The sequence below is a fragment of the Astyanax mexicanus genome, chromosome 12 (genome assembly GCF_023375975.1).
Source record: "Astyanax mexicanus isolate ESR-SI-001 chromosome 12, AstMex3_surface, whole genome shotgun sequence".
Classification (NCBI taxonomy): Eukaryota; Metazoa; Chordata; class Actinopteri; order Characiformes; family Acestrorhamphidae; genus Astyanax; species Astyanax mexicanus.
Window position 1 is genome coordinate 38,702,360 of NC_064419.1, and position 55,358 is coordinate 38,757,717.

Genomic DNA, 55,358 nt, shown 5'->3' on the forward strand with positions numbered 1-55,358 from the left:
CCTTGTTCTGATCGACATCACCCTTTGGAGTAATGTGGGGAGAGAGCATCATCTACCCACTCAGAGAGAACAAGGCCAATTGTGCTATCTCAGGGCTCTGACAGCTGATGGCAAGCTGCATGAACAGGATTTGAACCCGCAATCTACTAATCATAGGACCACTCGGAGCCCAGTATACTGTAGATTAATATTAAATATTTCAAAACTATGAAACTAAAATTGTGTTAAATAAGGCAGTTCATGCTACTAAAAAACATTTTTTATTGCAAAATATTAATATCTCGGTTATAATACAGGATATAGGTTATACATACTGGAGAAATAATAATAAAACAAATCTGGGTCATTTAAAAGGTTTAATTAATAAAATAATAAAAGTAAATTAGAAAAAAAAAAATTATAATAATGTAAAAGTCTACAGTAAGGAACTATATATTATCAAATAAGAAAGTAAAATACATTCAACAATAACAGAATATTTAAAACTAAAGGAATCCCTATAAAATTCACATTTGTAATTTTATACCCTCAAATAAAATAAATACAATAATAACAAAAAAAACAATATTATAACCAATAGACAGACAGCTTTGCTTCTCTGTACAGAGACATCTTTCCTTATCTTTTCCAAATAAATTTCTCATTCTTTTTCCAAAGCTGGGAGCTTTCAAGACTACTCTCACTTTTGGACCTTCCAGAAACGCTCACACTCCTACAGAACTTCTCCACCTGAGTCAGGTCCGTTAGCTTATTAATGCTCTCCTCGTTCCCCTCGTTCAGAATGTCCCAGAAGTCCTTTCCTCTGTTCTTGGTCCTCTCTGTAGGCGAGGGTATGGGTGCTGGAGCTGGTTTTGGGCGGTCTGCACTTCTCTTTGGTTTGAAGAGGTCGTCAAGAATGGAAGTGTCACCTATGAGATCAGTGATGAGATTTTTGGTTGGTTGGGAACCGCCTGGTTCTGCAGCTCTGGAGGAAGAGGGTAATTCTGAAGAGGTTGAAGGTTTATCTTTAGAAGGTCTTGTGACTTGGGCTAGACCAGGGTTACGTTCTGTCCTGGTTAAAATGTCATTTTGAGGTTTAATGTCTGTACCAGAAGGACTATGAGGTAGTTCAGTTGGGCTTCGGCTCGCCTCTGGAGATAAAATCCTGCTCTTTCTTCCTTGTCGAGTCTGACCATTGGAGCGATAATTTGGGTTTAATGCACTCTCTGCATTAGACGCTCTGTTCTTTTTCATGGTTTCTCTGCCTTTTCTGTCTTCCTCTGCTTCCTCTTCCTCATGCAGCGGTCTCAGCGCTGAGTCTGAGAGGGTTCTTTTTGAGGTAGTTCTATGCCTAGTTGCAGTGGATGTAGAAGAAGCTGGTGTAACGGGTGCTTTAGGCTTATTTTCAGGTTTAGGAAAAGTTTGTTTGATGAGGTCACTGAGTTCAGGGTTCCTGTGGCTGTAGAACCCGCGTAGTTTGGCCAATCGCTCAGCTGAAGTACTGCTTACAAGTTCTTCCGCAAATTCTTGCACCGACTTAGCTCTAAAGAACCGTGCCATTTCTTCCATCTGTTGCCTGCAAGATAAAAAAAAACATCTGTTAAACAATTTCTACAAAATAAGCACACAACATTATACAGTTCTGGAAAAAAATAAGAGACCACTTAAAAATGATGAGTTTCTTTGATTTTACCAAGTTGAAAACTTCTGGAATCTAATCAAGAGGAAGATGGATGATCACAAGCCATCAAACCAAACTAACCTGCTTGAATTTTTGCACCAGCAGTGGCATAAAGTTATTCAAAAGCAGGAGGAGAACATGCCAAGATGCATGAAAACTGTGATTAAACACCAGAGTTATTCCACCAAATATTGATTTCTGAACTCTTAAAACTTTATGAATATGAACTTGTTTTCTTTGCATTTTTGAGGTCTGAAATCTCTGCATATTTTTTGTTGTTTCAGGCATTGCTCTTTTTCTCCAAATAAATGAGCTAAATGACAATATTTTTATTTGGAATTAGGGAGAAATGTTGTCCGTACTTTATAGAATAAAACAACAATATTAATTTTACTCAAACATATACCTATAAATAGCAAAATAAGATTTTTTTTTTCAGAGCTGTAGGTTAAACATTTCAGTAGCACTTTGTATGAAGCCTGTATTTGTAAGTTATAATAAATGCTGTTATAACTCAATACAACTTAGTAATAATGTTTTTTAAGCATGACTATAAACTCCTCCAATGCCTCATAATAATTTCTGGCTTTTTTTTTTATAATTAACTAATGAACACGTTCTAACACCAACATTATAATGACTTTTATAAGTTTTAAACAGATACTGAATTTTACTCTATTACATTTAAGGTTAATATTTGGCATTGTGGATATCGTTCTACAAAGCTGGGGATTTTAGAGAAGACTCTGTTGTGCTCTCCTTAATTCTAAATACCTAATTTAAATTCGCCAGCTCTCTTCTGTAATATGCTTTATATAAATACAGATGGCGTGACTAAAGGCAGGTTTAATTTTTCTAATTTAATTTAAATAGTCCTACTTATTTATTTATTTATTTTTTTTACACTTAATAATGTTCATGTATTCATTGTGCTTATAGTGTACTAACAGTAATCTGGTGCATTTTGTCTATTTCATTAGAAAAAATATCATGATACTTTGAAATATTTTAATGTTATATTTTTCTCATAAATTAGTCAGATTTAGATTCAGATCTGAGAATCAGATTACTCTACATCTTTGCTTCTGGCTCTTTTCTGTTACTTAAAACTGTAAAAGATGGAAATAAAATGTTGTTTTACATCAAAATTTTAAGAAATGTTTCACTTTTATGTTCATATTTTTGGAAATCTTTATTGGAAGCCATTTTCACGTACTGTTAGCTATTTACAGCACCTGAATGTTTGACCAGGGTGGCCAAGCTTTCGAAAACCATTGTGTGTGTATATTTTTTGGGTATGTGTATGTTTGGGTGTGTGTGTGTGAAATGTTCCATAAGTCTAAAATACTTCAAAAGCTGCCTGCGGTGTGACATCATGTGAGAAGCTGCTCCTGCCGCCGTTTAAATGAAAAACTATTTGCAAAGCAACATCCATAAAACCGTGTGGATTCAAGTCATTTAACAGTAGACCTAATTGAGGGGAAAACTTGTATAAATAAACACGTTTCCCCCTTCATTACAGGGTCTAACGCCGTATGATTTGGGGGACAGAAGGATCTGTCCTTGTGATGTAAAAGGCTTTCACAGAGCAGGGCTTTTGCTCATGACTTGATGTGTTTTGGCCAGGCTTGGGAAAGGGGTGGGTGAGAGGGCTCCGGGGTGGTCTCCCCCCCCACCCCTAGGGGCCATGCAGGGGCGCAGCACACCATAGCTGTGGAGAGAACTGGCACATGGCCTCACGCTACCAGGAATTTCCTCTCGCGCTGTGTGTAGATGTGTGTGCATGTGCATGTGCAGTGTGTTTTCAGCTTAATTGAGACGATTAAGTCCAGCGCTGCAGAGACGCCTGCTTTATAACCCCTTTTACGGTGCAAAATAGTATGTTCTACTCGAAGCTTAGTTTTATTCACCGCTAGAAAAAGCACGAACAAGTTTCTTACAACAACTTTTAGCATGTAAGAAAAACCCATCATAAATACAGTCAGTCCACTTGATGAGAACACAACATTTATTCTTTATTAAACGGATCATAAAAATGTGCACTCATCTAAGGAATCAACCAACAGGAATAAAACTTGGTGGGTAGTCATGCCAGACTGTCATGGAATACATAGTAGATAGTATACAGTAGATAGCACATCATGGCCAGTTACATCGCCCGACCTATCCCTGATTAAAAATGTGTTGGACGCTATTGGACGTAAAATATCAACATTTCATCTCTAACGCAAAATCTGTAGGATATTCAATATTTAATAATGTTCAAACTAAGTGGCATAGATACCATTAGGAACCTCTACAGCTTTATGCTCAGACATCTGCTATGTACATTACACACTACTTCTGTATATGAAGCTCAAGAAATATGACTAAGGGTTAGCAGCCCATATCAGTAAAATGTAAAAATAAATAATTTATTGTTTCTGGTAATCTTTATAATATTTAGAATACTATTGTTATACCACACTTTCTTCTGGGTACAACTATTTTGCAACCATTTCCATAATAATGAGTGTATGTCTATAAAGATAAACTATGAGAGGGAATAAAAATGGGTAGCTTACTTGCAGAATGCAGCGGGTGTCTCGCCGACACTAATGGTTGCATTCTGGGTGTGGTGGGAAGTTCTGATGAAGTGAGAGACCTGATGCTGCAGATGAGGCCGGTCATGATTTGCCTGTTTCGAGTCTTTCCTTCCACCATCCGTGGGTGTATGATTAGATGATTGGGTGTTACCAGACTGGGTCTACAAAACAGACAAATACAAATAAATATTGTTTGAACAATGATGTACATATATACAGGTATTACTGTTTTATTAATATTTTTCTTTGCTCAATAAAAGCTGAATTGTACATTTGTAAATTGTATTTTTTTTTGTCTATGCATTAATCTGTATTCACAGTGGCTTTTGGTTGTACATAATTGAAGGTCTGTTAGGTAAAATATCTACAGTAACATTATATCAGTAATAATGCATAATAAAAACTTTGTTACCATGTAATTTTAAATGAACATACATTTTATTAGTGTGTGACTGGTGGGACTATATGTTATGTTACAAACATAAAAAAGTGAAGTTTCCCTCATTACTGAATAAAGAGTTAAAAGCACCAAATACAAATTTAATGAGCCAATATACAATAATATACGTATTAAGTATATATTGATGTTAGTTTGGTTGTGTCTAGTTCTATACTAGAGTTTAGTTTATTAATGTTTGATTGTTTAAATGGGTTAAACTAACATCTGCACAGAGTGCATGTTCTGTAATAGACATTTTACTATGTTCATCACTACATAGTGTGCATAACAGGTGCAGGTTATAACAGGTAACTGTGCAGTATCACTATAAGTGACTTACTAGTGATTTTTACACAGTAGTCCTCCACTTAATGTAGTGATGAATAACATTATAGAAGCATCTAATTCAGGCTTTATTGAACAAAGAATAAGACATTCTGTAGTAATTTGTTTCATAAAATTAAGTATTAGCCTTTTTTTCTTCATGACTATCAAGGTCTATCAAGGCTCTGTATTATGACTGTATTACATCATTATGTACCTGTCAAGTAGCAGGTTATGGACCTACATATAACTCCTAATAACTGTACCGTGATGATCAACAATAAATCAATACTTTACCAAAATCCACTTTCACCATTTATTACTATAACTAACTGATATGCATGCAAATACCTGAGATATGTCGAGCAGGTGGTTTGCTGGGAGCTGGGAGTGCTTTTTGAGTTCGAACACGTCTCGTAAGGCAGCGCGGCTGAGGCGGTTTTCAGTCCTGCTCGAGCCCACGACCTTCTGATTGGAGTGGGAGTAGCTGACTTCCTGAAGCCCACCTATGGAATGATATGGAAATGGCCTTTGAGTACCACCTTACAAAAATGCTAAAAACACTACCCTTATGAAACGAGCCTATTTAGGCTTTTTTATGAGGGTTATAATTCTAGAATACCCTGCAGAAGAGTGTGTTTTATATCAATTGATAAAAAAAAAACTATTTAATTACCTAATAAAGTGTCTATGGTTCCAGTGCTGTTGGCTGTTGAGTCTCTTGTTTGAGTGATTGGGCTTTTAAGGCCTGTAAACTTGACTAATTTTCGGGCAGCACTCTGCATACTCAAAGGGGGTCCGAGGACTGTTTTTTTGTAGTGTGGAGACGAGGCATGACTGACACCTGTCTTAGACTTAGACATCTTCCTCACGGGAGCCTCATCCTCAGATGAGGTAAAGCTCTCAATCTCCTCCTCATGTCTTTTTACTGTGAATTTGCTATGCTTCTGCTTCTGCCGTGCTTTAGTGTTAGTTTTCTGAGGAATGTTAAGATCCTCTGAGTCCTCCATGTCCACATGGTGGTCCACAGCATGGTGGTCAGCAGGCTTTGCTGAAGACGAATGCACTCTCTTGCCTGGAGCTTTTCCTCTCTCCTCCTCAGAGTCACTAGACAAAGCCCAGCGTGCTTGAGCACCCTTCTTTTCAGCTGCTTGGGGCTCCACTGGGTCCCAGCCCTCCCAGTTTCCCTCAGTCTCGCTCTCGTCGCTGCTGTCTGAGCCCCTTTGTGCCCTGTGAGCTGCGTGTTTCTGCAGCAGTGCAGAAAGGCCCATGTTTCCGCAGCCAGTGCCCGCCCCAGGCTCATCTCCTGCGTTCGCGTCTGTGGCTTTGGATCTGGAGCTACAGGGATCCTCATCTTCACTGGCACTGCTGAAGTCCAGGACTCCAGCATCGGCGTGCCTGGCACTGGTGCTGCGTGTCCCAGCTGAACTGCCAGCCTGCTCTGCATCTCCAGACAGAGGCACTGGGTCCTGTAGAGACACATGGCAAATACAGTTTATACACAGATCAGCCTTATGATATGTTTTGTAACACAACTGTCTAGTTGCCTAAGGTCTCAATTAAAAATAAATTAATAACAAAAGGTTATTATTGTTACTCTCAGATGATTTGATTGTAATTCTTCTGCAAAATTCTAAATTTTCTCCAAAATTAGATGAAGGAAACTACAAATTTGTAAATAATTCAGAAATATTTTTAAAACACATTTGGGTTTTTTTTCCTATGTTTACACTCCCTAAAACTATATCCATACTGTAACGGCAGGTAGTGAGGAGTGACGCACGCCGAGTAGAATGTACTCACAGGTTTATTTACAGACAGGCAAGCAAATGCAGCTAACAGTATAGCCAGGTAAACAAAGATCTCACCAAAGACAGAAGACGTAGTCGTATAAACAGTCCGAGTTCGTAACCGAGAAACAGTCCAACCAAACATCAAATCCAATAAGGGCAAAACAAAAGACATTAACCGGTAATCCGAAAACAGGGTCGTAACGAGAAGGCAATAACAAAGAACAGGAAGAAACCGCTTAGTACGCAACATAAGTCGACAATACCTCGCGAAGATACATTACACAGTGCGACCTTAAATACAGAAAAACAGAGAGCATAACCCGGATCTTCCTCAGAACACAGGTGAGTCTGAGCGCCGGAGCGTAACGTGATTGGGCGACGGCGAGCGACTGACGGTGACGTCATAACCCAAAGGATTCTGGGGAGTGGAGTCCAGAGGTGTGGAAGGAGAGTCAGGCTGCGTGACAGTACTCCCCCCCAAAGAGTCCGAAACGGTTGACGGATGAGGACGACACAAGGGAACCGCTCCCCCACACTCAGTGGAGACCCGGACAGGTGGCCTGGCAGCGGGAACATAGTGGACAGGAGCCCTGGATCTGGGACGACCCCTCCTGGAGCCGCGGATGGAACTGAAGGATCGGACAGAGCCAGCACTCCCGCGTCTACCCCTTCTAGGACCTGGAGACTCTCTCCTAGGACGACCTCTGGGGCGTGGTGCCGGACGAGACGGATGAGACCGGTGGAAGTCTTCCACCATTAAGGGATCCAGGACATCAGCCACTGGGACCCAACTTCGCTCCTCTGGTCCGTAACCCTTCCAGTCCACAAGATATTCCAGGGCCCCCCTTCTTCTCCTGGAGTCCAACAAACGTTCCACCGCATACACAGGACCACCCTCCATATCCATAGGTGGGGGAGGAGGTGACCCAAGCGAAGTCTCATCCAGAGGACCAGGGATAACCGGCTTTAACAAGGAGACATGAAATGAAGGACATACACGATAGTGAGAAGGTATATCAAGACGGTAGGTAACCTCATTAATTTTCTTAATGATTTTGAAAGGGCCAATATACTTAACTGAAAGCTTTTTATTGCCATCAGACAGCCGGAAATCCCTGGTAGATAGCCAAACTCTATCTCCTGGAGAGTAAAGGGGGGTCTCACGACGTAGGCGGTCCGCTTGTTGTTTTTGCCGTTCTAAGACTGCCTCAATACGTCTGTGAGTCTCCTCCCACACTTCCTCGCTCCGACGCATCCAATCATCAACAGCGGGGATGTTAGAGGGTTCGGCTGACCAGGGCATGAGAGGTGGTTGGTAACCTAAACAGCATTGAAAAGGAGTTAACTTGGTAGTAGAACTGATGAGCGAATTCTGAGCAATTTCTGCCCAGGGGAGATATTTGGCCCAGTCATGGAAATTATTATAACAATATATTCTTAGGAATTTACCCAGTTCTTGATTCATCCTCTCACATTGGCCGTTGCTCTGAGGATGATAACCTGAAGAAAGACTGACAGAAATTCCTAACCTATTCATAAAGGCTGACCAGACTTGGGAAATAAACTGAGGTCCACGATCAGAAACTATATCTTCAGGAATTCCAAAAATGCGAAAAACATGATTAAATAGAGCTTCAGCAGCTTCCAACGCTGTGGGTAGTTTACTAAACGGAATGAACCTGACACCACGAGAAAAACGATCAACCACAGTCATTATAACAGTTTGACCTAAAGAAACAGGAAGGTCGGTAACAAAATCGACAGCTAAATGAGACCAGGGTCTGGCTGGGATAGGTAAGGGCATTAATTTGCCTGCCGGTAGAGTACGCGGAACTTTACTCTGAGCACAAACGGTGCAAGAGGACACAAAATTGTGAACATCTAGACGCATTTTTTCCCACCAAAAACGATTTTCTAATAACTGAAAAGTACGTGTTTCACCCGGATGACCTGACGAAGGGGAGGTATGAGCCCAAGCAATGAGTCTGGCTCTGCATTGATCTGGTACGTAGGTGCGGTCTGGTGGGCATGTTTCAGGGGGAGGAGTTATTGAGTTAACTCGATCAATTTCTTCCGAGATCTCCCATCTAGTAGGAGCCAAAATAATCTCTGGTTTTATGATGGGTGTAAGTTCTGGACCTTCTATCCCATTATCTTCAAAAATGCGGGAGAGAGCGTCAGCCTTTGTATTTCTGGAACCTGGTCTATACGTCACTACAAACTCAAAACGTGCAAAAAACAAAGACCAGCGTGCTTGACGTGAATTCATAGTTTTCATGGATCGCATATACTCTAGATTTCTGTGATCAGTGATGACAACGAATGGATGTAACGCTCCCTCTAACCAATGCCTCCATTCCTCCAATGCTAGCTTGATGGCCAAAAGTTCACGATCCCCTATACCATAATTGCGCTCAGCTGGGGAGAGTTTGTGGGAAAAATAGGCTACTGGATGTAGTTTACTAGGGGAGCCTAAACGCTGAGAGAGAACAGCACCTACTCCTACACTGGATGCGTCTACTTCCACAACGAACGGTTCTTTAGGATCTGGGTGTTTTAAAAGAGGGGCTGTAGTGAACACCCTCTTAAGAGTAGTAAAGGCATTGACAGCAGATTCGGACCAAATCAGAGTTCTGGTATTGCGTTTTAGCAGATTGGTGAGTGGGGCTGCAATAGAACTGTAACTGCGAATAAATCGTCTGTAGAAATTAGCGAAGCCTAGAAATCTCTGTAGTTCCTTAACTGACTTAGGTTGGGGCCAATCAACAACCGCTTGAACCTTCTTTTCATCCATGGAAACGCCCTGATCGCTGATCACATACCCTAAAAAGGTTACAGTAGACCTGTGAAATTCACATTTCTCAGCTTTCACAAAAAGCTGGTTCTGAAGAAGGCGGGTTAGGACTGCTCGTACATGAGAGACATGAGAAGACATATCAGTGGAGTAGATCAGAATGTCGTCTATAAATGCAATGACAAATTTGCCCAGCATGTCACGCAACACATCATTGATAAATGATTGAAAAACAGAAGGTGCATTTTTGAGGCCAAAAGGCATAACTTGGTACTCATAGTGCCCTCTAGTGGTAAAAAAGGCCGTCTTCCATTCATCTCCCTCTCTGATCCTTACCAAGTTGTACGCACTGCGAAGGTCTAACTTCGTAAAAACAGAAGCTCCACGCAATTGTTCAAGAGCGACAGGTACTAAAGGAAGAGGATATGGGTTGGTCTTTGTTACAGCGTTAAGTTGTCGATAATCTATACAGGGACGGAGACCACCATCCTTCTTTTTAACAAAGAAAAAGGGAGCAGCAACAGGGGAAGTAGAGTGGCGAATAAAACCCTGTGTTAGAGCCTCCTGCACATATTCTTCCATAGCTCTTTCCTCAGTTTGGGTAAGCGGATATATACGTGACTTAGGGGGTATCTGGTTATCAATTAGTTCAATAGCACAATCATAGGAACGATGAGGAGGAAGCTGGGTAGCACGAGTTTTACTGAAAACTTCACATAAATCTTGATAGACAGGAGGAATATGTGCAAGAGACTCTGGCTCTGGACTCTCAACAGAAGTGGATTGGAGTTTAACCTTAGGAACCTTCAAACAATGCTTCATACAATAGGATGACCAGGAAGTAATTTCCTTGTTAGACCAGGTAATCATAGGATCGTGCTTTCTTAACCATGGAAGTCCTAAAATTATTTGATATCGAGTGTCTTTCATAACAAAAAACCTGATCTCCTCAGAATGCAGTGCGCTGACGCTCATCTTGACAGGTTTGGTGGTGCTGGTGATGCTTCCTTGTCCGACTGGGGTCCCATCCACAGCAGACAGTTTTATGGGATCCTCCAGGTTCTCTAATGAGATCAGGAGTTGTCTAGCCAGCTGCTCATGAATAAAGTTTCCCTCGGCGCCGGAATCTATCAGAGCTGGGAACACAAAAGAAGAAGACTGGCAGAACAGTATTACAGAGATTATAAAAGATCTGGAAAACATGTCAGGATTGAGTCTGCTTACCCTTGTAGCGTGTGGAATCCGAGGGGTTTCCACACGCTTTCCCGAGCTAGTGGCAGGTGGTTCGTATGGACGGTCCGGGTTGCCACGGAAACCATGGGAGAGCCCACCGTGGGACGAACCGGAAGTTTCTTCTTGGCGTTTAGCTCGAGAGGGGCATATTTGGCAGTTACTCAACACATGACCAGCTCCGCCACAATAGAAACACAATCCAGCTTGAAATCGTCGCAAACGTTCCTCTCTGGACAATCGAGTAGCATCCACTTGCATAGGTTCCTCGTTGCTGTGACTGGAGACCACTGATCGAGTTGATGCAGAAACACGTGACACATATCCCGACATGCGTGGAGTAGTAGTTTTACGATTCATTACAGCGCCTTGTTTCAATTGATCCAGTCTAATGGCCAGAGAAATAAGTTCATCCAAGGGAAGTCCATCATCCTTACAGGCTAATTCAGCTAATACATCAGCCCTGAGCCCATTGCGAAACATGACCCGTAAAGCCGGTTCATTCCACCCACTACCAGCAGCCAGTGTACGGAATTCTAAAGCATAATCAGACACAGAACGATTTTCCTGACGTAATTTAACCAATAACTCCCCCTGAGATTGACCATAATGAGGGTGATCAAAAACTAACTTAAACTCCTTGAGAAAGTGTTCGTATGTAGCTCTCTCCATACTAGGCCAAACAGCAGTAGCCCATTCTAGGGCTTTACCGGTGAGACGCGAAATAAAAAATGAAATTCGCGCTGAATCGGAACCAACCGCAGAATTAGCAAAAAATAGCGATATTTGTAACAAAAAAACCCTACAAGAATCCGGAGCACCATCATATTTATCAGGTTTACTCACCGGAAAAGCGGTTGCTGGCTGGGTGAAAGAGCTAACCGGAGGCGAGCTAGCAGAAGCTAAGCTAACGGGGTTAGCCACGCTCAGCTGGGCGAGCTGAGCAGCGATACCCTGGAGGCTAGTGGTAATCTGAGCTAGCTGGGAGTGTTGTTCCGACTGCTGAGTACTAAGAGCAGTAACCGTGTGAGTAATGCTCTCAAAAAGCTGGCTATGCTGCTCGAGAACCCTCCCCTGATTCCCGACTGCCTGCTGTAGGTTATTAAACTCAGCCATCGCTCTTTTATAAGGCGAGGTATTATGTAACGGCAGGTAGTGAGGAGTGACGCACGCCGAGTAGAATGTACTCACAGGTTTATTTACAGACAGGCAAGCAAATGCAGCTAACAGTATAGCCAGGTAAACAAAGATCTCACCAAAGACAGAAGACGTAGTCGTATAAACAGTCCGAGTTCGTAACCGAGAAACAGTCCAACCAAACATCAAATCCAATAAGGGCAAAACAAAAGACATTAACCGGTAATCCGAAAACAGGGTCGTAACGAGAAGGCAATAACAAAGAACAGGAAGAAACCGCTTAGTACGCAACATAAGTCGACAATACCTCGCGAAGATACATTACACAGTGCGACCTTAAATACAGAAAAACAGAGAGCATAACCCGGATCTTCCTCAGAACACAGGTGAGTCTGAGCGCCGGAGCGTAACGTGATTGGGCGACGGCGAGCGACTGACGGTGACGTCATAACCCAAAGGATTCTGGGGAGTGGAGTCCAGAGGTGTGGAAGGAGAGTCAGGCTGCGTGACACATACACATTTGTTAAGTGATATAATCAAAGAAAAATTATTCTTATAAACTAATAAACCAATCAGAGATATTTCCAATGCTGTAAACAATGGTATTTTAACTTAAATATCAAAAAGGCAACATAAAAGCTTTTTTAAAAACTTTTTTAACTGTTAAATCCCTCAATTCAATGTTTTTGTCCCTTGTAAAAATGCATATTTGTATAATTACCTGTATAACTAGGCCTGTTACAATGATTACATTATTGACATAACACACATTATGTGGAGAATACCTCAATATTTTTTTCATGCCCTGGATAGTGTACATTTATTTTTCTCAGAAAAAGAAGCCATTAACATGGACAAAAAACAGTATTCTGATTTTTTTTAATACAGCAGTTTTATTTAATTTATGCTTTAGTTATTTAAATATTGATGTCTGTATCCACTAAGAGTGAATATTTTAATATTGGTAAATTCATTGTAATGTAATTTATTGAAGTAATGTAATATGTGTATGCACAATTCTGTTCAATATTCAGTTTAGTAAAACTGTACTGATTTTAGCACAATATTAAATGAATGCAGTAGTTAAATTAGTGTTGGGTTTAAACCCTGACCACTAGACAGCAGTGTTGTATTCAGTCTTTAGATCCCACTGTTATTATCAGACAAAAAGACAAACAAGTTTCCTTCTGTTTAGTGATTTTAAAAAATACCATAGGTTTTCCTAAGATTTAATTTAAATACATCACAATATATTGGCTTGCCTACATTATACTGAATCATAACCCCTGTCTTGTGAGCCATAGCGTATGGCAAGGTCTTGCCCAAACACAGTCTGGCATCTAAAATCTCATTCCAAAACCCATGCAGCTGAACCTTCAGAATAATATGTGACACTGCATAACTGATGCTTATCATCCCACCACAAACCAGATGTAGAAAAGAAACAATTTTACACCAGTGTTGGTTGAAATTAGAGTGGTTTACATGTGACTTATCCACCAATATTTGGTTCTTCATTGTCATTTTATCCCAGGTTTAAACTGTAAATGTTTTCTGTTTTCAGCCTCCATGGAGACCCATATGTGAGAAGTTCCTTGAGGAGGGACAGTTAGATAAGTTCTTCTGCTGGGTAAATAAACGCGGTAAAGATAGCACACACTTCCGTGTGGTCTTCACCAGTGGGCCAGGGATAGGGGGGCTAATTACGACCATGTGTTGGCCGTCATACCCATCTTTACCGTGGGAATGGAGCGTTGGTGGGATGTCTGGGAAAGAGGAGGGGAGAGATGGATGAGAAAGAAGAGAGTTCTTGTCGTGGGTCTGTGAGAGGGCGGCTACTCACCGGCTCTCGCATCCTCTCCTCCGTTGCCTGCGTTCTGGCCGTCTTGATCCCCACCTCGATCCGGCCCTCCCTCTGCGACGCAGGCGTGCATTTTCCATCATGTCAGTGAGAAAGAATTCATTGTAATGCCTCGTTAAAGGCATTATACATCTAATTTGAGAGTTCAGGCTGAAGTCTAATCCAGAAGTTGTATATATGTACAGCAATGGTAGGTCGGGCAGTTGAATTGAAATGGTTTATTGTAAGACTAATTCTTATGCTTTTGCTCATATTCTGTTAGAAATACATAATTGATTAAGTATTCTCACCTCCAGGATGCGGTGTGTGAGGCAAGTTCCATCAGTTTGTAACCGAAAGAGGTTCCGGATGCCGAACAGCTCTCCTGCTTGGCCCTCTGCACCCTGCACTGCCTCAAAGTACCTCCGAGCATTTTCCATCCCGATCACTGATGACTGCAGTTGCTACACCAACCAATAAACAGAAGACATTCTATTATATGTACCTGATTGTGCTGTAGATTAAACTGGATAGCATGTATTATAGAATAGTTTAGCAGACCTAAGAAAAAACTGTAAAAACACGCTGTTTAACACATAAATAGTTAAATACACCGACATACAGAAAGTCATGGGATAGCATCATTTAAACGAATGAGGTGTTACCTCAGGGGACAACTAGAGAACACACACACTTGTATATGTTTTGAGGTGTTATCGTGTGTTCATGAGGTTGAACACTGTAAACTGTGTATTAGAGTTTGAGCGAGTAGAGGTGGGCGATGTGGTAAAAAACTTGACGTATGACAATGTTTAAAAAAAAGAAATCACTTTACATGATATTTATCTTGATAATCAAAATGCATTAGCAGCAAAAGACCAACATGTCCTGTCCCTATTAAATTAAACTGCACTTATTACACAATCTGTAGTGAAATCTGCAGCAAGGTCAGTGTTCATTAAGCCCTTATGATACATAAAGGAGTATATTGTCAATACGATAAGAAAATGTGAAATATTTATCACAATTCAATAAAATACCTCCATATTGTCCAGTTCTATGGATGAAACACTAAATTTCTCAAGTTGTGCGGGCATTTAACATCACTCTTTGCACAGCATCATGTGTACATGAATTATGTTTTAGAATTAAGCATTACTGAGCTGATGTATCGGAGCCAAGTCACTGCGCTTTCCTCCGAGTGTGCTGGCTACTAGGCAATGCTGCATCAGGAGCAGTTTGAAAAAAAGCAGTGGCTGACTTTACATGTGTCAAGTTAAGCACCTGTTTGTAAATCTGCCGCAAATAGATGATCTCCTCAACCGTGCCCAAAGAGATGAGCCTGAAGACAGTCACATCCTTACACTGTCCAATGCGATATGCCCTGTTTATTGAAAACAAAAAACATAGATAAGCACTTACAGAAATGTTCCAAACTTTGATTAAATATGTATATTAGCACAAAAACAAAGCAGTAAAAATTTAAGAGACATAAAGTATCTTAAAAGAATTCCAGTCACAAACAGCACATAGAATAGCACAGTCTGAAACTAAGTACATAACATAAATATACAATTTTACTAACATAAAATATGCAAAAAATTAAATATTAAACTAGAATTACATTCTGATTAATTCAAATAATCAAATGATTAACATATTGCGCAATTATTTCCAAAACGGTCATCAGGAAAGTGTATTATTCGCAGTTCCCATTCAAAACTCTAGTTTAACGTGACAGTTTGATAGTTTAGGGAATTTGATGATTTAGAGACCTCTCTTATGAGAATGTATAACTGCACAGATCATGTGAAATAGTTATTTTGATGCAGGTTCATGTAAATAAATCACTGTGTAAAATTCTGTTTTTGAGTATATTATGTCTTTTATTGTGTTCATTTATAAGATACACTCAAAATGTAGAGATTAGTTACATCCAGCAAACCTACTAGACCACTCTGACCATGTTTATAGAATGAATATATCAGATGTTAGGAATGACTGTGCCATTAATTAGAATATTCTGTCCTTTCCCAACTTCATTTAAACCCAAAAATCTACTAGTACTGCCGCTTTAACTAATCAACATCAATTAACGTAAATCAGTGGAGCTGCTGGTGTAACTGAACTAATCTATTTAGTGGCTGGAGCTCATAGAGAAGTGTATTTTCAATGTATCCATCTATCCAACAACTCAATAAATCACTAAAAACAATACATTCCTCTCTGTAGTTTAGCTGTCTTTGTGTTTATTTGTGTTTATACTAATGTTATATAATATTTTCACTGGCGTAGACTCTCCATTTGCTGATATGAACAGTTTTAAACACAAATCTGCCTGAGACTCTTGCACGGCACTGTATATACAGTAATATCCTCAATGTCTGATAGTTTTCTTATTTCCTACAGCTGTGCAAACTCACCTGTCAATAGCCTGAAGGTCATTTGCTGGATTCCACGTCGGATCAAACAGGACAACAACATTAGCGCCAACAAAGTTGAGTCCAAGACCACCGGCCCTTGAGGGAGATATTAAGTTTGCTGTGATATTAAACAATTTAAGCATTTTTATTTTTTTTTAAAGAACAAAGTTCTTAAAGTTACTCACATGGTAGACACCAGGCACAGATTGATGTCACTTGAGCTGTTGAATTCTTTGACGATGTGGACACGATCTTTAGCCTTCGTGGTTCCGTCCAGCCTGCGGTATTCAAGACCCTCAGCCATGCAGTAGCTCTCCAGAACATCCAGGAGCTGGAAGAGGACAAATCCCAGAATTTGGTTAAAGGTTAACATTAACATTAGCCCAAATAAATTATGTGGCATTTTATATTAGGTGTGTTACTCAACTTTTACTTGTATGTGAAACGTATTATAAATATGCGTCACTTTCTCATAGGCCTTGCTAAGTTTTTGATTTATCGTACAATAAATAAACATGACATCGTTGAATATTGTTGGTGGGTTTATTTGCATGTATTTAAGTGTGGATGTGCAAAACTAACACACCAAAGCACACAGAAATATGTGAGTCTGCCATTAATGGTAAGTACTTCTGTTTGGACGACACAGCAATATAATCGCGATGATTGTAACTCAATTACTTTTTTATGCCACAAATACAATGACAATAACATAGTATAATAATGCAATTATTAGGCATGTCAGGATAACTGTTTCTATTGGATAATATTGTCCCAGGAATAACTGCGATTAACGATGATACCTGTAGTCATTTGAATTATTTCATGACATTGATATTGTGAAAATAGTATATCATAATCATCTATTTACACATTATTTACAAAATTACAATGAACTTTAAATGACTAAGAATATACAGAATTTCACATTTTTAAATATTGTACATAAATAAACAAATATATATATAAAGGGTCACTCTACTTAAAGTTCTGTTTGCTAAGATAAACTTACTGGGCAATACTGAGGTCAGAAAAAAAAAAATAAAAAGTTATGTTCAAATATTACATGATAATTCAATATCGTAGTTACTGTGACAGGCCTCTATCTCTATACTCACTGGTAACAACCTTACCTTAGTTGACATTGAAAAAAGGAGAATTTTGTCTTTTCTTTTGATGAAGTGATTCATTAACCTTTGCAGAACCTGGAAAACAAAAAGATGATTCACTGAACAAAAGGACACTTCAAACAAAGACAGTTTCCTACATCACTAAAACAATTCCTTTCAGAAAGAAGAAGACTGAACCAGCGATTTGCTTTAAGACTGGCCCACTGTCTCCCTTCTTTCCATATCTGATGTGGAAGAATGTGCATAGTGTTTACCCTGCTGAGGGTGCCAGAAACGGAGCATCTGCCAATAACAGCACCCTCAAGATGCTCTGCCGATGGGGGGAGAAGGGTCTTTGGAGGGACTTTAAGAACGGCTAAATACTGCCCTTGTTATTTCCCAAGGAAGTGTGTCCACAGCAAGTGAGGCAAGTCCGCTCCAGGCCAGATCTGGCCAAGGGAGGGACTATTCATGCCCTCAACACCAGGGCAAAATCTAAAATGAGAACTTGGTCTGTGTTTTAGTGTTCTGGCTACTGAGGGCAATAAAACATGCACGTATCTGTAGTTCATAATGCACCATATAGGTTTTATCTCTGTTAGGGGATTTTTAGTAACACATTAAATGTCTGTACCTTCATCTTTCCACTGTAGATAGGGTCGGACATGGCCTCAAAGGCTGCCTGCTTGCATCTTTCCATAAACTCTGGAAACTTCTTAAAGACTTGTTCACAGATATCAGCCACGTATTTCTCCTATGGTACAAAAAAATATATGAGATGTATAAGCATCCACAGTTGGGATGTGTGATTATTGAAGAAAAAAAAAGAGAGATTTTGTGACGTTTTACTTATAATGATCTCCAGAATTAAGATTGCAGAGAAATGAAACATTACCATTACCTGGAGAACAAAAATGTGATGTGTAATATTTCATTTACGAATAATTTAACTTCCACATCCAGTGATCGAACTATTGCATATGCACACACTGTGATGGACAGTGATGGAATAATTTAATAGGTAGCACTAACTCACAAAAACCAGTTCTATTAATGCAAAAAGTGTATAATTTGATTTAGTACTATAAAATACCTGTCTATTAGGAATAAGCGATACGGCCCTAAAATAATGTCACAATATTTTATGTTATTTTCCCGATAACAATACTTTTGGCGATATGACAAAACACTTAATTAAAAACATTATTTTAAAAATAAAAAAATATAAATAAATAAATAAATAAATTTTACTATTGCATACAATATAATATAGCACACCCCTAACTGAGATATTACAGAATACAAGAATTTTCATCAAACTGTAATAGATGTCAATGATCCAGAATGTCATGATTCTAAAAATGCACTCCAAATATCTCTATATATCCAGAATTAAAGTAAAATACATGATACTGAACAGATATAATTTGTCTCTAGTAGATATATAATGGAAAATGAGAACAGTGTGGATTTTTCTTTTGCTAAAAACAGAAAAAAAAATTATAATAATAGTACCCTGATGTTATAATTAGGGGTGGGTGAACTGCCACGATTTTTCAAGGTATAATATCGTTCATAATATTCAAAACTGTTGCCAATATTATTGCGTACAATATGATTCGGCACACCCCTACTGTCTATTACTCTATTAATACAAGGAGTAAATAATAATAATACCAGTACAAGGTATCTGTAAAGTTCACATCTACTAAAGAAAATAACTAGTGAACAAAATGTGATTTTAGTGATTTTGAGTGTGGCATGACAGTTGGTGCCAAAAGGCAAGGTTTGAGTACTTTTTATTCCATTCTGTATTTTAGTCTGTAAAGTTTTCTTAGAAAGATACAAAAAAAAAAAAAAAACATTAAGGAGGCATGAGGAAAATCAATAATTAATTTACAAATTGCTATTGGCCATGACATTTGGCATGTATATATTAAATGCTTGCAAATGCGTACCTGTTTTTTACTAGTTCCTTCTTTTGTTTGCAACACAGCAACATGATTGGCCACCTTCCTTAGTATAGCCAGATAGCTGAAATACATGTGTCTGACTGGTACCCCATCTGAATTGAACTTGTGGCAGCATTTTTTTCTGGTGCGTCCGCTGCCACAGTGACATCTCGCCGAGCTCTGCAGCAGAAGTTTCACATCATTGGTGTCCAGCACAGCACGGTACACTGTCTGTTGAAAGTCTGTCAGAGAGCAATACACAACCTATAGAAAGACAAGGACACAAAGTCAGAAATCAGAATACCATATCCAGCATTCACAAAGTGTTTTAAAGTCGATTGCTCTTTTTGTTAACATCACTTTACTGCATGTTAAATAATACTGTGCTAAACATATGAGATGTGATTATGGTCTATAAGAAGATCTTGAATAAAGAGGGCTTGGCAACGGTAAAAATACTGTTTCATAATATTTTTTTTTCTAATTTTCTCCCCAGTTTATAAGGCCAATAACCCAACCCACTTATTAGGACTCCCCCTATAACTAGTGATGCCCCAACACCAGGAGGGTGAAGACTAGCACATGCCTCCTCCAATACATGTGAAGTCAGCCACCGCCTCTTTTTGAAATGCTGCTGATGCATCATTGCTGAGTAGCATCACAGCGCACTCGGAGGAAAGCGCAGCGATTCGGTTCCAATACATCAGCTCACAGACGCCTTGTGCTGTGCTGATCAACATCACCCTAGGAGTGATGTGGGGAGAGAGCAACATCTATCCACTCAAAGAGAGCAAAGCCAGCTGTGCTCTCTCGGGGCTCCGGCAGCTGATGGCAACCTGCATTACCAGGATTTGAACCAGCAATCTCCTGATCATAGTGGCCCTAGACCCTAGTCCACTGGACCACTCAGAGCCTCAAATATTGTCTCATAATATATATATATATATTTTTACAATATACGCTAATTAAATACTATAGATTGTTAAATAATATTTTTTTATTCTGAATGTGCTGCAATTTCTGTAATGAAATGTTCAATTGGTGAGTGTTTTTTTAGGAACTGATGTAAACCACAGCATAGCCAGAGATGGTTTATCACAATAACAGATTTATCACAAAACAATAAAATACTTCCATACTGTATACTCTTTATTTATAAGAGTAACAATTATCTATGTTACTGTACTACATTAAGGTAAATGAGAATAATAGCATTATTCGTCATGTAGGCATTCCGAACAGAACAGGACTGAGGCACTGACCATAGGCCTCTATATTTGTCAGACCATAGCATTCCAGGCTTCCTATTCATGACACTCCTGAAAACATAGGTAGCAGTGATTGGCTAACGGACAACCTAGATGGCAATCCATCCTGCTTATCTCTATCCAATGATGTGCCCCTCTCAAAGCGTGTCAGCTATGAGTGAATTGTAGAGACATGTCTAGCACTGAGTGATCTTTCAGCTAGAGGTTCACTACCAAAAGAATTACCTCTGAGAGCATCAGGAAAAGCATTTTTATGCTCTCTTTTGGCAAAACCTAAGTAGCTGAGTATTGCAGAGATCTGGGGTGCGATCAATGAGTGTATTTTGATTCTGCTGACTGAGCTCACCCGGTCATCTTTTCTGGGGAGCTGGTCGCTGATGAGGGCCTTGGTTCTCCTGAGGAACCAGCGGGACAGTCTTTTAGCAAGAGTCTGAACAGCCTTGCGACCCTCTGCTAAGGCCCTCTTCGTCACACTGTGTTTCTGACCCTGTTCAATGGGGTCAGAGAACCTGTTCTTAAAACAACCCAAGGAACCGAGACACCCAGGGATGGCCCTAAAACCACAAAAAAACACAATGGATGATGAAATATGATGATGCATTTTTAAAATTAGAACCGGAGGAAAAACCAGTTACTGCAAAACACTGTGACTCACCAGTCCATGACACACCAGAGTTCCTCCAGGTTGTTCTGGAGGATTGTACCAGTCAGTCCCACCCGCACTTTACATTTCATCTCCTTCATTGCCTGAGTGATCTGGGACTTGGAGTTTTTTAACTTATGAGCTTCATCCACAATGACAGCAGCCCAGTCAATACTGTGGAAAAATCAATGATAATAAACATGATCTATATTTGATGGTCAAAAACTTGAAGCAAGATGAACAAGATGGACCCATTGCTGACACAGATGTGCATATACACACACAACCACAGCTCGTCTAGTCCCCGTAAGAAGTACTGTCAACAGAAAAGGACTCTCCAGAACAAATTATCAAAAAAAAAACAAAAAAAACTATCGATACCATGCCTAATGCTAGGTCAGGCTTAGCTAGAGGGGTTTAAAGCCCACCAAAAATTGAGATGTTGAGCCGTGGATCTGTGTTCTCTGGACTGACAGCGCTTTAAAAATGATTTGGGAAGTTGAGAGTGTGCTTAGGTGATGGTCACTCAATACCCTGATCTCACTAACACTGCTCTTGTTGCCAAATACATTCAAATCCTTATAGCAATGCTCAGAAATCCAGAAAAAAGTCATGGTCATCCCTGAACAGTACAGACTCTTTTTAAATACCCTTAATTTTAGGAATATAAGCATATACTGTAAGTCAGTCTTTTCATATTTAATTTATAAATGTCACTGGAATGCTCTATACCATTGTAATATATTATAACACATAAATCTATCATAGCAGCCATGGGAGAAGTAGGAAACTCCAGTCCTAGAGAGCCAGATTTCTGCACGGTGTGGCTATATTTGCTGCTCAAATACACTTCATTCAACTCAGTAGTTTAGCAGGTGTTACTGAGCATGGGAATCTGAAAGAGTGCTGGCCCTTTGTTTCTGGTAGTCAGATTAAGTATTCCAGATTTGCTTAGGAACAAATGGATGCTGTGATAAAAAGGACCATCCAGACTGTTATCAGCAACAAGTGTCATAGCCAGGGTCTGTCATGGTATGTAGGTGTGTCAGTACACTGGGATACAGCATTAATGCAGAAAAGCAACAAGAGACCTGGCTGTGGAAAAAGACCGGTACAAGTATTGGAATGGCCTGACTGAGATCATAAACTGTCCAAAATAGAGAATGTGTGGAGTATTTTGAAAAGAATGTGATAAACACCACCCCATTCTATTGGATACCTTATGTATAGATAGGATGGGACAAAATAACAATTAAAACTCACTTGTTATCCTTAGTTTTAACATTTGTTTTAAAGTGTTCTGAAAAGAATGGGAATATTATAATGCAGTAAACAAAGTGTGTTACAGGCCTCAAACATTAAAATTGATGCATATTAACCAATAAAATTAAATTGGCCAGACAAAACATTAACCACTTGGGTTTGTACAGTCTTAAGAAAAGAAACAATGCACTTTTTGATTTGCCTTTTCCATACTGTTGTAATATAAAATGTTTCCATTCTTTACATAATTATGCTTACACAACTACAATTGACCAGTATCCAACAAAGGATATAATCTCTTTGACTTTTTCACTGGCAGATAAATAGGTAGGAAATGTAGCCACATACCTGTTAAACTGGTCTAGACAGAGTCTGAGGGTCTCATAGGTGGTCAGTGCAATCTCACATTTTCCTCTGTTTACTCGGGTCAGTTCCTCTTCCTTCTTGACACCATGTACTACAACAGTTTTGAAGTGGCCCCAAGTGTCCAACTCATCTTTCCAGTTGTACAGCACAGACAGGGGAGCCACAATCAGAAACACCTATTTAAAAAATTACATGAATAAAATGAATACAAGATATAGTGTTAATTGTATAAGACAAGGCAAAATATACTTCTATACAAGTAAACATATACAACATCTAGACGCTTGATTACCTTCTTTAATTTGGACTGTTTGCAGGATCTCTGTGACTGCAAAAAATCTGGCCTGTTATTCTCCACATCCTCCCAGGTCCCTGTTTTCTGCAGAACAGCAGCCAGGAAGCTGATGACCTGTCAATCACAAGGAGTGCAATAATAAAATCATACAGTCACACAGTGGTTAACATTCTGATTGAAAGGAAAAAAAAAAAAATATATATATATATATATATATATATTTTTATATGAAAGTGTACCTGGACAGTCTTTCCAAGGCCCATGTCATCACCCAGGATGCAGCCTCTGGACTTCATGTATCGGTCATAAATGAATTTAACTCCATCCCGCTGGTAATCTCTTAGGTACCTGTTAATAGTGTACGGTACTTGATGCCCATTTTTGGACAGGACAAATGGTTCAGATGGACCAGGAGGCTTCTGGTTCGTATGAAAGAGGGGTTTCTCATCTTCAAATGGGGCATTCATTATTCTGAGAGGTGGGATTGAAACCAGTATCACCTTTCTCTATTTTTACAGAATTGTACAAATGTGGGTACAGCCAGTTTGATCCATAGGGTTCTGAGGGACATTTCTTTTTAGACAGTACGTAGCTTCTTGTCCAAAGAAAGACAATGCAAAAAAACCTACATTTCTGCCCTCAGTTTCCAATGTTCAATACTTAATACTTAATTAGCTTAATTATTAGCTTTATTAAAATAAGTGGATAAGAATCTCACAATTGAATCTACGGTAGACCAATAACAGTTTAGTTAGTTAGCTACAAAACATAATCATCTCAATAATGGCATAATCAGAACAAATCAAGCTCAATTTTTGTGGCTCTATATATTATATACTGTAAAAAAAAATCTAGCAGTTTTATTTTACATTATAGATACTAAAATACTTAGGTTAACTGCTTAAAAATTACTTTAAAAGGTTTCCAAAACAGGGATATAGCCTGTGTGTATGCCTGTCACGATAATTACATTATTGATTTATTGTAGAATAAATTCTACAATTAATACACCCACAAAACCTTTACTTATCAAGAAGAGTCCATTAATGTTAAAGAGCCTGTATGTCAATTTAGTTTGAAAACACTATTTTTATTCTATTTGATTTTATTTATATAAGGTATAGGCCTGCATGTCATGATATTTACATTATCAACATATTGTAAATTATATAGACTTGTCTGTAGAAATGTTTGCTGATCCTGATATCACCCATTATGTTTTTCTTAGGGCTGGTGATAAAATATAAATATGAAAATATTATCTTTATTATTTTAAAGACACTTTCACGATAAAAATTATTAATCATGATATTTTGACAAGCAGACAAAATGCCTTTTTAGAGAAAATGCCACTTAACCCTTAATGGCTTTTTTTGATTATTACACTGTTCCCCAGCTGGTTTAAAATGTAAAGATGTATATTGTGAAAGCCTATTTAAAAGCCTATTTCGGCTGTTTTGTTTTTATTTATCTATTAAAACTGATGTTTTTGATGTGTTGCCTCAGGGCAACATTAAGCAGACAGCTACCAGAAGCTGGCAAGTGCTCTTTAAACACAAATAATATTTAAGACAAGATCAGGAGTGTATATTGTATTGTATATTGACGACTTTAATATTTTCATATTGACAGACCCTTACTTTTAACCCAGCAATATTAGCTAACGTTAGTTAACCTAAATAGGATAACTTAGCTGGGTCAGCTAACTCTAGTATCTGTCTAGTAAACAAACCAAAAGTCACTTGTTTAGGTTGGCTAGTTAGCTAATAATCCTAATTAAGGTTTAAGAAAATTAAGTAGGTAGATAAATAGATGTATTTGCTTTGAAACCTAGCCACCCTTTAGCTCATTTAGACACCCCTATCAAGTTATTTAGCTTAGCTAACTAGTTCACTAGATAACTAACAGTTACCCATCAGGCTAAAGGCAGGTACAAGGCTAAATGGCTATTTAGCTAGCTTACGCTTTATTCTAGTAACGCAGGTCGGTCGTATTTTTATGAGTAATAAAGTTCACCCGCGGACGCAGCAATTCTTCATTATAAATCCGCTTCTGTTTAAATAGAAGAAAATTTCGCTTTTGTCCGTAAAACACAGAATAATCCGGTTATTTTTAGGGTTTAGCCTAGATTAGCCTAGCATAGCCGGCTTCCTTTCACTGGGCGCAGGGAGCAGCTCCTGTTTATCTATCTGTGCAACACCGCTCAGCACTTTCAACACAGTCTGCACATAAATAAACCCTCATTCATTTCTTATTTTAAAAAACATACTAATAATAAGACGGCCAAGCCCCGAAGTTGCAGGAACACTTTTGAATTTGTTACGTTTTTTTCTTATTATTTTTTCTCCGATAAAACATATATCACAGACCAAACCATAAATCGTACGGACATGACACTTGGTCAATCGGTCTGATGGTGGCACTACAGCGAAACGTCAAATTTCTCTTATCCCGTATGACATACAATTTTTTCCTCTCATTTCATAATCTACGAAAGTGCAAATATAACCATATAGCTCCGCCTACTTAGCTAATTTGCACATAATGCATAATATGCAAATAATCACAATAATTTGGGCAGAAACTAGTCTCAGTAATTTCACAGCACCATAGACTGTATATAGCTGGACAGAGCATCGTCTCTTAAAAGTGAAGCCACCACAGGTCGGGCGCCCCCTGCTGTTCGGCTGCAGAAAGCTGTGTAACTCCACCCATCCCCATAGGTTTCAATGGCAAAACAGAAAACTTTCAATCACGTTTTTTTCTAATATACTGTAATTCTACCTCCATTATTTAAATGTAACAGCTAGTGTAACCTCTGCTTATATTGTCAATTTTTTATATCCCCACAGAATTCGGTTTTTAAAACATTATTCGGCTCTATTCAAAAAAGGTGTGGTTATGGTAAAAGGGCTGCTTATGGGCGGGACCAATAACAGACCGTCAGCTCCGCTCCGCCCCGCTCTGCAGTCTGTGACCGCGAGGCAGCCCTCAGGGGCGGGGTTATTTAAATGAGTAGGCGGTCTCTCCACAGCCTTTCTCCCTCCTCTGGTCTCTACTGCGCAGACTCTGGTCTCTGAATCGCCAAAATGGAGGAAGATTTTGGCTTCATTTTCATTGAATGAATGGGAACGGCGACACGGCGTCCATCTTTATATACAGTCTATGCACAGCACACACACATATATGGTATCAAACGAAAGCCAAGAACCTAGATTTTAAACACACTGTACCTGTCCAAAATTATGTGTGGAGCTGTAAAAGCATACTTAAGCCCTATCCGGACAGAATTTGTTTTTCAGAGGGTCCTGGGGTACTATTCTCTTTCATAAAATCTGGGATTTTATTTCCGCCCATAACGACCATGAATGAGTCTTTTTTCAGACGTCTCCTGAGAAAATGACAGGCTGAATTACCTACTGTTTTTTGCTGAACTGGTGGTTGTAAGGTAATTTTAGTCTTGTCCAGACGCACATCTCTGAGTTTCGTCACCTCGCGTTTCATAAAATAGCTATTTGTCCACTGCTACAGATCGAAATTGGCGGGTGGAAATGGAGAAGCTATTGAACGCGATTTCACGTGATCAAGAAAGCCAAAAAACTCACTGTTTTTTTTTTTCAATTGCAGTCCGGATGCAAGAGCTTTATCACTGAGTAGAAGTGTGAAATATTTTGCACAGATATCCCCTTCAGAAACTAATCCCATCTGGACAGAGCTTTAAGTGGTAATGTCTCTGAAAATGATCCATACACTTTGACATCAGACTTAGAAAGCAGAACTTTAACCAGTACTTAATCACCATTTTACAAATAAAATGTTTGCTAGTGAGAAACGGGGGCTATATTAGGCATGTAGCTTGTTTAATTGGCTTCTTTATGGTATGTGCTCAAACATTCTAAAAACTCCTGAAAATACACAAGAACTACCCAAATATGTGTCTCAGAACAAAAACTAAGACAACAAAAGTGAACGAAAGTTGCCAATAACTGCTGCCTATAAAAATTGGCCCCTATCACTTAGCCTAAGGTGTTTAAAAGTGTTAGTAAATTAATCAGTAAAAAATAAAATATTCACTTCAAAACAAAATATGTGGAATAAAATTCAGGGAAAAAAACAGCAAACCTTAAGAAGCATATATAAATCTCACCACCAAGACATTTAGAAACAGGTAATCTAGTGATACATTCAGATGTATGACCGGTTGTGCACATAAGCACCAAAAACTCAGCAAATTTATTCTTTCTCTTTCTTTTTCTGTCCTTCTTGTTCTCTATCTCTTTCTTTTTTCATCTGCACGGAGATGATGTCTTTTTCGAGAAGCTTTGTTTTAAAATGCAATATTTCTTCCTGTGGAAGTCTTCTCATAGAGTAGTAACAGAAAGAAGGGCTTGTGTTTAGCCTGTCAGGAGGTCCGGGTGGTCCGGGTGCCCGGGTCTTTAGTCTGTATGCATTCACTCTGACTGACCTCACCCTCGCCACCCATCTTGGTACCACATTTTTGAGGGGCCTTTGCTGACCCGTGCGGTTCAGCGCAGGAACGAGTGGTGTGAGCGACCCTCGCGCGCTGTGTAAACCGTCTGACATGAATGTTTGGGCTGCTTTATATGAACATCTGCAGCAGCTGCCCCATAAATTCCCAGTGTGGAGAGAGCGGGAACAGAAAGTTCCATTTTTGTATTGCAGTGTACCATGGCAGAGCAGCCATCACAGGCCTCATCCACATCATCCAGAGAGAGAGAGAGAGAGAGAGAAACAAAATGAGAGAGAGACTATTAATTTAACTTTATTGTGCTTTTATGACTATTTATACTTCCTTCCTTTATTGATCACTCAATCTTTTTAATATGACTTTTTTTTCTCTCTAATCTGTATTTAATCTATTGTTATTATTATTTTCTAATATCTGTTTACTTGTACTATTAATTGCTTTGGCAATAGTGTATATAATTGCATTCATGCAATAAAGCAGCACTGCAGAAATGAAATGACAGCGAGAGAGAGAGAGAAAGAGTTAAAAAGAGATAGAAAGAGAGAGACAGAGAGGGAGAGAGACAGAAAGTTAGAGAGAGAGCAGGGAGACAAAGAGAGAGATAGAGAGACAGAGAGACAGCCAGAAGAGAGTGAGACAGATAGTTAGAGAAAGCGAGAAAGAGAGAGAGACAAAAAGGGTGTGTGGCATAGCTAAAACCTGCCACCTAAAAGCCTGAAATGTTCTTTACTTGACTTTAAAGAGCCTTTTACTATTCTTATAGAAGAATCATGGGTGTATTTTCAAATAATGATTCCTGATAATAATTAATCTTATGATTCTTTTTCAGAAAGCTTTGTGTGGCGCTTTTGTGGTGGTTAAAAAACTCTGGGGTGATAGAGAACAAATTATGCAACACAGCTTTCAATGTAGTGACCCTTGCAGCAATTCTCAGAATGCAGCTTGCAGCTTATGAAATGATGGCTGTTAACACTGCAATATTTTGGTTACAGAATAAACTGGGTGGAAAAAGCACTGCTAAAGTACTCTTCTCAGTTGCAAAGTAAAAAGTGATTGAGCACTGGCTAGGGTGCCCCTTTTATGCGAAAAAAAAAATGATGCAGGGTGCCCTAGATCAATGAAGTTTGATTATACATCCTAATGAGTGCCATCTATGGGTGCCCTTCTGCACTTACAGTGGAAAAGGATTTTGAAGCGCCTTCTGTGCCACCTCTTCTATACAGTGTCTCAAAAGGTGCCCTGTTTCAGTGGACAAAACGTATGGGATGCGGTGCTGTATAGGGTTCTTCTACAGGTAAGAAAAAATGATGAAGTGCTCAGATTGGTGCTCCTCTAATGAAGTGTCACGCCACAATGGGATTTACAGTATTTGATTGTACAGGACAAAGTAAATTGTCAATAATGGCACAAAGTTAAAAAAAAAAAACTAATTCCTATTTTTTAAACTTGCTTTCAATTCCATCCATTTATGTTTCCAGTTTCAACCACACCCCACTAGAATGTACAGGCCACATGTTGAGCAGCAGGTTTTAGTCCACCTCACCCCAACGTAGAGAAAAGACCAGTTTGAGAGTGAGACCGAGAGCTGGTTTATGGGTTTAAGACTGTTCTCAAGATCAAAACTGGACTCAAGCACTTCAACACCAGCTATTAGTTCAAGTGCAGTTTAACCCCTCTGGGTGATTCTGCTTGTTGAGGATCACCTGGAGGATGTTTTTCACGAGCAGCGTGCGATCCCAGGCCGAGACCTGCACCGCCGAGGTTCCCCCTCACTGCCGACGCTGAATGGGAGATTTGTCCTCTTCTCCCAGAGCTTAGGAAATGCTCCATCTGTGTTCCACAGACTTTCTCCCATGAGTCACCCGAGCATCAGGCGCCAAAACCAATTAGAGCCATGCCAAAAATGACAGTTTCAGCTTCATAACCATTCAGAGCAGAAATGCAAAACGAGGATGATATTTCTTGTTTTCTTTTCATCCATCTCTGCCTTCTATCTCCTGAGAGAACCCTCCTTGGTGGACCTTTAAACCAAGCTACCGTTCCAAAGCAGCGAGCAGACGTTGTCCACGTCTACTGGTGATTAGCAGTACCAGCTGATTAGTGCTATTTAAGCAAGAGATTTGCTTCAGAAATGTCATTAATTACGCTTTTATTACCTCATTCATAAGATCGCATTGCATCACAGCAGGGGCTTTCACCATAATAGAAAACATCTGCGGGCAAACATAAGCATGGCACCCTTTAACTGGCTAATGAGTATCATCAAGCCAGGGACTATCGTAAACACCAGCGCAAAATATTTCGCCAATAAAATTTCGCTAGAATTACGACTGTCATCCATGCATGAGTTGTACTGTTGTACGGATTCCTAACTCTCGAGGTCATTTCCTCTGACTGTGTGGTCTGCTAAACATCAGCACCAACCGGAGTTTCACATCCAACGGGGAAAAAAACGATAGAACTGACAGAATCATGACAGGATCTCGTTCCTGACCCCTTTCAATGAGCCTTGGCCAACTACTTTCTCAGAAAGAGACCAACAGACAGGCTAAAACTGTTGTTGCTTTTTCCACCAGGTCGTTACGTTCATAATTATTTCATTTGTATTGATTTTGATTATGTAATACACTCTAGTTGCACCCAGAAGGAAATGTCAGATTACAATACTATTGGAAGAAAGATAAAGGTTACCAGGAACAATGAACTATGAAAATAAATGTAGATTATAGGCTGATGTGGAAACTCTTGGTCATATTTATTAAGCTACATATACAGAAGTAGTGTGTAATGTACAGTATGTGTAATGCAATGTGTCTGATGTCTCTGCCTTGAGTTGTATTGGTTTGTAGAGAATGGTGCCCTGCAATAATTCTCATAAATCTCATGAAGATTGAATATTCTCCTGCAGTTCCTGCAGATTGTGCAGTAGAGGTGGAGTGTTAATAGCATGTCCAATAGCGTTACACACTTTTTCGATCAGGGATAGGTCTGGAGATGTGTCTGGACATGGCGTAGTACCTGTGTCTTCAAGGCAAGCTTTTAAGATGACAGCAGCAGTATGAGTGAAAAGGTAAAAAAAAGATAGGACCACTGGTTTCAGAGTGTAATATTGGGCTGTCAAATTACCTGTAATGAAAACAGAAGGTTATCTGAGTTTGATGAAAATTAAACCTGTCTCCATAACACCAGGCCTACTGAATGTGTGACATGTGACTGCATTACAGATTAGCATGGCTACCCACCAAATTTAGGCATCCAGCAGCAACAACACAAAACAATAAGAAACATACTCAGACAAATCAAAACACAGAAGAATAGAAAATATATAAGGCTATAAAAATCTAACTATACAAGGTAAGGATCTATCTGTAAACGGAGCAGTGCAGTAGATGGTGCTAATGGTCATAAATAATTAACAGAGTATGCAATGTGCAATGTGCAATGACAAGGGGTGAGGTACAGTAACTAAGTACATGTAAATCATTATTGCACTAAAGTATTTCAATTTTTGGAAGAAAGACATTAGAGCCATAATAAACCATGGTACTATACATTTTTGTACATTGTCTAATCTGTTAATACTTAGCATTCAAAAAAATGTCAAATTACTCTGCTACTAATCAAATCAATACCTGTAGAAAAATGGACAAGCTGAGAAAGGTCTAGTGCCTCTGCTGTCTGGTTGCAGTATGATGTGCAGCTCTACCCATCCCCATATGTTTTAATGACAAAACAGCCCATTTTTTCTCCTCTAAACTGTCTTTTCATTTCCACTATCAGAAACCAGTTTGTTATTCTGCTATAACTGTCACACTTTGGTCTGGGTCTCTCTTGTGTTTTCCTTTTTGGTTACATGTGCTTCTGCTCTCTGTTTTCTTGTCTTGTGTTCTTGTCTTGTTATTGTCCTTTGTAACCACGCCCCCTTGTTTCCTTACCCTGGTGTTTCTCATTCTCCTCATGCATTTAAGCCCCTTTGTTTCAGTGTCTTTTGTGTGCCTTAATATCATTTTGTATACTTGAGTTCTCCCTTCAGGTCTGTTGGGTTTTCCTGCTGCTTGTTCCTTGTTTCTTATTTTATTTTCTTATATTCTTTAATCTGTTAAGTCTACTTGGTTTTGTTTTCATCATCTAATTTTCTTGGTTTTGTTTTCCTTGTTTTTTTATAGTTTAGTTACTTGTTTATTTGTTTTTCCATTTTGCGTCCCATGTTTGCTTTCTGTTTTGCTTTTTTTTATCTTATCTGTTTTAATAAATTTGATCCTGCTTTTATGTCCATTTTCTCACCCACCTGCGTGACAATAACAGGCAGTTACACTTACGAATTATTGACAGCCTTGCCTGAAACAGAGTTAGTCAGCTACAAGCAACTAGTTCAAAGTTAATCAAACTATTATTGATCATATGTTGTTGTGCTGTGTCTTATTTTAGAGTAAAATGTCCAAATTAGTTGTAAATCAGGTAGCTACGTTATTGTTTGTAGACATGCTGCATTTTACTGTGTTTTGGCCAGTGCTTTTGAAATGTACAAAATTAGTCAGTAATTGATATTCACAAAAAGTATGACTGGCTTTTTTAGTTCTTAGCAACAATGTTTTTTTTTTTTAGAAAACTAACTCTTACAGAATTACCTTATGAATTATTTTTACATTTATCAATATTAAGGCAGCAATTTGTGAGAAAATGACGTTATTCTCATGCATATTCTCGACTCTTAAGTTGAGGTGTTTCATTCAGGACAGCTAATGAATTGTGGAAACTTGACCATCAAAAATCAAGGACAGGTTAATCCATAAAAAAAAACCTTAGTGTGGGGTCTCTTGCATTTTCAGCACTGGTTACGGTTTTAAAAATCCTGTAGTGTGGGCCAGGAACTTCACATCAGCAGTGAATAATTACTGTGCAACATTGCAATGTAAAGTGTTGTCGTTACATCCCCTCTATTTACACGATCTTTCTCTGAATCATTCTGAAAGAATTGAACACAAAACTAAACAGCTTTAGCTGCAATCGGAGCTGGAATCCGTCAAATCCCAGTAGATGCGTTCAACAGTTCTTTTATGGAACTTGTTACTGTAAACAGCCTTAGCAAGGACAGGGACAAATGGGGTGCTACCATGCTTTTTAATTAAGTTGTACAATACTTGAATGTGTTCCAAGCAGCTTTGAACTTCATCCAGCTCTCCTCTTTCACTTGTGTGTCCTCTCTCTCTTTCTTTCTCTCTCTCAATTATACAACCACAAGCACACACTTGAAAAGAGCTCGCAAAGCACATCAAAGTACGCTTTGTCGTAGGAGGGCATGGCGCTCTGAGTTGTTGGGAACAAAAAAATTACAGAAGTCTGAGATTCTGAATGTCTTATATCACAACTTCATGTCATTAACAGCTGGACAACTTTAATATAACATGTGTTTGCTAACAAACACTGTGTAACAATACATTTCTAAAGATTTGTTCTGAATTAACACATTCATACACATATAGAGGAATGTTAACTCTTTAATCTCTTTAAAATGTTTTTTTGGTGTTTTTTTGCAATGTCTGCAGTGCTGCCTGTTCAAAGCCCTATCCAGGCGAGATTAGTTTCTCAGGGAGTTCTAGGGTAATTTACTGTGATTTTATTCCCATCTGGAACGACCATGTATGTGTTTTTTCTCTCAGTTGTCCTCTGAGAAAATTACAGGCTGAGTTACCAACTGTTTTTCGTTAAACTCTGTGGTCCTCCGGTAATTTTAGTCCTGTCCGGACTCACTACTCGTCTCCTCGCGTTTAATGAAATAAAATAAAATAGTAATTGTCCATTGCTACAGACCGTAATTACATTTTGGGTGTGCGTTTCCACGGAGATCCATGTAAACACAACATTGAGTGGAAATGGAGGAGCTACTGAACGCAATGTCATGTGACCGAGAAAGCCAAAAAACTCACTGCTCCTCCTGTTTTTTTTTAAATTGCAGTCCAGATGAAAGAGTTATCACTGAGTAGAAGTGTAAATTTTTTTTCACAGATGTCCCCCTGAGAAAATAATCCCATACAGATAGGGCTTAAGTTGAATAATTATTTTTACACTGTTAGATTTTGGAACTCGAACAAAATGTCCAGCTAAACTTTTTTAATATATTTGAATTTGAATTGTACTAAAATGCATTAATTTCCAATGGGTGTATATGCAGCTGAAAAAGGGAGCCTACTGCATCTAATTTTTTTTCAAAATTGACAAAGTGAATACTTTTGACACCTTTGTGGATAAATGCATAAGCAATCAAAATAAAAACTTATTAATCTGAGATAATGTGATTTCTACATAGTCTCAAGTTTTGCAAATCTTTAAGAATAGACAAAAGTATAATTTTTTTTACAGTTTACAGTTTTAAAGGCCAAAAAGCACGATATTCGATAATTTCCCAGCTGTTTGCCCCAGACTCGACTCTTCAGCAAGATAGAGACGGCCACAGTGACAAGAATGATTTAGCTCAGTGAGCTACATCGTCAGATTCAGGGATGATGACCTGAATTAAAAAGGCTCATCTCTTTTGTCTAGCAGTGAGATGGAAAGATTGAGGAGAGCAGTGGGAATAAAGAAGCATATTTACTACTGAACCACCGCTCATTATACCGGGACCCCATATAGGGAGCTTTTGTTTGTTGACTCGAGCTACAGTAAGCACATCAAACATCCACCATAACTCTGCCTCCGTTAGCCAGTCTCGATGGGCCTCTTTTTGGCCCGGCTCTGAACCAGCTGATTTGACAAGCGAACAAAAACATCTCTTTGAAAAAAAAAGAGAAAAAACCCACAAAAAAGCACACACTACTCGGCCGCTTTGTCCTTGCCGAGTAAGTTGGGGAAGCTCTTGTGCGGTCTGATGGAATTGCCTATTCATTCCAGCAATCCGGCCCTCTGGCCTACTTGGGTTTGGGATGGGTGGTGCAGCATGTCTGCCCAAGACCAGCAGCTTGCTCAACCCCCCCCCACCTCAAGCCACCATGAACCATAAGAGCTGCATGACTGAGCAGAGCAACAAAGGCCTCCTGAAAAGTCCCAGCTCAGCAGAACGCTCTGTCCAGATCCAAGGCAGGAAATGGCCACTTGAGCCGGACACTAAAATAGACAGTGTTGGGGTGGTTGGATCTGTAAAAGATCTCATCTTGAAAATAAAGGTGTTTTAAGATAAAGTCTGTACTTTCAGTCCTGATACATCTCAGATCTCAGATGTGAACTGACACGGACTGAAACTAGTATCATGACAGATCCTTCTTTCAGGCCTCTGGACTTGTTGCTGATAACAGTCTGGAAGGTTCTTTTCATCTTTGGTCCATATCTCACAGTATTAATTTCAATGGCAGTACCCTCTGAGAGATTGGAGATCATAGGTGTTCGGGTGTAAGCCTGTGCACTAAAATTCTTCGCAGATTTTAATTATTTTTATTTATTTTTTTATAATCCCATTTTCTCCACAATTTTTAAGGTAAATTACCCAACCAACTCATTAGGACTAGTGTTGCCAACTCCTCAGTAAAGAAAAGTACCTATTGGCTGTCCTAAAAGTCACTAGAAGTTGCTAACTCATCACCTAAATTGCATAATACATGTTTTTGAAGCTGTAAAGGATTAACGTTGTGGGAGAGAAAAAAGAGAGTAAAAAACGCCATAAATATGTTAGAAATGTTACAAAGGAACTCTAACAAATGAAAAACTTCTGTTGCTTTTTAAAAAGGCAGTCACTTCTCAAAATAACTTCATTTTTACGTCAATTACATGAATCAGTTTTTTGCCGTGTTGTTAAATATTATTATAAGAGCAGCAGTTAGCTGGAACTGATATTTTACTTTTTTTTTGTCTTTTTTGGAGTTTTTTTCTGTTTTTTTTGTTTTCTGTTTTTTTGTTTTATTTTATTCAAATTTTTTTAAGTTTGCAGTGTGTTCGTGGGCAGTGTGGGTGTGCTCTGACTGTGAGAGACTGCACTGTGAGTGTTGTGGGCGGGGACAGTAACTGAAAAGCATGTGTGTTCATTTCAGAGTCGCCTAAAGTCTCCAATAATGCCACAAAAACTCGCTAGATTTGTCGCTAGTTGCTTCTTTACAAAAAAAAATGCTAGAGGGTCTGAAAAGTCGCTAAATATAGCGTCAAAGTCGCTAAGTTGGCAACACTGATTAGGACTCCCCCTATCACAAGTGATGCCCTCACACACTAGTAGGTGTTTTGATAAATGTTTTGATGATATTGTGGGCTGTAGACAACAAAATCCCTTCCAATTCCTGCCTTTTATTGATGCTCTTCTGTACCAGTTCATGAATGCGATCACTTGTTAATTTTTTTTTTTTTACTTTTTACTAGCCTTAAACTGCCCCAGTCCAACTTAATAAATGAAATGAAGTTGACCAGAAAAAAACATGAAATATCTTGGATTCATACTGTTAACATAAGAAACACTGCATATTTTTAATTAGCTTTTTTAATACTCTTCCAGCTTTTTTTAATTTGGGGTTAAAATAAAATAAAATTCCCTTTACTAATTCACTTTTAAAGTATGTTAGCTGTAATATAAACAGGGTTCCATACAGAAAAGGCTTTGTTCACCAATAAAAATAGAAGATTTGTAATAATACTCTCGTCTTACTCTGGTCTAACAGTGAATGTTAGAACACCATTTAACATTTTCTATTTCTGTGGATTCTGTGTTTATATCTGAATTCGCCTTTCATTCCTTAATTCTGCAATTCCACCCGTGTTCTTCATATTGTATTGAAAATCATAGGGCCTACTGTTGTAGTTTTAGCATTAAAGTTGCCGCATTAGCCTGGCACAGCATCCATGACTTTAGTCACAAGGCATGATTATTAGAGCAAGCCTTGAGTTCTTTATCTGGCAGGGTTGTAAAACTTAAATGAAATGCTACATAAAATAAAACAGATGTCATATTTTATGCCAAACAACACCTTTTTCGAAATTAATTGCATCCTCATTGTTGAAATGCTATTGATGATTCTGTGCAATCAGTGTCAGTCCTGCAAAATTAGGCTTGTCTGTCTTTTTTTGCTTTTTTAAACATTTTTTTAATGTTCTCATGCATTAGTTGGGAAGCTAGGGGTCCCATGCTCATCTTTTGCTTGTTGTGGATATTGCTTTTGTATTAAATTATCAACAATTGACATTTTTCATCCCTAAATTGGCCATTTCACAATTTTTGCAAGTTAATCAGATGAAAAACATAAATTATCTTGGGTTCATACTAGTTGCAGTTAACCCTTTAGCATGCCTTGTGCTGTATACAGGATTTTTTCTGCAGTAAAATATGTTTTTTACATTCTGAACATTTGAGGGCTTTAAATTTCTTACAGGAGAAGCTGCCTGTTTTCTCTCTGCTCCATTAATAACTCCAGATCAGTAACAGGAATCAACCCAAATTCTGCATGTTTGAAAATAGACGTAAAAACTAGACAAAACAGGGGCAGCGAGTGGTCCAGCGTTCTAAAGTGCTGCCACTATGAGCGGGAGGTCGCAGGTTCAAACCCCGCTTGTGCAGCTTTGCCATCAAGCTGCCAGCACTCAGAGGGAGCAAAATTGGCCCTGCTCCCTCCGGGTGGGTAGATGGCACTCTCTCCTCACATCACTCATAGGGTGATGTGGATCAGCACAGGGTGTCTGTGAGCTGATGTATCGGAACTGAGTCGCTGCACTTTCCTCCAAGCGAGCTAGCTGCTCGGCAATGCTGCATCAGCAGCAGCTCGAACAGAAGTGGCTGACTTCACATGTAATGGAGGAAGCATGTTAGTCTTCACCCTCCTGGTGTTGGAGCATCACTAGTGATAGGCGGAGTCTTAATGAGTGGGTTGGGTAATTGGCCGTGTAAATTGGGGAGAAAATGGTAAAAATAAGAAATAAAAAAAATAAAAAAAACTAGACAAAAATAATGAAACTAAAGGTTTGGAGGACATGAACAGTTTGATTTGTATTAAGGAAAATATTGATTTTAAAATTAAGTTTAGGAAAGAGCCAATTATATTATTTTATTTATTATATTTTGACATTAGCAGATTTACTTAATTTATTTATATATTTTCTATTACAATTACAGTTGTTTTTCTGTAATGCTTAAATAGAAATCTTTAAGATTTAATGTCAGGCAGACAATTGACAAAAATCCTGGCATATTAAGGGGTTAAATACAAGACAAAGTAAATGTTAGAATCACTTACAGACATTTTTTTTCCTTTTTTTGTTGTTATTTTTGCTTTTTTTGCTTTTTCCACAAGGTTGTATGAAAAATGGGGTTCTGAAAAGAATCATTTTAGAACACTGTATACATTGTTATTGAGTGGGTGTGTATTCCTACTGCTAAAAGTGTAATGTAAAAGTGGTCTTTAATTTGGTGGCCATGCCCTGCATGTGATTGATCACATTTAGCCTTCACCCGGAGCAGATTTCCCCTCTGCATTAAGAGCTCAGTGTGTGTGTGGAATATGGAGAACCAATTAAACGAAAGAAGATACTTCCAACACCATCGAACAGATGTGGTGTTTGGAGTTTGAAGGCACTGTGAGGTCTTCAGGTCCATCAACTTCACATCACACACACACACACACACACACACTCACACACACACACTCACAGACACACACAGACACACATAGCTGTCCTCAGTGACCCCCACACAGCCCACTAATGTGTTCTCACCCCATTGCCACATAAGGGAACTTTCTCAAACAAATGTAATGATCCTCTCTTTCTCTCTCTCTCTCTCTCTCTCTCTCTCTCTCTCTCTCTGTAGTCTCTGTGTGTGGTCCACATACAAATAAATCTCAGTCTTTCACACAGGCACACACATAGACCACATACTTTGACAGCTTGATCTGAAAGCTTGATCTCCTTATCTAATTCGGAATCATCCGGCTCATGACAACAATGCTCTCTTAGAAATGACTGAGTGTGAATTTTAGAGAAGTGGCTGAGCGTGAAGATCACAGCATATTAGATATTTCGCAGAAATCACGTAACTGAGGGTGCATATTTATTTCACAGTGTTTACGATTGTGTTGAGCTCTCTCAGACACACTGATAGAGTATCTGTGTGATCAGAGCTTTGCTAGGGAGACTGCTACAGCAGCAGGAGCTTTCAGCACAGGCTTTCTGATCTGATCACTGTCTTTTGACCACTAGAGGGTATCCCGACAACAAGCAATCATATACTAAACTCCGTGTTATCTACAGCACTCGGTGAACCTCACAGTTATCTACAGAGCTGCTTAGTGGATCTAGATCCATCCAGTACAGAAACTGTGAATACTGTGTATAATCCCAGATTTATGTGCTTAAGTATTTTTTTACTTGTAACACAAGCAGAAGCCCTTTCTACTGTATTGTACAATACTTTAAACAAATCTTTACACAACTTTGAATGTTCACTGGACAGTAGTTCCACATAACTTAGTTGTGTTCAACATTCAGTGTATCACAAAAGTGAGCACACCCCATGTCTGCAGATATTTAAGTATATCTTTTCATGGGACAACACTGACAAAATGACCCTTTAACACAATGAAACGTAGTCTGTGTGCAGCTTATATAACAGTCTAAATTTATTCTTCCCTTTAAATATCTCAATATACAGCCATTAATGTCTGTTTGCAGGGTTTCTTGTGTACAGACTTCAGAAGAGACTCTCTTCTGATGTGACAGCAATGCAGAGAAATTTGATGTAGTGTGAAAACAGCTTTCTTTCCATCAATGGAGTATAATTGAGCGGTCTAAAAGGGTTAAAAAAGTATGTTACTTCAAAGTAAAATATAATTAACTACCATGTTATTTCATAGTATTACTACTTTGTTATTACAATGTAATCACTGTAATACAATACAGATATCTTAAAACAGCAGCCCAGGATCATGAAATCATTCTGCTTTTCTGTGAATATTTTTAAAAAGGAACCTTAAACAGGAACACTTATTAAAATGTGTATAAATTTTATGGAAGGCCTTTTTATCTGAACAGGCTTTGGGATGCAGCTAGTGTTTTGTCATTTATTCTTCAAAATAGCACCACCAGTGTGTGGGAATATGTACAAAATGTCTATGTGCAAATTACTATACATATTTCTTGGAGTACACTTTTAGTTGAAGGGTTATGAATTCACTTTTTGGATAATAAATAATGAATAAATCTCTCTGAATAAGAGTTATATCAAATATTTACACAATTTTAATGGTCAATATTTAATGTATCATCTTCTTGCTACCACAGAACAAAGTAACATTCTGCAGTGTTTTTAAAAAGCTCCTGGAAGGTTTGTCTGTAATGTTACAGACATAATTTCCCAAGAATGTTCTAAAAACATATGACAACATATCACAGCATTATTATTATTATTACATTTCTTAAGCAACATTCCGTAGATGAAAGCTTACATCATAGAAACATCTGAAGTAATTTAACCGCATCTATTAAATACAATAAATAAAACACAATACAATAACACATTGATAAACACAAAGTCACACTGATTTAGACTGATAGTAAAATTATTCAAATAACTGTTTAAACAACTTTGTTTGAATGTGCCTACCAATTTCAAAATGAAACCTTTTTAAAATGAACAATTTTTTTGGGAACATCCAGAATATTTAAAGAAATTGAACGAAAAGTCACAATGTTCAGATCATCCTTGTAACGTTTTGCTAACTGAACATTTCTAGCCTGGTTTCCCTACACCTAGGGTAAGTTTTGAAACAAATGTTTGACAATTCTAACATTATTTTAATATCATTGTGCACACTTACACGTTACATTTTAGTTTAGTGACGTTATGTTAGAAAATTATCTGTATTGCTTTTTGATTGATTACATGTCTGATTGTTGAGTTTATTGTATCATTTTAAACCAAAACAATACATTTCAGAATGGAAAATAGAAATGAACCATTTCAGACCAATAATAATGCTGTTTTCTATCTGTAATACACACAAAGGAAGACTCTAATGTTAAAATACAATCATTTTATTTAACATTAAATCCAATTAACTAAAAGTAACTACCTAACTGTTTTGTATGTCTAGTGTATATCATGTCTATTTTAATTTGCCTCTTTGACTCTAGTGCTGTTTTTTCTTTCAGTGCAGTGGGCAGGGCTAAGCTATTGTTTCATTGGATTATATCCTTTTTTATTGGCTCTTTTATAGTCTATTCTGATTAACAAGTTAGATTAAATCTTAATTAGTGTTATGTGTAACATTTGAACATTTAAAAAAATAGGGAAATACATGATGTCGCAGGGTGTGAAAGGGTTAAAAACAAACTCCAGTCTCTATGCTGATATTGTAGATTCTGGCTGTGTTTATAAGCTTCACTGAAGCACTTTAAGCACTTCAGTAGCTTTTATTTAGCATCTGAGCTGCTACTTTCGTGTTTCTCCTCAAGTTGCCGTTAGTTAACTTTTGTTTTTTTTATTCTTTTATTATCGTTATTTTACCGAGGCAACAAAGTTATTGGACGTTTTTACTTGAGTACAACTTTATATCACTTTACCCACCCCTGCTGATGGTGGCTGATGTAATTTTGCATGCACATTCTAAAACCAGTCGTATCCGTGACCCTGGGTCCACCCAAAGCGTTCCACTGGGTGGTCTTATGGAAGCAAATATTATACTTTGTTACTTGCTCCCAGAGGTTCATTGCAGCGAGTTAAAACACAGTTTTGGGTCACGGTTAAACAGCGATACCAGATCGCTAGCTGACCGCAGCACTGGCCTGTTTTAGCGTGGTGTAAACTAAACACTGCATGGTGTGTGGTCCTCTACCTCCCAGGCTTGTTCCGGGGAGCCTGTTCTCTTCCTGGGTTCCATGATAAAAAGGAAAAAAAGAAAAAGGCCCAGCACAATAACTGGAATGTTTGCCTTCAGTTGTGTCTGAGCAGCTGAATGTCTCTATTATTTCAGCAATCAAGCCAATGCAGACATGTCGACAGCTCCGCGCAGGATTGTGATGTTTTTTCCTTTTTTCTTTTTTTTTTTTGCTCGACTTATTCCAGCTTTGGCAGTGATCATGGTGTCGTTTTGCACACAGTAATACAGAACTAGGTGGTGTCAGTGTTATAACCACTTACAGACATGAGGAGCAACGAGCTGCATTTACCCAGTTTCATGCAATCTACTTCTAGATATGTACTTTTAAATAATGCTTTAAGATCATTTGAAGTGTTTTTGATGCTTTTGTTACCACACTGTGTATTTGCATGAGTGGATCAAACACAGCCGTGCTGCTGGAGTTTTTAAACACCTCATTGCTTTCACTGCTGGACTGAGAGTAGTCCACCTACAAGAAATATCTAGCAAACATTGTCCTGTGGGCAGTGTCCTGTGGTCAGAGTCGACTAGGCAGCATCCTGTGGGCAGTGTCCTTTAGGTAGCATCCTGTGGGCAGTGTCCTGTGATCAACATCCTCTGGGCAGTGTCCGGTAGGCAGCACCCTGTGTCTTGCATTCTGCGGGCAAAGTCCTGTGGGCAGTTTCCTGTGCATTACGCTGGTACAAGTGGATTAGGCACAGCAGTGCTGCTGGTGTTTTTAAACACTTCAGTGTCACTGCTGGACTGAGAGTAGCCTACCTACTAGAAATATCCACCAAACATTGTCCTGTGGGCAGTGTCCTGTGGTCAGAGTCGACTAGGCATCATCCTGTGGGCAGTGTCCTTTGGGCAACGTCCTTTGGGTAGCATCCTGTGGGCAGTGTCCTGTGCACTGCACTGGTACAAGTAAATGATTAGACACAGAAATATCTGTTTTTTTAGCCAACAATAGTTATCATTCCAACAATCGGTCGATCCACCAACCACTTTACCACTTTCTAAGTCAACACAATATATTGCACCTAATTTATTGGGTTTAGCTCTCAAAAAAACCTGACAGACAGTCCTGATTGACTGCACCTGTTTTCAGGAACTATATTTTTTAGGAAAATATATTAGTCTAGTATAGTCTAGAGTCTCTCAGACCTTGTGAAGGAATTGAGACGACCCACCCCTAACTGGTGAGGAGGTCTCGGGCTCCAGTTGTCTGTGTGAACAGATACAAGACTTGGCAAAAATTACATTCATCACATTCAATGCAGGAGAACACCCCACCACCCAACACACACATATCCAATCAGTGTACAGGTCAGTGCATGGTTCCTTAGCTTTTATGGAATACTACAACATTATATGAGAACTTTATCTTCATCATGCAGTGTGTTCTATTTGGCATTCAGCTCCAAGTGCAGCTAAATAACACGTTTCTAGTGTTAACATGAATTGGAGTATGACTTTTGTTGCATTCTGTAAGTGAGTTTCAACAAAGTCATCATTCATTAGTCGTTTTTCTTCCTGACACAGGGTGCGATGGAGGAAAGCTGATTGCACTTTTTCTCCAATCTCAGTTATTTGAACCAGAAACCAGCGAACGGGAGATCATGAAAGACGAGGGAGGACCTGGTGCCAGCGCTGGCTTTTTTTTTTTGGTCATCCATGAGGCCCCTGCAGGACTCTCATTGTGCTTACAGAATGAAAAACGACAGGCATCTGCTTAACAAATACAAATGTAAGAAGTGTTTATTTTCCCAAGATTTTCCCCTCCGCTGCTGCACACGTGCGAAGGCCGCCAAAGCACATGTGGCCGTAAGTCTTCCCGAATGCTGTGTTTGACAGTTAGAAATAATCACTTTTATAATACAAACATGTTCTGGCACCGGCTCGCTCTCTGTGTAAAATTTCTGCCCCAAAGACAAAGGATACTTTCTGCTATGAAGATTTCCAGGTTTTCCCGTCGTTTGAGAGCAGAGCCGAATCTGTGTCGGATTTTGTACCAACAAATGAGCTACGGATGGAAAAAGAGAGAATTACAACCTGAATTCATTGAAGTCAATGGATGAGGTCAACGGATTGAACGGATTTAGTAACTAAACTGAAAACTTGTTGCAACTACGTAGAATTGAGAAATAATTTTTAAAAATGTTCCTGCACACAAAACTGTATCTTCATTTTTGCAATTTTTGGCTTTATAATGTAATGTAAATCTGGTAGTTTTATTTAGATTGTGTCAAAATTATATGATGAATGGACCAATAGAAATTCTCCAAAATGACTTTAACTAAAATATTTTACCTTAACTTCCATTGAAAATAAAGAAATTTAGTTTTGGATACTGTCCAGGACAGAAAACATATTTGAGAAGCATGCAGGGTGAGACAGAGTACAAATATGACTCAGTGGAACACATCTAACTGTCCATTTTACACTAACATTAGTCTTACCAAAAGAAAACTTAAAGAGCTTTGTACAAAATGTCTGTGCATCATATTTTGTACCCACAAATTAGCTATGGATGGAAAAATAGATAATTAAAACTTAAATGTATGTTATTGTGATTAATGTAAATGGATTTATTCATTTAAATGAGGAATTGTTAAATTGTGTCAATATTTTATAATTAGTGGACCAATAGAAATGCTCCAAAATGACATTAAATAAAATATTTTTACATTGACTTCCAATAAAAGTTAAGTATAGCTTGTGAGACTTGTTCATGTGTGATAGTGACGACATGTTAAATAATTGTACATAGAATTGGCTTCAGGATTAAGTTTTTGGAAAGCAAACAGAATACATTTTTTGTTTAGATATTTGGAACATTTATTACTTGTGAAAATCTGGGGGAAAATCTTTGTATTTTCTAATATCACAATATATATTGCAGGAAAAAAATACTGCAATGTCTGTTTTTTTCTTTCCAATATCCTGCAGCCCTAATTGGGTGTTTGGCTGCACTGAAATGTATTCCAGGCATGAGGATTTTACAGTATGTCATAACCTACAGTTAATGGCCTGTGTGTGTGTGTGAGGGGATGTGTGAAGGGGTGTGTATGTGTGAAGCGTGTGACACTCTCCATTATCTGATGATATATAGGTCTCCACTGTTCCTCGACAGTGGAAAATATTCTCCTATCTCCGCTGAGGTTCCTCTACAGAGCAGGTCACTGCTATTTCATTATTTAGTCACTTATCAGCTTAATGGTCTAGCCCTCTGAAAACATCCAATCACACTAACTTTCCCACATCACATGTCCGTCATAATAGGAAATAAGATCTGACACTTCACAGTGTCAAATGGACAGGGAAATAAGAAGCCAAGTGAAACTGATGGAATTGGAGTAAAAAAAGGTCAGAACAGCCCTAACATTATACTGTGAATGCTGTTTTGCACATAAGAAGATCATTAACCCTTTAACTTCTGCTCACTTGTTTCGTTAGAGCACATTTTAAGGTACTTTCTTACTGAAGATTTTGAACTTCAGCCTGATTTTACCAACTCTATCAATCAGCTGAAGCTATATTAGTATAATAAAATTGACTGGAGTTTTCAGTTTTCATCTGTAAATCACTATAACAGTTTCAGAGGTTGTATTATTATTATTTTGAATTAATGGTTAGTATTGTGATTTTTAAAAGAAGAAACAAGTTTTTATTACTGCCTAAACTCTTAAAAAAGTTATATAATAAAATATTCTATAGCAGGGGTGTCCAAACTTTTTTAGTTGGGGGCCAGAAGGAGAAAAGTCACGGGCCACAGACTGTAATAAAACAAATAATGAAATATACCACTTTAAATAACACATTTTCCTGATTACTTTCATTTACACACCATTTTACTTGACTTATTATCTTTATCTATCTTTGACAGTGTTGTGTAAACTAAGATTTTTCTAATTGATGTTTAATTTCATGATGTCTCTTAATATTAAACTCCTTAATTACGGCAACTTTTAGACTCTTTTCCCCTTTTTGTGTGCTACAACTGAACACTCTCGTCACTTTTAGATTCTTTGGCCCGTTTTTCAGCGCTACAACTGCGCACCCTCTCCGCTTTTAGACTCTTTGTCCCGTTTTCACGGCGCTAGAAATGCGCACTCTCTCCGCTTTTAGACTCTTTGGCCCGTTTTTCTGAGCTACAACTGCGCACCCTCTCCGCTTTTAGACTCTTTGGCCCATTTTTCTGCACTACAACTGAGCACCCTATCCACTTTTAGACTCTTTGGCCCGTTTTTCTGCACTACAACTGCGCACCCTCTCCGCTTTTAGACTCTTTGGCCCGTTTTTCTGCACTACAACTGAGCACCCTATCCACTTTTAGACTCTTTGGCCCGTTTCTGACACCTAGCGTTCAAACTTTAAATCTCACTTTATGAAAACTTGCTTAACAGCGGGCCAACTTTCATTCTATTTCTAAAATAAAAATCGGCTGTAAATGGCCCGCGGGCCGTAGTTTGGACACCCCTGTTCTATAGCATTTTCCTTGATGGGGGCGTTAAAGTTCAGAATCTTTTCTTCTTTAGCTTATTTGACAGTAAAAGCAAGATTACATTGAATTTTGTGGACTAAATTTAGTTTCAACTTAAGACAGTTCGACTGCAAGTGAAGAGTGTAAAAATAGATTTACTGCAACTGGAATAACTTCAACAGACTGAGTGGCTAGGTTGTGACAGCCACCAAAAAAGATTTGGCAAATTTGAAGTAGACATAATTCATTACAAATCAATCAATCAGTCAGGCAAACTTCCCAAAATAAATCTAAAATAATGGCATCTAAAAAAATATGCTCAGTGATCACAGACAAAAAATATTGCTTGGCCAATACAAAAAAAATTCATGTTCACATTCGGTTATTAATTGCTCAGATCAGATCTTGGCATTTCTAGTTCAGCGCTGCTGCACAAAGTATAGTGCACCAACAGCATCCTCTAGGCAGCGTCCTGTAGGCAGCATCCTGTGGGCAGCTTCCTGTGGACAGTGTTCTGTGATCTCTGATAAAGGAAAAGAGGATGACCAACACAAACCGTGCAGAAACAAGGGGTGTCACGATTCTCTAAATCCTTGATTCGATTTTATTTCAGATTTTAGGGTAATGATTCGATTCGATTCTCGAATTCCCTATGCCAGTTTTAGATTAGTCTATGGTCAGTCATTGGTTTGATTCATCAAATTTACAATATCTTATTTCAAAAGGTGGGCTTGATATAAGTGATGCAAAGTGATACAAGTGATCTGTAATACACCACATTAGACACTAATGGTCAAATTTAAATAATTTAATTAAGATATAAATGTAATGCCATCTAGTGACTTTTTTGGTAGCAGCAGTGTGCACTAATAAAACAGCAATGTACAACATAAAATAAATAATAAAAAATACAGGAACAGTCACGTACAAAATAATAGAACAATTAGAGCCTTAACAAACTGAACTCTATCCTACTATGACAGTTAAACATGAAAAATAAGACTCGGTCTCTAAGAATGACAAGTTTTTTTCTTTACCACAGATTTATTATTAACTTTACCTGAGAGAAAGCTGCTCCTTAAGGACATTTGCGTAACTGCTGTGCCATTTGCGTAGCGCGCGCGCATTCTTGCGTTGCTTAGACGGAGGGATCGTCGATCATCTTTTTGACTTTGAGGCTCGAGACCATGACACAATTTCGACCGATTTCGATGAAATATTGAAATCGTGACACCCCTAGTGATAATAGAGCGGGAATGTGAGAAGACACAGTTAGCGTTTAAAAACTCCAGCAGCACTGCAGCACCTGATCCACTCATACCTGCAGAGGAGCATATAGAGGACTACTGTCTATAATTATATAAGTACAGAGTGTTCCTATATGATCAGTGGAACTGGAAAAAAAGGATAATGGCTGTAAAAACAAGGATGTGGTCATTATGTTATGCTATATGGCAATGTTCTCTTAAGTATAAACTACTGATTGTTTATTGTTTATTGTATTGTTTATTTTTTTTGCCATTTATGCTCTTCATTTGACAAACTGAGCTTTAGAAATGGATACACAAAAATTAGAGTTTACAAACTCTGTTAGTGTAGTAAAAGAGTTCATGTTACTGCAGCAATTAAACAACACACAAATACTTCACACTTTCATTATAATAACTAGAAAAAGACACAGAAACAAAGAGAACTCTGTAACTATTTGAAAGTAAGTCTTTTCTTCAGAGAAATTACAGATGAAGACGGAGAGCAGTGAACACTGTTTCCTACACCTTTTAGAAGACATTTGAAAACTGAAGAAAACTAGTACAGGAAGATGTCTGGCTGACCCACATGGCAACAGACTTAGAGGTTCAACATAAATAAAAAAAGAGAATAAAAAAGCAGCTTCTTTGGTTTTTATGCAGCACTGCCACTGGACAACAAAAAATTGTGTTTTAAGTCTTTTGTCTGGTAGTGTATTGAGGTGTGTTTTTTAGTTATATTGCCCTGGCCTGATTTTAGTTTGTGTAAATGTAGAGACTTTCACCCAAGTATTATTTATGTACTGTATATTTCTGGCGCCTCACTTTTACTTTTCATTGAGTAATATTTTGAGCAGCACAATCTTTTTGAGATCTTTTTTTGCAAGAGCGCAGTTCTGTCAAATCCACAACACAAACTTGTCCATACAAAACATCCTTGATGTTTTTGAAGGATAATAAAAGCTCATTGTCAGAGACAATATGCCCTTCAGACACTCAATCAACTTCACAGCCTTGTATACATAATACATTTTTGGCCGACGAATTGAAGTCAAAGCAATAATTATGATGCAGCCAATGAATTCACTTATATTACCGCCAGCTGTGTTTACATTATAATTGCCAATCTGAGAAGGCGAGGGGGGTTTGAGGAACAGAAAGTTCTTTTGGAGTGAGAGCTCCAGATCTCTCCCCGCTCTGCTCTGAGGGTGGCTTACAGTTTGGGCCACGTTAGTCATATATATAGGTCTCAAAATGAGAGCTTATAGGAAATTTCCATGCTCTTTTTAGCTGTAAATTCAGTTTTGTTTAGGGTAGATGTTCATAAACAAGAGTCTGCCCGAGGAACGCATCTGCTTCAACAGTTTACGTTCATGAAGAACTTACCAAAGAAGCCATACCAGCACTCGCAGCTGTTTCGCAAGACAATGCAGCAACACTCTGTGGCTTAAAACCTCTCGTGTGGCGTAGAAATTACACTGTGTACATAATTATCTGTAATGAATGCCTGTGCTGCAGACAGTCAGTGGTCTTTAACAATACATCATGAACACGTTCTCGCTCGGTAAGAAGAGTGGAAACATGGAAATAAAGAGTAGAGCTAGTCTGAACACTGCAAAAAACTAAATCTTAGCAAGTGAAATTTTCTAAATTTAAGGCAATAAATCTTATTTTCTTCTCTGATAAGACTTTTTGTCTTATTAAGTATTGTAAGTGTTCGATTATTAGATTTGATTATTTATCAAAATAAGCACAATCAAGCAGCAATCAAGTTATTCTAATTCTTGTGTCCAAAAACAGTGACTTTTTTTTGCTTGATTTAGGTGTTACTTCACTCATTTTAAGACTTTGCCATTACTTTTTGTAAGAAATCTTACTAAGAAAATTTTGCTTACCCCATTGGCAGATTTGTTGCTTAATATACATATATTTGTCTTAATTTGCATATATTTTGTCTAGTTTTTGCCAATGGATTTTTTGCAGTGAATCCAGTGTATATTGCATTGTAAAATGTTGGATCTTTGAAACAAAGGTATGAGTCTATTAGCGTTATACTTTTAATGTACTTTGTAACTAAACTATATCACCAAAAGGATGCTGAGGCACAAAGTGCACAGAGATCACCAAATTTCTGCAGGGCCAGGTTCTACAGACATACAGATTAGCTCAAGAATAGTGAACACAGAGCTTCATGGGTTTCATGGCCAAGCAGCGAGCGGCTAATTTTCCAATACGGTGTTTCTATATACAGATTTATAATGCTCTGTAAAACGGGTTTAGCACAAAATACACAGTCCTAAATTGGTTCAGTGGGCGTTCACTTACAATACCAATCGTCATTTTGTAGTTTGTGCCAATAATTGTCACTTCAGGTATAAGCTGCACTGTTAAAAAGGCGTAATTTTCTGACAGCAGGGCACCAGAAAATAACTGTGAAAATAAAGCTAATTCTCTGCCAACAGGGTCAGTAAAAAGCATGATAATTTTTTGTATGTTAATGAGCTTTAAGTTACTATTTTTATCTATGCATTTTTTGGTGCCCTAGCTGCCAGAAAATGGCCATTTTAACAATCTTTGCATTAATTTTGCTGCAGGATTTTGATACAACACCCATCCTTTTCTTCTTCTATTGTTTAATGGGTGACAATAGCCTTGCTTTCATTTCTTTAATGCGGTCCAGAAGTCTGAACCACATAAAGAAGTACAGTCACACTGCAAACATCCCAATTCATGGTTTAGCTGATCTGCACCATGTGAAAACCCACAAATAGCAATCGAAAACTGTACAGACCTTTTAACAATTTATTTAGAGAAAAATTGTCGATCAGAATCAAAGTTGTTTAAAAGGCATGTCAGTCACTCTGACAACTCTCTGAATAAGACATAGCAAGTAGTACTGATTATTATAATGTATGGTTGATTCTCTGTATGATGCTGATGCTTCGCCATCAGCAGCCAGAGTCTGAGAGAGCACAAGCAGCCCTGCTGTCTCTCTTCATCGCTCCTGTTAGCTGACGCATCTGTTAGCTTATGTATCAGAGCAGGGTTGCTGGTACTAAGCACACTAGATTCCCAGTAATGCTGAGTAAAACTGCATTGATTTGAAAAGAGGCAATGGCTAGCTTCACATGTATTAAATTATGTATGTATTAGCCTTCACCCTCCCAGTGTTGAGGGTATTGATAATGATATGGGGAGTCCTAATATGTGGGTGGGGCAATAAAGAAAAAATTAGAAAATCTAATTAGAAAAAATCTGTTTAGAGTAACCAAAGTATCTAGACTGAGACATCTAATCATATTGTAATTACATTTTAAACCACCTTTAAATGGCAAACATGAAATTCATGTGGTTTCCAGCTGCCTAGACTATCTAATCTATTATTCTGGGTACTATCTAGACATGCCAAAAATCAAATCTGTATGAAAGACCAGTCTGGTCTGTTTAGGTGAGGTCAGGGCTCTCTCTTCTTCAGCACCATCAGTTTCATATTAGCGTGATTAGATGCTTCCACAGATGACTTGGTGGGTTTCCCATGCTTAAGCTGCACTGTCTAACAAAATTATGTTAGACAAGAGGGCAGCTGACATTGGTCACCCACACACAAATAAGGCACAGATCATTTCTATAGAGAAAACGTGTTTTAATATGATTCTTTCAGATACGTATAAGAAATGCCAGTGATGTACATTGATGTGCCAAAAGTCATGGGATTACAGTATGTAAATTGGTCATTAAGTGTTACCTCCTGGGATGTGTAAGGAATGCTCACACCTGAATATGTTGTGAGGTGTTATCTTGTTGCGTGAGGCCTGATAATGGGTGTAAGATGCATGGGACATTCCATTCCTGATGTCGTGCCAAATTTTCTGCAAACAGACAAGCAACTCTGGCAGAAATCATATCCATATTCAGTGGAGGTGACCCCACTAAGACATAGTTCCATGTTGGCCCCACCCATGAATGATGATGGGCCCCATAAGGGTCAGTAATATGGGACCAAAAAGCATTAAACATGGGCCCCATCTGGGCTGTACACTGCACATGGGGCCTAGCTGGAACCCATATGAGATTACGGTGGGTATGAGGTTTGGGAATCCCAACTGGATTGTGGAACCAACCCTTGTGAACCCCACATGAGCATGTTGGCCACGAAAATATGGGCGTTTCAATGAAAAGGTCTTCAGGTTGCACATATTGTAGAAGGTTCAGTCTTCTCACCTTATTTTCATGATCCTCCCAAAGGATTAATGACCATGCTCTATGAAGGAATGTATCAAGCGTGCAGGTTTGGAAAAAAGAATGTGTGTTTTCCATATTTTCTGCGATTGAACATTTCCAGTTCGAGAACCAAAGTAAATAGCTCGTTCTTTTTTCGGCGGAGTGTTCTACTTTCTCCAGTGTCACTGTGATTATACAAGAGCCGCACGTTCGCAGAGGAAATTGGAGAGTGTAAACACTGGCAGAGCAGCGCTCATGGCTGTCAAACACATCCACATGATTGAGCACAACCTTGTGCTGCAGAGTAAACATAAGGTGAGAAGGCATGGGTGCGTCGGCCATGATGGACCCGGGGAGCGCTAGGAGTAACTGGGCAAGAAGGAGTGTTTAAGAGAGATCGTATAACTCAAAGGAATCCAAACTATGGTGAAGGCTCTGGGTTCAAGCTGTTCCTATGGATAAAGAACATTATTCAAATTGTCTGTGGAAAAAGGAACCTGTGAAACATTTAATCTTAAGCGACTTTTTGTTTTCCTTTATTTTGTGGCACTCTACCGGGGGGACATCTAGAGATAACACAAGTTAAAAAGCTAACGTTCATTAATAGTCCTACATTCATGAGCTTGACTTTGTCGACACGGTACAGGAATGAAGGCCAAATAAATAAAACATATGTATACTGGTGTGTCAAAAGTTATGGAAAGTATGCTAACTGCAGTAGGCAAAGGGATTATGGGTTGCTACCTCAGAGGATGGCTTAGGAATGCCCACACCTGTACCACCAAGTTGTGTGGTGTTATTTTGTGAGAGAGGCTCATGGCAAGGTGATGTGAGTTGGGACAAGGAGAGAGAGAGAGGTGAGGTGGGAGACAAACAAGACTACAGTTACAATAGCAATACTCCTAACAACAGCAGTTCAACTGACCAGCACAACTTAATTCAATTCAATGAACTAGATAGTTTGTACTGTTTTATTTTTTGTAAATAATTTACAAGCTGCAAACAAGCTGGAAGGTTATTGCGAAAGATGACCTTTTCCGAACGTTTTCACTTAAGGGTGTTAAAACTCCATCACAGGACCAAGAGTTCATGAAGGACACAGCTGCAACATCTAACTCAGTACACACAGGAAGGAACTCCATTTGTGTAACACAACAGAGGTTCTGAGAAGGCAGAGCCGACATTGTTGTAAACTACTTATTTTGTTGTGCATTACATACGAAGTGGGTAATGTTTGGAATGGTTTTAACAAAAAACACAATGAATTCTCATGTTTTGGCATGACCTTGGCATGAGAACTGTAATCCACCTGTGCGCCATAAAAGACAGCACTCATTAATTGCGCTTTCCCTTTTCCCCGGGGCCAGTACTCTAAGAATGGCCTAGCTCCAGACTGCCCAGGTGGGAGAGATACAGCTCGGTTAACGGAAATGCACAACATGTGAATATGATATGCTGTGCAGTGTGTCATAAAAACCTACACTAGGGATGAACAAACATGGGAATTCTGGGCTGATGCCCATCTCTGTTTTTTTTTTCAGGACATATCTGTTAACACTGATTCCGATATGTGTATAAGATGCAGAAACTGAGATGTAAATCAATTTTGTGTGTCACGTATCTTTGGTTCTGAATGCATTAAACTTAATACTGTTTTTTAGACAATTCCAGAGCACAATAAATGCCTAAAAGATAATAACTAGTCTTTTAATATCAAGTATGTAGTATAGATAAATGTTTCCAAGTTGAGTATACATTTTTTGTTTGTTTTTTTAATCTTTCAAATCTTGCCTTGACTTCCACAGTTCCCCTTAACTTTAATTTCTTATTTACATTTGACTAGAATTTTTGGAGTTGCTTTCACTTGCCCTCTTATGAAAAACTACCCAACACATTTCAGACAGTGAAAACTACAAGCTAGACAAACTATGCTCTTAGCGCATGTTTAAAAGGAAAAAGATGCATGAATTCTGATTGTCCATGGATCTGATAGGTATCTGATTTAGGACCACATATGAAAGTGACTCAAAACTGATTTTAAAAAAGTGGATTTGGCACGTTCACACAACCATAAAAAAATCTGATCTGAGCCACATTGAGCAAAAAATCAGATTAGAGTCACATCAGCCTGGTAATGTGAACGTAGCCTTTGAGACTTTTCAACTGGAAGGGTATCCAACACCAAAGCTGTATTTAAATTTTCAGATAATCATATGTAAAGTAATGTGCATTAACATTTGCAAGATTATATAACTATATGTAGCATATTTACCTAAAATATCAGCTTCAAAATCTTTGTTATTCTTCATTGTCCTGTAAACGGGGATTGCATAAAATCCATTAATATTACTTTATTGTGTTTGTCCACAAGCTTCATTCACTTTAAGTGACAGTTCTGTATTTCTTAGCTTGTCCAGAAAAATGTGTTGTTCATTGGTGACTCAGGATTAAAATTCCTGACTGTAGGGGGAGCTCAGAAGCAAGAAATGCTAACGTGATATTATTTTCACGCTTTACGTTAAAATTGTTCCACACTGTATACTCTAAATAAACGTATTCTTTTACCTTCTGAGAACTCTCCACTGTGTTGCCAGGTGATTGATAATGTCCTTTAATGGGGCTTTAAGAAGACCAGATGGAGCTCGGACTCTGTGGCTAAAACAAAAAACCCTGAACACATAGCATTAATATGCACCCTAGGTGATACTATCATAAGTGGTGAGCACCAAGCACAGGTGTAAATAAAATACAATGCATCCTCAAGGCTATGACTAAAGATTTTTATTTCTTTTGACTATTTATAAAATTGACTAAACAGAAATCATATTTTTTCAGCTTAATCACTATATATTTTTACTTTTTATGACAAAAATGTGGTTGACCTGAGTTGCAAACATTTTAAAGTTTTACATTCCTCTTTATTTCTAATAATGTGTTTCATTCAGAGTAATTCTAAAAAAATGTATTGTTATCAGTGTATGAAATTTAAACAACTTTGCTTCCACACAAAAGGCATGTTATATTGATATTGACCCACACATGTCATCTCTCAGGAGCTCAAACCGTGAATTGGCTGAATATTCTGGTAAAATATTGGGATTTTTTTATTTGAAAGAACGCACTGAGGAAGGAACTTTCAGGAAACATTTTACTTTTAAAAACCTCTCTTGAAGGTTCTTTAAAAAAGCTTAAGTCTGGTTTTCAGGGTAAACAAGACATGGGATAAGACTTTACTATGTTTGCATGCGTAGTAAGATGGGTAACTAGTAAAATAAAGACACATAATACTGTGAGTGAAAGAAAGAAAGAAAGAAAGAAAGAAAGAAAGAAAGAAAGAAAGAAAGAAAGAAAGAAAGAAAGAAAGTGCAAGAGTTGGGGATAGTAAAGGAGAGAAAAAAGAAACATAACGAACCTGAATGCTGTGAGTGAAAGACAGAAGGAGAGAGAGAGAATCAGTTACTAAAAGGAGGAATAAATAAATAAATAAATAAAGATTTTTGTAAAAAATGATTCAGTAAAATAAAAAAATGGGAAAGACAGAAACAGTCAAATAAACAACCAGAATGCTGTGAGTGAAAGACAGAATGAGAGAAAGATTGTTACTAAATGCAAGAAAAAAGAAAGAAAGAAAGAAAGAAAGAAAGGGGGAAAGAGTGAGAGGAAAAAAGTAACACAAAAAACAGAATGCTGAGTGAAAGACAGAAGGAGAGAGAAAAATGATTAGTTGAGAAAGAAAGAAAGAAAGAAAAAATAAATAAAGAAAGAAAGAAAGAGTAAGAAAAAAGTGTGAGAATAAGAAAGTGAGAACCAGTAAGTGAAAGATGCTAAAAACCGTTAGTGAGAAATAGAGGGAGGAAGACAGAGAGTTTGTAAAATAAAGACATAGAATATTGTGAGTGAAAGACAGAGAGAGAAAGATAAACAATAAGAGAAAGACAGAATGTTGTGAGCGAGAGACTTAGTGAGAGAGAGCGAGA

General features: G+C 38.3%; 1 protein-coding gene across 1 annotated transcript; it reads right to left on the reverse strand.

Annotated features, from left to right (window-relative positions):
• Positions 1 to 237: 237 nt before the first annotated feature.
• Positions 238 to 25,316, reverse strand: ercc6l2 (excision repair cross-complementation group 6-like 2). The gene is made up of 17 exons (XM_007231600.4): positions 23,361 to 25,316; positions 23,119 to 23,235; positions 22,809 to 23,002; positions 21,210 to 21,371; positions 20,901 to 21,108; positions 19,293 to 19,550; positions 17,969 to 18,088; positions 17,359 to 17,430; positions 16,411 to 16,556; positions 16,226 to 16,321; positions 15,087 to 15,186; positions 14,114 to 14,266; positions 13,806 to 13,877; positions 5,685 to 6,477; positions 5,360 to 5,514; positions 4,225 to 4,406; positions 238 to 1,555 (listed from the first exon to the last, which is right to left on the reverse strand). The coding sequence occupies exons 1-17, from the start codon at positions 23,586 to 23,588 to the stop codon at positions 619 to 621; spliced, it is 3,993 nt and encodes a 1,330-aa protein (XP_007231662.3). The 5' UTR covers positions 23,589 to 25,316; the 3' UTR covers positions 238 to 618.
• Between the last annotated feature and the right edge of the window lie 30,042 nt (positions 25,317 to 55,358).

What these genes read in the sequence shown, in the direction of transcription:
- ercc6l2 (XM_007231600.4), bottom strand. Translation starts at nt 23,588, where the DNA reads ATGAATGCCCCATTTGAAGATGAGAAACCCCTCTTTCATACGAACCAG. An exon ending in TCTACAGTGGAAAGATGAAG is followed by an intron (nt 17,431 to 17,968) that starts GTACAGACATTT and finishes TTTGTTTTCCAG; the next exon opens with GTTCTGCAAAGGTTAATGAA. An exon ending in AACCATAGACACTTTATTAG is followed by an intron (nt 5,515 to 5,684) that starts GTAATTAAATAG and finishes ATCATTCCATAG; the next exon opens with GTGGGCTTCAGGAAGTCAGC.